The sequence below is a fragment of the Saccostrea echinata genome, unplaced genomic scaffold, assembly GCF_033153115.1.
Source record: "Saccostrea echinata isolate AGI-Se365-2 ecotype Australia unplaced genomic scaffold, CSIRO_AGI_Sech_v1 ptg000030l, whole genome shotgun sequence".
Classification (NCBI taxonomy): Eukaryota; Metazoa; Mollusca; class Bivalvia; order Ostreida; family Ostreidae; genus Saccostrea; species Saccostrea echinata.
The window spans coordinates 25,828,781-25,900,869 of NW_026889779.1; the positions used below are offsets into that span (position 1 = coordinate 25,828,781).

Consider the following 72,089-nt stretch of genomic DNA (forward strand, 5'->3'; position numbering starts at 1 on the left):
GGGGATCAAGGCTTCCAACATTCTGTAGAAATTCCCTGGGTACTTATTGTGTCCCGTTATTAGCAGACCTACTTATTTTTGTATTCATATGAAGCAGGATTTATTGAAAAACTTCTATATGAAAAAAGAGGTCTTTTACTGTTACCTTCAATTCAACATTTACTAGTAATAGATATATCGACGACGTTTTATCAATCAACAATATACGTTGATTCGATATATCCCTTTGAACTCGAAATAAAAAATACGATAGAGTCTGACACATCTGTTTCGTATTTGGATATTTACTGGAAAAAGATGTTAATGGCAACCTAACAAAAATTTATGATAAACGCAATTTTAACTTTTCTATCCTCAACATCCCTCATTTATGTAGCAATGTACCATTATTACCTCCATATAATCATCAACAAATAAGTTGATGATACAAGGATATCAACAGTCTCGTTTAAAGTTAACATTTCGCAAATTCTATTTACGATAAAATGACCTTGTCACCAAATACAATCTACCGTTATGTCGAATATTGACAGTTGTTTTTAATACAAATTGTTAGACCATTATTTTCACACCGAATTGTCTACGGATTTTCCGGTTTATCCGATCTAGAAAGGAGCTCATGGCGGGTATGACCGGTCGACAAGGGATGCTTATTTCTCCATGGTTCCTGATCCCAATTATGATGTTTTAGAGGTCTGTGTTTGCTCTGCTCCCAATTTGTATTGTTTCAATAGGCTTTTGAGCTTGATTTCTGTTCGTTATCTTCATATTTCAAGAAATCTTTTAAAATTCTTGTACCACTTGGAATGTACAGAAAACAGAAGGAAAGATGCTATAAACATTGTCAAATTCGAGATTTTAATGTGAAACTTATATTTTGATGGAGTCTAACAAAGTGTCGAGGTGTTGCCCTTCATATTTAGCCCATCGAATGGCATACTCTTGGACAGGTTTCAAAATTTAAAAAAAAAAAAAAAAGAAATGAATTTCTGTCATCTTTTGAAAGAGTCGGGCTCCCTGAAATTTTAAACATTTAAAATGATTCTTTAAAAAATGTAAAGAAATCATCCTGAACATTTTTTGTATAGGTTTAAATATAATAACGGTTTCAATAAACCTTTGGATGTTTTCTTGGTATTTTTGTTACACTAAAGGAATTTTCTTTACATAAAGGGTTGTAATAAACTCACAAAGTTTATCATTAATATATTTGCATTCAGATAAAGAATCTTCTGTTTTTAATTAATGCAATGAAGGTTAAAAATGCCTCACAATTGTTTGTTTTTAAATGCCCCAAAATTATTTTAGACATTAGTTATTGTGTAATATATATACAAAAGATAAGATGTTACTTATAGGAACTAAGGATATTCTATGCTCCAGAATGAAACTTTATCACATTTTGTGTGTTCAAAATCAAGAGCGATAGAAGCGTACGGCTAGATGTGGATATAAACCAAATAGGTCGATATTTTAATTGTTTTCTAATATGTTGTGTAATCACTAATTCAGCGACCCATCTCTGTCAGCGGAATTGATTTCTCACTGAGATAACACAAACATTGACATGTTGATGGATATCATTTCACGCGGATGTTTTCATCACCATGATTAAATATAGTTCTTTGATATGCAATGTGCCTCCGTGAGTTCACCATTACTTATTGACGATATGAATAGGAAGTGCTTAACTTAAATTCTGTTTATGATGATGTTTTGTTGTAAACTGTCAAAAGTCGTGTTTTCTGATAGTGTCACGTGCCACACCATATCGTGTAATTGTGAGTACAACATCAACAGAAAATCAGACAGAAGGTTCTCCGTGTTTATTTTACTATGAACGTCAGATAAATTGTCGATATGAGTGACACATGTACAACATTAATGATTATTTCTTATCAAACACATTTGCCAATGTAACGTTGATAAAATTAGTCAATGGTACTTGTTACTTGTAAAAAGGATTTGTTGGGGTTTTCACGGATTAAATCTTGCTTCATTCAGTGATGATGTTAACATACTAGTATCCATAATTTTTTTATAAATGAAAAAACTTATATATATTAGCTTCACATTTCTCAGTGTGGAAATGTTAATTTGAAATACTGAAAAGGGGTTTAAATTCGAGCGTGTATAATTTTGCTTATTTTTTCCTTCGGCATCTAATCAAATCACAGAATGTCTTGAACGTGTATTAAATTATTCATATGTCAGTACAACATATTCATATACCCACATACTGGCCATACATCCTACATATTGGTGTATGTCTTATGTAATGTGCTTGTAGGTAAAATTCAACAACGGGTTATAGTGGTCAGGTATTGACGAAGAAGCTAGATAGTAGATGTTATCTTGTCTTATGTGGGGTATGAGAAAAACTGGACAATAGTTCTATTTTTTGCCAATCGGTAAGCGGCACTAGGTAGAAATGAGAAAGGTTCGCTTAGAGCCTTTCGTGGCCCTGTGAATTTCTAGAAAATCAAAATTGCACATTCTTGGTTGACAATGCATCATCACTTGGACCCTTGGTGGCTGTGCATCTATTAAATACGAAGTAATTTTCTGTAGTCGATGCAATAGATGTCATGAAATGTGGTATTTTTTCCATATCCTGAAAATTCCTCCAGAAATGTCATAAAGTTTTAGTATTTTCAATATTTAATATAGAGCTCAACCTCGTATCCAAAATATGCAAATATATAATGAAAGATCTGTTTCTGGAGATTATAGAACATGTTTTATTTTTGGGGTCGATGGGTGTGCTCATATTTTAATTCTTTCTTGAATGTACTCAAATACGCCTGTTTTCTGCAAAATACAAGAACATTGCAATTTTACAAAGCCTGTTTTCAATACCTGGACTCTCAAAGGAAACTTTTTTGTAGGAAATGAAAGCACTAAGTCTCTACTTTATTTTGATGCTAGAAAGGGATAGAGGGTGATTAGTGTCTTTAATATTCACCAAATTTTAAAAGAACTGTAACTTTTCATTCTTCTTTCCTTGTAACATTTATTAGAGAAAGGAACATGAAAATTACATAAAACACTTTTTACCTCTTAATTCTTAAAATGAAAAACTCCATGTCTTTGCTGATAGCAAAACAGAAAAATGGCATAAAGTAATTCGTTCTGAAACATATATTCATAATTGATTAGGACAATAAACAAAGTATATTTTGACTGGAGAACAATTCAGTCGGGCTTGGAATTAAGACTGACACTCACAGACAGATGCCTTCTAAGATTCTATGATGAATATTTATATTGACGTACAGCAATTTCCCTGTCAAGTTATCAAGAAATAGCACGAATTCGTCGTATCTGATAGCTATTTGAGAGTGTAAATTTGAAGATTGTACTTTTTTATCCTTTGTTTACATTGATCTTTGTGCAACATTGTTATCAAAGATCCTTATCGAAACATACCATATACTCTGTATTTACACCTATCAAGTAGAAATAATTACGACTTATGAAGAACTAGTATTTCGATCATTTATAATGATTTTTTTTCTTGAGTGATTTTACCCCGAGGTTTTCTACTTTTATGTCTTTCTTTCTCAGCTTATTTATTACTCAGGAAAATTTATATCACATGATACTTCAAAGATAATTTTTGCCTTTGCATTTTAGTTGAGAGAGAATCCACAAGCTTCAATGAATTTGACTGCAGACTCAGACCCCAATGGAAATGATTTTTCCCTGGCGATCTTTATTACATTCCTGAAATCGGAAACCAAATCAATTTGGTGATGATTGTGAAGATAAAGAGAATCGTAACAGAATTCGTATCACTGCAAACATTTGATTTTTCTCTTTTAATTGTATAATTCAGTTTTCAACATGAAACAGCATGTTTAATTGACAAAGATGGTTATCAGTCAATTCACTTTTTTGTGTACGCAGGAAATTAACTTTAAAATTCAAAATACACATGTTTTATTTACTTAAAAAAGAACCCTGAGCAAACTTTTTTTCTTTCGCTTTCTTAAGGAAAAACCATGGCATTCGAATTTTCAGCTTTCAGCGTAGTTATCCATTTGATAAATCTATTTCATTTAACTGCTCACATGAAATAAATATCGAACACGATCAGACTTTTGTATTAACATAATTTTAATATATATAATATGAAGCAAATTCACGGAATGATATGAAATAATATGTTCTAGTACTCTATGTCCAAGTTCACAGTTAAACGGGTATTCCTTCCATGACCTCATCACGCTTAATCCACCTAAAACTCCATAAGATTGGACAGAAGACGGACAAAGCCACGCCCATTATGGCCAGCATATAGCTCCACCCCATGCTACACTGCCCCGTGTAATAGGGTCCTGCCCCGGATCCACAATAGTACCGGAAGAAATGGCTTCCAAATCCTAGGGGGTAGGTCAGAAGAGCGGACATGACGACAAGCACTGGAAATTGAAAGCAAGAATTGATTATTCTTTAATGTGATATTACTTAACTCCCTCAAACAAGAAATATAGACGTTTACGAAGTTTTTCTCGCTGATATACATCAACAAAGCTCCAACAAAGATAGAAATACTAACTCTTTCTTCTAAATTATCCAGAAAGGAAAACATTACTTGAATGGTTAGCTTTTTTTATATTTTGTATATGTCTTCCATACTGACAAAAACATTAACAAATGTGATATTTTGTCCGGATCACCATCAATCTTTGCTGAAAAAACTAACTTGGTTTTGTACTCTTGAATTCTCCAGTGAATTTGCTATGTAACTACAACAACACTTTAAAAAAAAAAAAACAAGGGTTTTGACAAATAGAGAAAAAATATCTATCGATATTGGTTAACTTTACACTCACGATTTTAAGGATATTTTAAATAATTCGAATATTCAGTACCATGAGAAACGATTTAGTGGTACTTGAAATAAGTTCACATTAAAAGGACTTCATATTACGTCATTCTAACTTGCTTTGAAATAAATCTATGAAATCTACATGTCAAATTTGTAAGTGAATTTATTTTAATGCTTTTTACAACTCAAGAAACATCAGCAAAATATCCCTATCCATTGATCCCGGGACAAGTTAGATGTTCAATAACAATTTTTTTTTTACCCGTAAACCCCACCCCTATCCCCCTATCCGCCTTCCTCTATCTCTTTCTAATTTTTCCGTAATCCAAATAGCAAAAGCAAAATTTGAAAGCGAGTTGTTTTTATTTTTCAAGGAAAGCATGTTCAATAACTCGTGTCCCTTTATTGACCATGAGAAAATTTTTGGCATTATCTATAAGAAAATAATCTTTTCAACCCCCAGATTGCGAGTGTGTGTTTGTGTTTTGTAAGATAATAAGCTTATTAACAAGACATTGATAGTTTTACCACATGTCCCAGCGCAGGATTACAGATAACAGCGCAACCAACGGCAAAGTTTAAGAATATTGCTTAAAAATCAGGTTGATCCAAAGAGAGTTTGGCTCTGAATTTACGATGTAATGCTATATTGTAAAGATTAGATTGAGATGCAGAAGGTGCCACACAAGTGTCGTATTGGCTAAAAAAATGGAGCTTTATTGCCGTTTATTGCCACCACTGGTAATGTACTATTATGTATGAACGCAATTTTGACTTCGATTTATCAGGTCCTATAGACCTGATCATGAAGCGGCATTAGATAGTTTCCTACTGTTTTCTGTAGAAGCGGATGTTTCTGTGGGAAGACTATAATTGATTGCTAAATCATTCATTTTGTAAAAGTACATCCAAATCGGTTTTTTCCCTATCTAACTGTTGAATTTTATATTCCCTAATAAAATTATTTATTTATTTACTGTCTAGAAATGAACTTACTCAGAAACAATATTTAACAAAGTCATGAATGAGTATCACAGAACAGCGAAGGATTTTTTCCCGTTTTCTCTTCAAGTAACACTTTACCAAATATAAATAATTCTCCAAGGTGATTAGACAATGTTTCATTCATATTTTTGTTTTGATTGGTACATCAAAGAGATATTATATTTTCCACTAAATTATAGAATGTATTACGTTTTAAACATATCAACATGTAGAGCTGTATTCAAACTGTCATAACCCTATATCTGTTACCTGCAGTTGATTGGATGTATTTCGTTGTTATGGATACATATTTATCCCATTTTCCTTGGATGAATAGCGACATTAGCCCAGTAAGTACACTAGCAATGAAAAGGAGAATTCCAGAAGAAAAGAGAAGAAATGCCGCCCTCCATGTTCCTGATGGAATGTTTCCAATGTGTAACTCTTTCCCATAGGGTAAGCACTTCCTCTGTAACGCACTGGCATGGAGATCCCCTCTCTCCTGGGTGTCTATAACACAGTATTTCTGTAGTCCAAACGAGTGAACATTGTCTGGGTGAAGAACCCACACCGGCTGTAGCAGGCTCACAGACCAAACTGCTGCAATAGCGGCGGTCAAAAGTATCCACAGACAAAACACAAAAGATACCATTATATATCATTGTTACCATTAAAACGCAGACGACACACAGCGAGGTGAGGTACCTCCATCCCTTTTGAAGTCAGATTAACAGCTGTCCCTCTTTTACTAATTAAAACTGTTAATACTTTTCACATTTTCATCAAATAGTGCTTAGGTATTGATTTTACATCCAATGCTTTTACTCATCAAATGGTCCAAATGTTTACTTTCCTTTTTACTCTTTGAAAAGCCACTTTCGATCTAAAACAATAAATCGATCCCTCATATATAAAACATCACACGAATCAAATATATATGGAAATGCTCTTCATTACCATCGTTAGTGTACAAGAATGAGAAAGCAACTCTGTTTCTGTGAAGTCTTTATAGACATATCGCTGTGAACACCTGTAGACGGGGTTATTTCCCGAGGGACTAATCCTATTAGGTCCATTCACATCTGATACATATATCTATGAAGAGTTGTTAACTCAATCAGTGAATGAAAACCAATACCACGGATACTGGAAACCTGAACCCACTTTACCCCCGGCTCTCCGCGATAAAAAATATCCCCTGTTGATACTTCGTTATCGGAAAATAAACCGCATCATTTCTGTCATGCACTTCCTTTGACTTAAAACTGACCAACCAAGTTCTGCACTCACTCAATAAGCCTCTCCCCTTGTTATTAAGAAACAAAACACATTATATTACGCCAGTCATGAAGCACGTGCGCGCATGCTGCGATAGTACGGAACCTCCTACTTGGTACAAGCAAATTCAATGCAATATTTCTTCCCTTCTCAATTAAAAAGCCTTTGAAAACGTGCATGTTATTAGTTTTTAGGTCTTATTCCGGATAAACTAAACCAACAGGACATCGGGGGTATCAGAATTTATGGTGTCCCCAGCGGTGAATTAACTTTGTTTGGATTAAATCTTATTTTCAAACAAATTTTATGAGAGCATTTTAATATATTGAGGTACACATGGTTACTGACTCAATGATCAAATCCCTAAAATTCAGCAAATTTCTTCATTTTGAGCAATTTTCTTTTTCACGGAATTGAATTCTCCGGAGACACCTGCTTCTAAACCGAAATAGAGCTACTTATGCCCTAATTATTTCTTAAGTGAAACTTGATGTTTGCTCTTCGACTTTTATTTTGCTGGCTCCTATTCAAGTAGCTTAATTTAAGGCTAAGTGTGAAGTTTTGTTTCTGTCATGGTACAGAATTTCCCCATTACAGTTAAATTTCTACTCTATTATAACTAATAATATAATCACAATTTAGTATTTTGTTAGATTTATTTCGTTTACCGATACGCAATCAAACAAAACATTTTTTTGGCTAGAGCGAATGATCTAACAGGCCAAGTTGAAGTGTTCATCAATTCTTTCACGGCTTATATAGATAGTAATCCAATTGTGTTCTAATGAGTGTTTTAAGAGCGAGTGAGAGTATGTTTGCCTTCCTTTGATGACCTGAGTGTTCAGTGCTCAGTGTAGAACTACACAGGATACCCCATCCAAATCAATAGATACACCATCAGCGAATTCTAACACGAAGTCTGTCAGATAAAACACTAAATCCACAATTTAATATCTCAATGATTTTATATAGTTAAAGGGGAAATGCAAATTGTCATGTGATTTTGTTTCACATAACCGATTATTTTTGATGATTGGGACATCATGTTTAAATAACTCTTTTCCAGTGATAAAATCACGCTCCATAGCGATGACTTTAGCAGATAGCCCTGATACACTGAATTTTTATTACTATGTTGCATTAAATTGCCTGTTACCCCTTATTTCTATTTACGGATGGACAATAATCTATTTCATAATTCTATTTTAATCACTTAAATTGAATTTGATTTATTGTAGTATTACAGTTTAAATACAATATTGTTTCTGAGTCATTTAAAGTTGTTGTTTTGTGTCTTAAAAACCATTAAAATTTCTGAGTAAATAACTTTGATGAAGCTTAATTCTACAATATATATACATAGATCTATAATATTCCAGAACTATTCAGAAATATCCAAGAAATTCATTAAGATAATACAACCGACACTATTATCGAAATATCGAATATAATACAATAATTGAAAACACACGAGTCCAAATTGATTGAAACATGCATGCTTGAAAGTTAGAAATAAAACCTATTTTCATGATGTTTGATTTTAATATAGAAAAATTCGGAAGCAATTTTCCAATTTTTTTAATTCCAAATTGTTTGAATGTTAATAATAAAGACCTGTTGAAACGGTGTTCAGTTATAAAATGTATGGGTTCTTAAATTAAAAAAAAAAACTTAATTGATAATTCATCACACGCCAGTAACATTCAGCCCTGCAGCTTCCCTCCTCGTTGCATTCATTAAACCTTACTACGCTTTCCTGGAAATAAATGATTTTTTCTTGAACTTCAATGATCAAAAAGACAAATTCGATCTCGATTTAACCTTCAAGAGTATACGAATACAAACCTTACTATAGACGATACCATATACTCTCTTGATACTCGTCCATGCAGGTATGAATAAGGTTCTATTGTCAATTTAGAAGCATCACCAAAATAATTATAGTATATACTAGTACACAACTCCTTTTACTCGAACACTCCTTCGAGTTGAATAAATGAACAATTTGCACTCAAAGAAACACATTTTCCGGATAATCAGTTTCCTGGTGATTCTGCTGTTTTGAACTGAGTTCGCCTGAAAACTCCGAGGGTGCAGTGTGAAGCAATGAGACAACATAAGCGCTGGAATATAACAGATTTGTAAATATATGACAGTCCACTGATCAATAGTAACTCAATTGTACATAATAGCTTTCCTTTAATCCTTTGTGATTACATACAATTTTCACCATCAAAAATCTCCTGCTCAGTGGTTATGAATAATTTTGCAGGAAGATTTTTTGAGATGGTGTTGTATTGAGGCGGCTATAATATAGAAGTCCTACAGGAGTTGTGTAATGTCTTCGAAATGAGCTTTCCACAATTCTATATGTCTTGCCAAGGCAGTGCTTTGATGAATAAAATATAAAAAAGACATCATGATTAGAGATCTGTAGCGTCATGTACGTCAAAAGTGATAATTTAAAAACTATAAATTATCACACTTCAAATGGATGCAATCAACCTAGCTATTAAAAATGCCATTATTTCAAAATTTTTATTATCTTTTCTGAAAATGTAATAACAATAAAACATACATTGTCTTAAATAATTAAAATTGAATGTATTCTTCAAGGCGACAAATAATTGTATTGGAGAGTATTGTCTCCGATGCTGATCAGAATTCCTATGGTCTCGACCTATTGTGACGTTTTTAATCAATGGCATGCTGTACTCCAGAAACTGTCAAGAACCGGCTTATAACTTATTCGGGTCTGTTTCCCGTCAATCAATCTGGACAACACAAATGCCTTTCTCCATTTCATTCCATTTATCGCTGTCTATTTATACACTCGAGTTTCCGATATGGTCCATTGTATACTCCCCTGGTACCAGCTACAGTACATCTCAGACTTGATTAGCGACCAATTACCCAAGGTCCCCAGCATCCTCTGTGTATTAATGTCATGCCAGTTAGATCTGGTGGGAGAATAATCGTGCCATTACCCACTAAATAGTCTGCTCCTGAAGAAGACTCCCTTTTATTGCAGATTTATTCTTAAGAAATGGCAAATAAGTATAATAGCAATGAATGATTTCCATTCTTCTACTAGGCTTCTAGTTGTATGAAGTGAGTCTAATGTCTACATAAAAGGCTTCCTGCTTTTAGAAGCTGTCTAGGTCTAGTAAAATTCATTTTTTCATGAGCAGAGAGGTTGTTTATGTTTTTTTCTAGTGAAGGTTTTATATGATGCACATAAAGATATGATATCCAGTACGTCTATGAGTATGTTGGTTTGTCATCAAAGGGAATAATTTACTTGAGTGGAAGCTGGTGTCACTTCATTTCTTCTCTTTGAAAACAATAGAAAAAGTAATGAACCCCCTACACAGTTTTACTATGAGGTAACATTCATCAATATTATCAGTTATGGTTTCCCATTCCTTGTGTACATTACCTAAACAGCCACAAAGATGTTTTTAATGAAAATTTTAAAATTCAGGAACAAAATGGAGGTTGAATAATGGTATGATTTATCTGCTTCATGTATTTATGGTTCACTGCTTGTGTGGAATTTTTCAAATATTCCAACTCACAATAAAATAGAAAGATATGAAGTTTTATGACGATGGAAGAAACATTAAATGCTTTAAAAAAGGGGCACTATTTACCAGCCCCCAAAGGTTGGGAAGAATACTGCTTTAAAACACTCCGATATCATATTGAACACGGCTTTGGATGGCATATTACGGCGTCCTTTATCACACAATATCTGGCACTGAAATGACCGGTGTCGCATAATATTTGGTCCGCCTCGTTTAAAGGTCCGAGGGGACCTAATATGATAACATATAAGGTCCGGCCTGCCTCTATAATAAAAGGTCCGCCCTCGGTTTAATATACAGATTTTCTCCTTCATTGATTCGAAATTAATTTGCTTAATTAATCTTTTAATTAAGTTTAAATTATTTAAGGTATAGTTATTATAATTATGTCTCTCCCAACAAAATGGAGTTCCAGGGACGTACATGTAACGTTACATTGTATATATACCAACATGACCAACAGGATCAAGTCTTGCGATATCTCGCTTGTTGCTAATTTCGTTAGTCAATTTTGATTAATTATATTTCTAATGCTATCAAATATTTCAGTACAAAACCTCAAATTATCTATCAAACAATTATTCAAAATTTGATGTTAGCACTGATTAATTGTTAGCTCCTTATCTTAGTACATGTACATACCTCCCAGGTAGTGCACGAAACAAAAAATATAAAAATGCAAAAGATCTGTTGATCGAGTTACCTTATGGGAAAATCATGTACGACTTGTATCTTTTATAGTTTAAGTGATATCAATATTATCATTGCAAAATAAAAAAAATATATATATATATAATTATATAATACGTTTACCTTCACTGGCACACTGTTCAGTATACAGTGTTCGCAAGTCCAACAATGATCATTTCATTACATTCTCTTTCCTAATAACGTTCGACTTCCACTTCCCAAAAAGAATTTTCATATCTTTCGAAAGATATTTCGTTATATTATTAATAATAATTATGCATAATTCTTACGATTCACATTGTAGCTAACTATAAAATAATTGGAGGGTCACTGTGACAGAGATTTAAGTGTTACGGTGTACTAGCCAAAAACCCGTTGTTGTTAAAACAACATGTCTGTGCACTGGGGTTAGGCCTATTGTCTCACTTGACAAAACTTGAAGTCGCATATCCCCTGTGTTTTTATAAACATCGTTTCTTATCCAGTTAAAGACTAACGATTATATCATTCTAATGCTGCCACATTGTTAAGAAAAAATAATATCGATGTATAAGACTATTTTCATCTATGTATTCTTTACGTTCACTCTCTCCGTATGATTTTGTTTTCCTTTTCCACGATTGTATTATTATTCTGATGAGCCAGTTGGCTTAAGGAAATAAAGAAACTTGAAACTTGATATTACTCCGGGGTTAACACTGGTTAAGGAAGACGTGCATTAATTGGCAAAATCAAACCAAAGTCAGTCGAGTTGAACATTTTAAGCAATACCCCCCCCCCCCCAAAAAAAAAAAGATTATAAATGGTCTTGTTGTATTTATGGTGGGTGGGGTATAACAAAATTATGCTGATACATGACAAATAGTTTAAAAAGTACCGATGTTGTAGACTTTCCTCCCGCATGAATATTTTTTTTCTCGGAAAAACGAGCTTGGGTTTAAAGACCCCCCCCTTTTGGAAAATGAGCCTAGCATAGGATTTTATTTCCAGATTTTTTTTAAAAATATTGTTCATTTTATTTCCTACATTTGTAGTTTTCATTTATGACATTTTAAAGTTTTCATCTCTGACATTTATCATAAAGTACTTTTCCGGCGATGAAACTAGAATTGAAATTTCCCTTATAAAAAAAATAAAAAATAAATCAAGAATAATTCATTGATTTCCAAATAATAAGTTCTGCTTATATTTAAAAGAATCTTACGATGATTTTATCCTCGGACACATGTAAGTGTTGTGAATTTTTGTTCATCTTTTCAAATCAAGATAATCATATTGAATTTGAGATCAGAAAGGCTAAGATATAATTTATGACCTACAGAAACTATGTTTGAGGGAATAAAGTAGTCACAGCTGAGGGGATTCTGTTTTTCGGTGCTTTCAAACACATATAATTCAGTGGGCATTAAAATTTGGTGATCAAAAATTGCATGATTTATTATTGAAATTATTTATTGCATTTTTTTTTTTTACTAGACTTTGTATTTTTACTAGACTTAGTGTTGCATGTTTTGTAATGTTTTTAATCGGAAAAATGGGATTTGACATAAATGTTATATTAAATATTTATATTCTGTTAAAATTCTATTTCCGCCTGCTTGGTTAACATTAAATTACCAGAAAGGGGTCTTAAAAAATCCGGAAACGTGAAATAAAATGTCGGAAATGAAAATTAAAGAAATGTGAAAAAAATTAAAACAAAAAATGTCGGAAATGCAATGAAAAATTCCGGAAATGACATGCAGCAAGCTTGGAAGAAACAACCCCGGCTTAATTATCCACTATAGGAAATACGCTTCAGTACAGAATTTTCTCCTTTTCCACCTTCTTACTCGAGAGAATCTTATCCACCCATACTATTTACAGAGGGGTTTTACAGAGCAACTTGACATGGATTTTCCCCTTAAAAGAAAATGTCTGTTGAAATCGTGACTCATATAAAAATTCATAAAGCAGTCGTGTTCTTTTAATATTTTGTTATATTTATTTTGAGTTTGAGTTTGGTTTAAATTAGATTTTCAACGACTTTTAGCGGATATCTGAAATACAGAGGGCGGAACTTTTCTCTGTTATGGAAATAAAATCCTGTTCAAAATATTTGACTTGTACAAGTAACATCTGAAATACGGAGGGCGGACCTTTTATTATACTGCGTTTTAAGGTCCGCCCTGCCTCTTCCTCTAGATTTTATACTACGAAAATAAACCCTTCCCAAAATTTTTGCTTTTGTATATTTATATATATTTGATTAATCTTATTATGATAAATCGTTCATTGGTGATAAGAATTGTTATTATTCTTATTTGTTCACCTTATGCTTCCAGCCTCAAATCACTGTTCCATCTCCTCAACACTTCCTTAGTGAAGTAGAGATGGGCAGGCCTCTGCATGACCGTATAGATATACTTAGTATATCTATTTTTATCTTTTAAAAAATAAATAAATTATAAATAAATAAACACACCACCACGTTACCCAGCCGAGGAGACTGAAGCAATCAATTTTTTGGTGGCCGGTCATACATGTAGTATAATGTCAACTCAATAAACAGGGAAAATAAAGATGAGAGTTGATACAATTTAAATAGTAACGAAAAAAGGGGAAGGGGGGTTCAATAAATATTTAACACAAGTTATAGACAAAACTGAAAATAGGGGGGTGTTAACAAACTTTCTAAATTTTTCAATGTATACTGCGATTCTGGTCACTCAACGTTAAACAATAATGTAGATTTTATAAGTTGTTTTTTAATTAGCAAATAATACTATACATATTTCTAAAAGCATGCTATTATTCTGGTAAGTAGGTAACAAATAATTCTATAAAACCAACATACAGTATTATACATTGTTTGATTATGATAGTTTATAGGAATTTGTATATGTGCGTATTTGTGAACAAAAAAGAAAATTGTAATAATGAAAACGACCAGGAAGGAGTTATGCCAAATAAAATTTAGAAATTTTGAGTTTGTGCTATAGCGTATTTATTATTCTAAAATATGCCAAAAATACCAAAAGATATAGGCTAGTATGCCAGTAATTTTGTGAGGGAACTCTCATCAGGTGCTAGTCCCAAACTCCATGCAGGTTTGTTTCGGTAATGAATTGGCCATTCATTCTAGCACGACAAACCTGTCCTCGCCATTTCCGGTAGATGTGTATTTCTATTTTCTAGTGTATAAACAAAAAAGTGCACGTGTAATATATAATCTGAAATACGGAGGGCGGACCTTTTATTATACTGCGTTTTAAGGTCCGCCCTGCCTCTTCATCTAGATTTTATGCTACGAAAATAAACCCTTCCCAAAATTTTTGCTTTCTAATAGTACTATATCTGAAATATAGAGGGCGGACCTTTTATTATACTGCGTTTTAAGGTCCGCCCTGCCTCTTTCTCTAATTTTTATGCTACGAAAATAAACCCTTCCCAAAATTTTCGACTTGTAAATAGTACGATATCTGAAATGTAGAGGGCGGACCTTTTATTATACTGCGTTTTAAGGTCCGCCCTGCCTCTTTCTCTAATTTTTATGCTACGAAAATAAACCCTTCCCAAAATTTTTGCTTTCTAATAGTACGATATCTGAAATATAGAGGGCGGACCTTTTATTATACTGCGTTTTAAGGTCCGCCCTGCCTCTTTCTCTAGTTTTTATGTTACGGAAATAAACCCGTCCAAAATCTTTTGCTTTCTAATAGTACTATATCTGAAACATAAAGGGCGGACCTTTTCTTATACTGCGTTTTCAGGTCCGCCCTGCCTCTTTCTCTAGTTTTTATGCTACGAAAATAAACCCTGTTCAAAATTTTCGACTTGTAATAGAAAGATATCTGAAAAACGGAGGGCGGACCTTTTATTATACTGCGTTTTAAGGTCCGCCCTGCCTCTTCCTCTAGATTTTATGCTACGAAAATAAACCCTTCCCAAAATTTTTGCTTTCTAATAGTACTATATCTGAAATATAGAGGGCGGACCTTTTATTATACTGCGTTTTAAGGTCCGCCCTGCCTCTTTCTCTAATTTTTATGCTACGAAAATAAACCCTGTTCAAAATTTTCGACTTGTAATAGTAAGATATCTGAAAAACGGAGGGTGGACCTTTTATTATACTGCGTTTTAAGGTCCGCCCTGCCTCTTTCTCTAGATTTTATGCTACGAAAATAAACCCTGTTCAAAATTTTCGACTTGTAATAGAAAGATATCTGAAAAACGGAGGGCGGACCTTTTATTATACTGCGTTTTAAGGTCCGCCCTGCCTCTTCATCTAGATTTTATGCTACGAAAATAAACCCTTCCCAAAATTTTTGCTTTCTAATAGTACTATATCTGAAATATAGAGGGCGGACCTTTTATTATACTGCGTTTTAAGGTCCGCCCTGCCTCTTTCTCTAATTTTTATGCTACGAAAATAAACCCTGTTCAAAATTTTCGACTTGTAATAGTACGATATCTGAAATGTAGAGGGCGGACCTTTTATTATACTGCGTTTTAAGGTCCGCCCTGCCTCTTTCTCTAATTTTTATGCTACGAAAATAAACCCTTCCCAAAATTTTTGCTTTCTAAAAGTACGATATCTGAAATATAGAGGGCGGACCTTTTATTATACTGCGTTTTAAGGTCCGCCCTGCCTCTTCCTCTAGTTTTTATGCTACGAAAATAAACTTTCGCCCTGTAATAGTAAGATATCTGAAATATAGAGGGCGGACCTTTTATTATACTGCGTTTTAAGGTCCGCCCTGCCTCTTTCTCTAGTTTTTATGTTACGGAAATAAACCCGTCCAAAATCTTTTGCTTTCTAATAGTACTATATCTGAAACATAAAGGGCGGACCTTTTATTATACTGCGTTTTCAGGTCCGCCCTGCCTCTTTCTCTAGTTTTTATGCTACGAAAATAAACCCTGTTCAAAATTTTCGACTTGTAATAGAAAGATATCTGAAAAACGGAGGGCGGACCTTTTATTATACTGCGTTTTAAGGTCCGCCCTGCCTCTTCCTCTAGATTTTATGCTACGAAAATAAACCCTTCCCAAAATTTTTGCTTTCTAATAGTACTATATCTGAAATATAGAGGGCGGACCTTTTATTATACTGCGTTTTAAGGTCCGCCCTGCCTCTTTCTCTAATTTTTATGCTACGAAAATAAACCCTTCCCAAAATTTTCGACTTGTAATAGTAAGATATCTGAAATACAGAGGGCGGACCTTTTATTATACTGCGTTTTAAGGTCCGCCCTGCCTCTTTCTCTAATTTTTATGCTACGAAAATAAACCCTTCCCAAAATTTTTGCTTTCTAATAGTACGATATCTGAAATATAGAGGGCGGACCTTTTATTATACTGCGTTTTAAGGTCCGCCCTGCCTCTTCCTCTAGTTTTTATGCTACGAAAATAAACTTTCGCCCTGTAATAGTAAGATATCTGAAATACAGAGGGCGGACCTTTTATTATACTGCGTTTTAAGGTCCGCCCTGCCTCTTTCTCTAGTTTTTATGTTACGGAAATAAACCCGTCCAAAATCTTTTGCTTTCTAATAGTACTATATCTGAAACATAAAGGGCGGACCTTTTATTATACTGCGTTTTAAGGTCCGCCCTGCCTCTTTCTCTAGATTTTATGCTACGAAAATAAACCCTGTTCAAAATTTTCGACTTGTAATAGAAAGATATCTGAAAAACGGAGGGCGGACCTTTTATTATACTGCGTTTTAAGGTCCGCCCTGCCTCTTTCTCTAGATTTTATGCTACGAAAATAAACCCTTCCCAAAATTTTTGCTTTCTAATAGTACGATATCTGAAATATAGAGGGCGGACCTTTTATTATACTGCGTTTTAAGGTCCGCCCTGCCTCTATCTCTAGATTTTATGCTACGAAAATAAACCCTGTTCAAAATTTTCGCCTTGTAATAGTATGATATCTGAAATACAAAGGGCGGACCTTTTATTATACTGCGTTTTAAGGTCCGTCCTGCCATTTTGACTATTTTTATGATACGGAAAAGAATCCTGTCCAAAATGTTTGCTTTCTAACAGTAAAACATCTGAAATAATGAGGGCGGATTTTTTTTATTATTATACTACGTTTTAAGGTCTGCCCTGCCATTTTGACTTGTTTTTATGTTACGGAAATAAACCCTGTCCAAAATTTTTGCTTTCTAACAGTAAGATATCTGAAATATAGAGGGCGGACCTTTTATTATTCTGCGTTTTAAGGTCCACTCTGCCTCTTTCTCTAGTTTTTATGCTACAAAAATAAACCCTGTTCAAAGTTTTCGCCTTGTAATAGTACGATATCTGAAATACAGAGGGTGGACCTTTTTTTATACTGCGTTTAAAGGTCCGTCCTGTCCCTTCCTCTATTTTTTATGCTACAGAAAAGAACTCTGTCTATAATTTTCGCTTTGTAATAGATAGATCAAAACGGGGGATTAAGGTTTTACATAGGAATATTTAGGGAAAAGTCTTCAAAAATCTTCTTCTTAAGAACAACAATGTCATGATTAGTCATATTAATGTGGAAGCATCATCAGGTAGTATAGATGTACGTTTGTTTAAATCATGACCCCCAGGGTAGGGTGGGGTCACAATGGGGGATCAAAGTTTTACATAGGATATATATATCGAAAAATCTTCAAAGATCTTCTTCACAAGAAAAGCAAAGCCATCTTTCGTCAGATTGATATGGAAACATCTTCAGGTATTGTAGATTCAAATTTGTTCAAACCATGATAACCGGTCATATAAAATTAATTTTCCGCCGAAATATTGCCGACTCAGCGTTAAACCCTAATCAATCAATCAATCAATCAATCAATCAATCAATCAAACCATGACCCCCTAGGGGTAGGATAGGCCACAAGAGTTTAGCATGTGAATGTATATAAAGGAAAAAATTCTAAAACCTTTTTTTTCAGGAACAACAAAGCTATGTTTAGTCACATTGATACAGAAGTATCTTGAGGTAGTGTAAATTCAAGTTTGTTTAAATCATGACCACGAGGGGTAGAGTGGGGCTAGCGCTACATCTATAAAAATCATGACACCTGGGGTAGGGTGGGATCACAATAGGGATTAATGTTTTAAATAGGAAGATATGTTAGAATAAATCTGCTGATGAAAAACAGCAGGGCCACATTGACTCAGGTGAGCGTTGTGGCCCATGGGTCTCTTATTTTTATCAAGGTCTTGGAAAATCTTAGGACGATTCTTTTATAAAAGGCAGCAATCTGAATGTATAATGATAGTACGATGTATGTTTATCTAGCAATAAGAATATATTCGCCACATACAATCAAAAGATATGAGGTCAGATTTATTATCCATGTATATCACAAAAATGTTATGTTAGAATGATCATTATCGGCCGCAGCAGCGGCCGATTTACTTGTGATTGTGTTAAAATGTGCGCATGGGGAAATGAGACGTTATTTTTTATTACTTCGTTGGAATAATTCCTTATTGATAACAAACATAAAAATTAAGAATAAAAGCCTTTAAAAATTGCTTAAAACTAAGTCTAAATATTTTGTTATTATGTTTCAATTTATTTTTCATTTCTCGTCAGATATTTATTGCCTGACGCCACGTGCGTCAGGCAGTATAAGGATTAATATTTCAGGGATCCGAAACTAAGCGATCATTCTTAATAAACTAGATTTTCTGCAAGCTGATTTACATCGGAATTTGTTACCTGCATTTAAACAAATACAGTTTGCAGAAGAAAGAATCACATAACTGATGCAAAATAATGATGTGTTTAATTCCTTCAATTTTTTTGCATGCACATATTTATTCTTTGCGATTCTTTGTACGAACATGTCCGTGTAACATTTTTTCTGCGTTTCTAAACTACTGGATCAGTCCATTTGCCTTCTACAAAAGGGGTGACACAATCATTTCGCGCCAAGTGTCACATGTAAATTATCTTCGCGCCTTTTTCTTGGGTTGTTCTATTGAATGGGTGTGATAACTTCTATGGAAATAAAGTTTATTCTTTTAACATGATTCTTAAGCTCCAGATTTTTTTATTAACAGTAAATTTTATCTCATTTTTTAAGAGAACACATTGTATATGGACAAGCAACACTAAAGCAATGAATTTGCTGATTATTCTTACTACATGTATTTATTCCATAAGTGGACTAGTCTAATCATAAACAAACTCCCTCCACCCAGTAAATGGGACATCCCTTCTTGATTCTGTTTTCCACCTAGCCTTTCTTTCAACATTACATTTATTAATAATGTACGTTACAAGGTAAGGGTTTTTTAAAAAAGCTTAGAAAGTCAGCGAGTAGCATATTATTTCATGCTTTGTGAGGAACAAGGGTTTCCTTTTAATACAGTGACAAGAGTGTAGGTCAGTACCCGAAGCGGAATGGGCTTCACTCCCGTAAGGTTCTAAGTAAGGAATCGGCAAAATGAAGAAGACATCAAGATCTGTACTGGTTTTCATTTCATAAAAAAGCACATTATTTTAATTATGAGAAAGGTCCTGAAATCGATTGAAAAGAAAAACTAACAATTTCAAAACTGTATATAAAGATGTTTTTTAAGCTCATTTATAATACATGTATATAGTAAGACAATCATCGCGTGAGTTTTGTCCGGGGGGGGGGGGGGTATTAATATCTTGTTTTGCGCTAGCTATAAACATGATAAAGTGTACAGGTTATTTACTTTGATTTCTAGAGTAGCATTGAAGCATTTTTGTCTCAAACACTAAACACTTCAAGACAACTTTCCCAGTTAAAACTGTTCATAATTTACTTCGTCGTCGAAAACGACGGAAATCAGACCAGTCTATAAATAGAGGCCGTCTCATCAATCTATCACTGACCATGAAGAAGTGCGCCATCTAGTAAGAGAGTACATGTAATATGAATTTCTTTAAAACGAATCATCTAACTATTTTCCCAGAATTATCAGTGATGGATCCAAGAATTTCATAACGGGAGGGCGCAGTAGAAGGCATGGGGTCTCGGGGGGCTGTATTGAAACCCCAGTGGGTCCAGAGCAAAGCTCTGATTCGCCCCAGGAAGCTGGTGAATTCTTACAAATAAGAGGTGTTTTTTCCTTGATTTTAGGATAATGAACATATAAATTCTACATACAAAAAATTCAAAGGGGGGGGGGGGGGGCGCACGCCCGGCGCGCCTGTGCTGGATCCGCCTTTCATTATAATCTACGCTGTAGCGCACTTGCAGTTTCATCCCAACGTAACTAGTCAGCCCGTGGGCTAACTAATAAATGACCAAATAGTGGCATGTCTCATATATTCGTTAATCTGTAGTATTTGGTTATGAAATTTGAGAAAGTCAACTGTACATCTTGTATAATGAAGTATCGCAACTATGTCGCTCCTTGATGACGGAAACGTTTAGCCCCTCTCCTGCATATACGTTCCATAGATATTGATTGATTAGTCAGGCAAGCTTTTTGAAAAGCTATTACTTGTTAATTTAATGATTAATGTTTTACATCAGTGTACAAAAAGTTGCTTCATAAACTGCTCCATAGCATTGGCGTGCGTAAGATATAAAAAGAAAACGTATTGAGTTTCTGGATATGAATTACAGTGCCTAAAATAATTAATGAATTGGAATAAGAACTGAATTTTGTTTTGAATTTACACTGCAGTTGCACTTCACATACATATCTATAACAACACTGATCGGCATAATTATCACGTGACAAAAATCCAGGGTATCAGCACGTGAAGCTCGTGCTTTTTTTGTCAGCATTAGATATTCATAATTTTACATGAAGTATACTTTAATTTTAGATGAAATATCAAAGAAATTTTGGATATAATTGAGATTTTATTTTTCACTTCATGTTTGTCGCACTATAGGCACTTCGCCCGCCTTGTTCACCCATCTTCTTTGTTCATATAGCATAAAAAAGGGGGTATTTGTTTCTGTATTCATACAATGTATTGGGAAAATAATCTTAAAAATAAGAAAGGGGGTCATCAACACTACGTACATAATGTATGTGGTAAATGCCTTGAGTGACAAGTAAAAAGAAATCTGTAATACACCAGATTAGATTAATTGAAGTTGGTGTTTATTTACTATGTACTTGATACGCAAGGAGCAGATGGAAATATAAAGAAGGTGTTATTGCCACCCCTCCCCATCTTCCTCACCTGAGATGCATTGTATTACCGGGAATTTTTCCAGCCAATACCGAAAATATTCATATAACATGCGCGGATCGAAGGGGGGGGGGTCGGGGTCCGGACCCCCCTCCCTGGAATTTCCAGATTTATTAAAAGTATCTACTGAAGTGAATAAAAAATGACTTTAGACCCCCTTAGAAAACGTGGACCCCACCATCACCACCACGAAATAGGTGTTTTTCACGTTTTGGAAATGGATTTTACGTTTGTTTGTTTGTTTGTTTGTTTGTTTGTTTTTTTTTTTTTGCTTGTCAAGAAATTTTTGGGTTAGAAATTTTTTGACTGGGATGGACCCCCCCCCCCCTTGGAAAAAATTTCTGGATCTGCGACTGTATAATCATTATTCAAAATTGTATTAGGTAATATCCGATACAACATATGTGCATTTATGAAAATCGAATTTCAAAATTTCTGTCATGACTACATGAGACAGATTGTATTATTTCCTCCATGGTTACCACGTACGGAGAATGACTGAGGACTTCGAAAAGGATAATTTAAGGACATTGGCAAAGTTCCTGGCTTTCGTATAGAATTTTTCAAGAACTCTTGAGCAGGTGTAGTGGTACTAAACAATACACTTTATTGGTTTTCACCGCGTAGAAAATTCTACACGGGAGATCACTCTCATTCAAGCTCCAGACAGCTCAGTATTACTCCATATCATTATTCGTAGGGAAAGAAGTCCCGGAGAATATGGAATATGACTCTCCGTCATACTCCATACAATGTCGATTCTCCGGGACTACTTGGTATGGAGTTTTAGCGTAACGTAATACTGAGCTGTCAGGAGCTTGGACTCTCATGATCAGTCAGTTTTATAATTGGAAAACCCCATGAATTACCTTTTTTCTCCGGATAACCGTGAGTTGCCACTTTCCATAAAAGAATAAAATAAATAATCAGCGCTTTTTAAAAGAAATGTATTTTTGATTTAAAATTAGACTGAAATGCTTCTAGTCGACAACACGAAAATGTACATATCATGTAGCTTGAAATGGGAAATATGACGCACGCTTGACAATGTCCCCAGAAACATTCAGTCAGTATATTTCTGGGTCCATTTGGGGGTGGGGGGCGTTGCACAAATTAATGTAGAAAATAGAAATTCCTTGATACGCAAAAAAAAAAGGAAGAGGATCAAGTGATGTTCCCTCCCCCTTCCCCCGTTCATACAGACGTGAGATACATTATTAAATGACTTGTATATAGAATTGGACATTCAACTTTGCCCAAAATGCTTCATGTCGGTAATAAAAAAAAAATTTTACAATGATGATTTCAAAATTTAATCGGTCATACAATACAACCTGCTAGGTTATCCCACAGTCTGGCTATAGTCACAGTAAAATGTGTTATTTCCTTTTTTTTTTTTTTTTTTCTTTTGTCAAAAAAAAAAATTACAAACTTTATTTCATATGTAGTTCATTATGACGAGGAAGAGAGATATTTTTATAAGAAAGGATTAAATCCAAACCATGATTATACTTTAAATCTGATGTATATGTTTTCAACATTGAGTTACATGTACCTGTTTTAAGCTTTAACATTACATGTATTTTGTTTCTGCAGTAAATATAGATCGAATACAACTTTAGGCTATATATTTCCCTATCCACAAATAAAGGGACAAAATATGATTATAAACTGAAAACAAGTTAATTGTTAAAACTAAAGGAAGCATATAAATACTTTTATTTTTTTATCTGTCTTAGTATTAACTCGACACTTGGAATAAGAAATTTCTTTAAAATATTGTAATAAGAATAGACTATATATAAATATTTAAATCAAAATTTTGATGTCTACTCATGAATATCATAATAGTATTATAATTTGTTCTTTAGCTTAATTTATTAAAATAGAGAATTCATACATTTTCCACGTGGATTTCAAGACTGAAAAAGTTTGTCCAGGTCAACGGAGACTATTTTGAGGGATTGATATAATTTAATTTATAATAATGACGCTCATTAATTTACCGCACACCAGTTGCCAGAACTTTTGAAATGCCCCTCGTATCTATTGATTTAAAGCAAACATATGACCATTACATTGTCATTGCTATCTGCCGCGGGCTCTACCTGTGGGTACCTGTCAGGTATACGAATACTTCACACCCCCCATAGTTTTATTGCCTATACACACCGACAGATTTCACACCTTTAATCGTCCTAATTTACACAAAGCAAATGCTGCAGAAAAACAAACACAAGCCCAATAAAAGGGACATTTAAAAAAAAAAAAAAAGGCATTGCCCTCAACGGCATTGCTAAAAGCACACTAAACAAGGAGTAGCAATTCCTGCCCTAGAGATATATTGTACAAAAAAAAACAAAAAAAAAAAAAAAAAAAACACACACACAATAGTTAGCGTAAATCCTTCTTTCTTCATATGATGTAAACAAACTCTCTTTAATTTTATGTGTTTAAGTCAAGATTAAAACATTTTGCACCACCCGGACCTTTAAACTAAGGCGGACCTTTTCTTATACGGGCCGGACCTTTTCTTATAAAAGGCGGACCTTATATGTTATCGTATTAGGTCCCCCCGGACCTTTAAACGAGGCGGACCAAATTTTATGCGACACCGGTCATCACCCGGAAAGAAATCCTCAATAACTCATATAAAGCGGTCATACACAGTAATTGCAGGAAAGACGAGAGTTTTACCTATGTGTACGTCATCGTCTTCTTTGCCCATTTTGTATTCATATGAAGCAGAATTATTCAAAATCTTAAACAGGAGAAGCCTTCAACTCGACATATGTCGACTCGATATATCCCAGTGAGCTTGAAATTAAAGATACCACAAAGTCCGACACATCTGTTTCATATTTGGATATTTTACTAAATAATAGACGTTATTGTAACCTAACAACGAAGCTTTATGATAAACGTGATGACCTCAACTTTTCAATCGTCAACTTTCCTTACTTATATGACAATATACCCTTATCACCTGCATATTGGTTTGATTCGATACGCAAGAGTATGCTCTAGGTACGAACAATTTCTAGAACGATGCAAGCTATTAACAAACAAGTTGATGAAACAAGAATATCAACAGTCTCTTTTAAAGTCGTCATTTCGCAAGTTCTAGGGTAATACAATGACCTTGTCATCAAACACAGTCACATATTGACTGATCTTTTTCATACTAATTGTAAGGCTATTATTTACACACTGAATTGTCTACGGATTTTTCCGTTTTCACCGATTATAACAAGGAGCACACGACAGGTGTGGCCTGTCGGCAGGGGAAATGATGGCACCTTATCCCACCTATGATGTTTTAGAGGTCCGTGTTTGCCCTGCTCCTGATTTGTATTGTTTGAATGGACTTTTGATCTTGAATACTGTTCGTAATCTCCATATTCCATTGATGGTTATTGTCTGATTACCGTATTTCCTTTATAGAGTCAGAAGTTTAAATTTTAAAAAAGAATATTTATGAGCATTAAACATTGGTCCTTTTTGGTGCATGTTTATTATCTGTCATTAAATCAAATTGTACGTATTATATTCTGATACATGACTGAATTGATATATGTTTCTTGAACAAATGCTGATGGTATACTCACCGGTGTATAAGGAAATAAATTATTTTGTGTTTCAACTTTTAAATCATCATACTACCTTGAACCTATACTTACATTTAGTATATGACAATTATAACTTAAACACTAGTATTATATGCTTGCAGTACTTTAAATTTAACGTTATAAAATAAAATTCAGTATTTTTAGACCAAAAAAAAAAAAAAGGTTTAATAATAACGATTATTGTGATCGTTGTGTTAATTTCATGCTTCAAGTTAATGGTGCTGAAGTTCAAATGCTGAAAAATAATTTGACAAAGTGCAGGGTTTTTTCCTAAAAAAATATAAATTTTAAATATGCACACATATACACTCTGTACATGTACGTAATACCAGCGGTCTCTTCCATTGTCTCTTCTGGCTTCCACCGCTTTGATCAAATTTCGTTATATATCCTTGAGAAATTTTACAATATATTAATATCTTCTTATTCCTAGTTTTCGAATAAAGGCTACATGCCAGTGTAGATACATGTTCATGTAGACTGAACTAATGACAGTACCGAAGGAAAAAAACGGAAAATTTAAGAAAGAGGTAAAGAAAACGTGAAACCTACCATTCAAGGAAGATGGAACAGATAGACGAGAGCAATAGCTTGATCAGAAAAGCTTATTTGAGTCTTTTGAATACACGGTAGCAGATCTGGGGGCCTATATCTAGTTGATAAGGAGGAATCTAGTTTTAATAGCTGTATGGGAAGGAGGGGCGCAAACTAAGTCATTACTATGCAATTTTAAATAATAAAACTCATGATGAGGTATATATACGGGCTCTCGGATATCTATTTTTATCATATATGATATTATATTCCCCTCCGGATGAATTCGATCTAGATGCATCAAAATAAGTTTGTAGAAACTAAAGAATACCATATGAAAGTTGAATGATAATATTTTCTCTACTTTGACGCTTTCACAATATTGCAAAGCATTTTGCCAGGTTAAAAAAACAACAAGCTTTGACAAATCAATCAATTTGCTAAACTTAGCAAAGGAAGTTGTAATCAACGTCAGTTTTAAGAATATGTCAATTCAGCAACCTTTTATCCATAACTCATGCACGTTCTGCTGACATTCGTTGTGATTAAGACAGTATAAAAATCTTCATTATCTCTCTATCATAAATGTTTGGCTATTAGACCCGTGAATCATAATTCCACCTGCAGCGATAGAGAACAATTAACTTTGATTGATGGCCTCCCCTTGTGCTCTTTGAAATCTTTATTCGTCAAACATGTGAAATATTCATTAAAGAGTGCCTGTTGTAGATTTGTAGGAGGATATCTCAGTATTAATGACGTTGACCAATGGGCGAGGGCGGGTGGCTTCCATGTTCCTGCCAACCCCGATCAAGTCGCACCTCGGAGTCCGGGAGACGTAAGTACTACCAGAATAAAGCTACTCAAGTGACGACGGATCGGAGGCAGAGTGAGCCAAATAAATCAAAGGGGCCAAAATTCAGTTTTGACATTTCTAAATTCTCCAGATGTGCAGTGTTAGGTGCAGAAAATATGCCTCTGTTTTTATTGGCCGCCGGTTAGCGCTTCCTGCTGCTGATGAAGAGCCTCTGTCTAAATGCTGTATAATTATAACGTGTCTAAAAGGTGCTATGTGTAAACAAAAATCAAGTCTCTAGTTACGGAGAACAACTGTGTTCGCTTAATTCAATGTGTCAAAACAAACATCATAAAAAGACTGTTTATTTGGTGTATTTTTTCTCTGAATAAAAAAAAACGAGACGCGAAAATTTTATTTTTTCAAGTGTGCTTCAAATTAAAATCTCACACTGTGACAAAATACTTCTTGCAACTTTTTTGTTGTAAAATTACGCAATCACTCTTTATGGGTTCTAGACGGAATTTGTAATCGCTAGGATTCTGCTTTTGTGAAATTCATTTCGGTATATCAGCAGAGATTTCTCACTTTTTCCTCTGTTATCTGTAAAAAGTTGTTTGTTGTATCACACAAAGCAATAACGAAACAAGCCATCTTGTTATTTAGTGTTTCCTATGAAAGACATGACAAGATATTGTAAGATAGTGAATTCGTTGAATGCCAATTGATACCAGGATTCCTAGACTTTCTCTTGTAGATGTGTAGAGATTGCTCTCGCAAATAGTTACTCATTCCTTCTAGGATATTTTGAATTAAGTAGGGAACTTTATTTTAAACTTTGATGGAAATCATTTAGACACCCTTGGGTCTTTTTATTTAATTTATATTCTTTGTTTTGAATGATGAAGTGACTTTTGCGTGAGCGTGTCGAAAGGCATAAAACGACATTAAATGTATCCTTGACTCTGTTCGACGTGATATACCCTTAAACAATAATGTCTTAATATTAAAATCCTTTTCCTGCTCAGATTAAATACTTAACTGTGGATTGGAAATCAACGATTGCTGTATTCTGTGAATATAATCTTTCAGTAATGGACTTCCTACCTAGAAAAGTAGTTTTTTAGCAAATTCGAAGGTCGATATAAGGACCTTGTTTGTAATTAGGTCGAATGTTGACTGAAGTTTCCAATGCCAATTGTTAGGCCATTATTTACATACTGAACTGACTGCGAATTAATATCAAAAAGACAAAAAGCTCACGGCGAATGTGACCGGTCGACAGGGGATGCTTACTCCTCCATGGCATCTGATCCCACCTCTGATTTTTTTTCAGGGTTCCGTGTTTGCTCTGCTCTCAAATTAAGCTGTTATTTGGGCATTTGATCCTGATTACTGTTCATTGCCTTCATATTACCAAATGATCGCATTAAAGTTGATTTTATTAGTCATACAACCTCTCGTAAGATAGAGTTACGTAAGTGTGATCACTTTGTAGTAGTCACATGGTCAAATTAAGTGGATGGCTACAAATATATCATAAGCTTATTCGCTTATTCAAGCAAGAAATATCCTCTCAAAACAAACGATATATAATAACAGAAAAAAATCGAATCTATTCAAATGTGTGTAAGAGTATCGTCCCCATATATCACCTTTATTTATTTTAGATAGAGTATTGTTGTTTTATAATGTACTATTGTTTATTCCTTGAATACTCCTTTTGAATGTTGCCATGTCTGCACATGATCACTATTTTGATGCTAATCAGTTCATTTAGAGCTACAAAGAGACTTAAAGGAGATATGTATACGAACAGATAGGAAAACAATTTGCATTTAACCTTCGTGTGGTACAAAAAATTCTTATCCTTGCTGTGATGATCTTAATTACAAAACTGCGTCCCTGCATTCCTGATTTTATTGAAACCAAGGTCTTGTGTCTGCATTTTGGGCAGTTCTGCAGTACGTCAATATGCCCTCAACGACCAAAAGAACGTAATGTAGATCAGAAATTGTGCTTTAACCAATTAATATTGTTTTTATGGAATGGTTATGTTTTATCGCCCAAGAATAATATGTAATCCTTTGTTCTCCTTGCTGTTGTTCTTGTCGTTTTGCGTGGTATATAAAATGCCGCAAAACTGTATGAGATTACCCTCAATGTAACTGGTTTTTTTTTTCTTCATTGAAAATCAAACAAGCATGAAAATATTTAAAGAAATTAAAGTATCATGGTTTAGATTTTCATTCATAGCATATTGTCAGGTAGTCTGGTTATATGCCGTCTTACATGATCCAAACGACTTTTTTCCCCCAGATGCATTCATTGGTGTCTGAACCCGAAGATAATTAGAAATCACAAAGACTACACGTGAATGTGTTTGTTTCATAGCGCGGATTTTTTCTAATGACAATAAAATAAGCGATTCCTTTGATTTGTCCTGATGCCGAACCTCTTCCTTTTATTATATTTCAATGAAATTCAGTAGTTTTCTAATTAATCATCTACAACCGAATGTCAGAAAATCTGGAACAGCGCTGGATTACCGGATGTCATTGCCGTGGAGTTGTATAGTTCACCGTTAAACGGAAACTTATAAATAATGAAACTACAATTAATGCCAAAATTCTATAGAAAGACACGATAACAGTCTTCTTTTTTATGACGATCAACATTATTCGTTTAATCGCAACTAGTATACTATTGTTATTTCTTTAAATATTAATTCAAAGACACCACAGGTCCTGTGCTTTTCAGAATTAACTAGTTATTGCCACTGCGGTTATTATGTTGATATTCCATCTATATGTAGGTATGATTACGCGACATTAGCTTGTCTGTGCAGTGAGGTTCTTGTCGTGTTAAAGCCTACCGATGTTCTTTTAAATAGATGATCGACAGCAGAAAATGGCTTTAGAGATGAACAAAACTCTTGCTTATTCGTTAAAAGTTTCTTATAATGTTATCGGATTACATGTATAACTATATGATTTATCTATTAGTGTGCCGTATACTAGAAATAGGGAGCCCAATCTGATTCAAAGCGATTCCTGGAATTTATTTCATTTATCACAATGTGATTTGTACCTAATCATTTTTATATGGAAATTTGACACATTCTTTTCCTTTATCAGCTTTCACTGTTTGGAAGACCAGCTGAAGGATCCTTACAGCTACAACATATACGTATTCGGCTTCAGTAAAAAAAAAAATCTTACGTGGTGACATTGACAATTTTTTTTAAAAAATATTGTTTCCAAATATTTAATGAAATCTAACGAGCACATGTATACACAATGACATATATTATATAAATGCATAATACGAGTTTTATGATGCTTGGCATCAGACAAGGTCTGTGGTTTGCATGTCTGTGTACTGAGAGAGGACTGGACAGAACATGGCCAAGGCTGTCCCCACGATGGCCAGAACGAGGCCCCAGCCTATCTCACATTGGTCACTGTTGTACATGAGGGATTTCTCTCCACAGTGTTTCCGGATAAACTTAGAATCAAACCCCAGAGGATAGATGAACAGGCCAGCAATCATCACCAACACTGAAAAAAAAAGAAATCAAGGGTTTTATAGACTTTGTCATCATGACATGAGAGTATTTACTGGCTGTAAAAAAATATATCAAAACATTTCAAATGAAAATTATCATCAAATATATAATATGTAAACTTCCTTGGTTTTAACTACTCTTTTATATGTTAAGAATTCTTAGTACATATAGTTAAATATGAGAGCGGCACTATATCAAATGCCACATTCTCATTAAATAATTCACTGTGTATATAATATAAAATAGATGTATACGTTAATGCTGCTTCATGTTATGCGTTTTAGGAAACTACAAATCTGGCAAAGTTATCAAGAGTATTTCTACAACTTGTAGGTCCTCACAACGAAATTGAAAAATTCCAGAGCAAGAATATCAAATAACTCCAATAATTCAGAGCTAATTAAACAAAAACCAAAAATCGATGTTTTGTTATTTGGAGGAAAACGATAAAATTACTCGTATGAATTATAGAAGGAGATAATTGACAAAGATTAGCTAAAAGAACACATTAACTGAGTCAGATTCTAGAAACGAAGCCGTTATTTTGTCGTTGTTTTAACTCGTTTGCTCATTTTTCTAATTGAATCATTGAATTTACAATTAAGGTTAAAATGAGCAATTTTTTCTCTTATCCCCTTATAATATCTTCTCGTGACAAAATCGTTCCTCTGGGATTGGATTGGCTGATGTCCACGTTTACAATATCAATCCCCTGACTCAGAGCTTATTATAGCCCGTTCTACTGGACCTCTCTCTCTTGTCCCGCCACCAGATAGTGAGTACGTTTCTCTTACTTCCTTTTAGTTACGTTAGATAACTGAAATGGATTATAAGACAGTTTCGATGTCATCCATTTACGGTGCGACTAATATCGGATGCAGGTGTCAATACATTCAACTAATTATCATCAAATATTTTCACAATTTTTCGCAAGCGTTAAAAGCTCCCAAGGGATTTGCAATGAATTCTCAGTAATGGAGATTTTGATTAAATAAAGCGACAGTTAGCTGAATGAAAGATGATTTTGAGCAACACATTGCTTCTTGGCCCGCATTCCCGTGTCCCCTTGTGATCTGGTGATTCATTTCTTAACAGAAACAGGAGCCAATCATTACACGTTACACTGTGAAACATTGCATGTAATTTGTTTTAATTGGTTGGCTTGCACAAAATAATTATCCTCAAGTTACAAAGGAAGTGAGTGGAGTAGTTCTTTAATTATCTGACAACAGAAAAAATGAGTCAATACAAAGAAAATGAAAGTAAATTAGAAGACAACTGGTGGATATTTGTTCGGGAGGACAATTTTCGACTAAGAAACATTCTTTATTATTATTCAACAGTGAAATACTGTAATTTATTTATTAAATAAAAGCGATATTTTGTCACAGTGTGAAAGAATATCAGGAAACTCTAGATTTTCCTTCCCTTCACAAAGACTACACGTAATCCCTGGCCTGTTATAAAATAGAGTAAATAAACCATCCTGACAGAAACTAAAACTGCCAATGTTTCTCGTAATACGTTTTTGAAATCGATGTTTACAATGTTTTCAATCTCACATTCGCTATGATGTCACAGCCTATGCCACTGTGTTACGAAAAGACAGGCAAAGGAAAAATCAAAAGAAAATGTAATAAACGGAAAATTCAATAATTTGGAGTTGAATATGAAATTTATTTTACAGGATGAGACAGGATTTTTTGATATTCGCACTTGTGAAAATATTTTTAAAAATTCATTCCCATTTGTGAAATAAATATCATATTCAACTACAAAACATTAAATATCCTCTATGTAATATACAATGTACCCATAGAGTATCAACATAAAAAGAGGATGTAATCAACTAAGGATAAGAAAAGGGGTCTATTAATCCATTCTGTATGGTGGCATATATTTCGCATTTTGACATAAATAAGTTGTATATTGACATAAATAAGTCGCATGTGGACATAAATAAGTTGCATGTTGACATAAATATTTTGCATGTTAACAGAATTCTGTTGAATCTTGTTTGTATGATGTCGTATACAGGCGTTAGTTATGGTGGCAAATTTCTGACCCCTACATGCAAGATAAATTATGTTAACATGCAACATAATTATGTAAACTTGCGACTTATTTATGTCAACCTGCCAAATAATTATGTTGACATGCAAGTTACCAATCTCTTTAGAGAATCTAATTTTAATGTTGGTAAAATTACTCACCAACGCCATTATGTGCATGATACAATGCAAGATGCAACAGAATTATGTTGACATGCGACTTTTTTATGTTTATATGCAAGATAATTATGTAGACATGCGATTTATTTATGTCAACATGCAAGATAATTATGGTAGACATGTAACTTTATTTATGTCAACATACAAGATAATTATGTTAACATGCGAGTTAATTATGTCATGTTAAAATATAACTCGCATGTTGACATAAATAAATCGCATGTTGACATAAATAAGTTGCATGTTATCATAATTATCTTGCATGTTGATATAAGTAATCGCATGTCTACATTATTATGTTGCATGTTTACATAAGTAAGTCGCATATTGACATTAATATCTTGCATGTTAACATAATTATCTTGCATGTTAATATAAATAAGTCGCATGTTAACATAATTCTGTTGCATCTTGCTTGTTTGATGCCGTATACCGGCGTTAGTAAGTATGTTTACCAACATTAAAATTAGATTCTCTAAAAAGATTGGTAACTGGCATGTCAACATAAGTATTATGCATGTAGACATAATTATCTAGCATGTTGATATACTTTTCTCGCATGTTAACATAATTTATCTTGCATGTAGGGGGCAGAAATATATGCCACCATAGTTAGTAAGTAAGTTTACCAACATTAAAATTAGATTCTCTAAAAAGATTGATAACTTGCTTATCAACACAATTATTATGCATGTAGACATAATTATCTTGCATGTTGACAAACTTTTCCCGCCTGTTAGCATAATTTATCGTGCAAGTAGGGGGTAGAATAATGCCACTATAATCCTCATTCCAAGAAATCTATAAATCTTATAAAAGAAAAATTCAAGAAAAATTTGAGCACTGCAAGTTAACAAAAGGAACATTCAAATGTATTAATATTAACAGAGTAGAATTTACAGCGCTCAGACACAGAACAAAAATTTATTGTATATTTTGATGCATTATGAAGGTACAACCAGGGATTCAATTACTGAATATGCAAATTATGAAAACCTGCGCTATAAAATAAAGTTCATGCCTTTGTTAAGTTAATCAAAGCTTTTGTCATATTTTATATTTGAGACGCCCATTTTACTGTGTAGTGTGACACAACAGAATTACATAAGGAAAATATTCTTTAAAATGAAAAAATTAAAGGTATAAACTCAAAGAAGATGTACAAATGACTAACGTATATCATCAAGAAGTATGATAGCAGAGAAGAAGATCATTGAGTGTATAACAGGAAAGTATAGTATCAGTGAAGAGTAGGAAAAGAGAAGCAAATCCTACAAAATAAAAACCAAAAGGAGAGAAGGTAGATATTCCTGATGGAAAAGAAGCAAAGAATTAACTTATAGAGTAAAGGAGAGGATATGTAGTGCAGGAATCAATTCAACAAGACCATCTACTTATCTACAGATACATTGTAATTTATATATTTCAAGGTCGTCTCAATAAATTATATAATTTGCTTTATTTGCAGTTAGAAACATTAATGATGTTTATGAAAAGGTCTATATGTAACTATATATATTCACATCTTCAAATCTTTTGTGGAGATGTTTTAATTTATTGTTTTATCTTTAATTGAATGAACCTATCTTTCAATCAATTGTACTTATCTTCATATGATTCAAAGATATATATACTTTCATTTAATTTATTCAACATGCATATAAATAACTTGGAAATGCTCTTTTAAATTCTGAATATGTATCATTTGAAATCTTATCAGTATATATATATTTTTTCACCACTGTTCGAATTTGCAGATGACATGTTTACCCCCCTGAATCAATCAGTGTTAAATCCATTATCAAATTAATTTAGAACATGAAACAGGGAAAATACATATCAATTAATTATTATTGGTTGCAGAGAAGGGTAAAAGAATGTGAAAAAATGGTATATTAATAGTGAACAAAAACTTGAAATCGTTGATCAATTTACCTACGTGGATATTATTTTTAATTATAAAAACAACTTTCTGGTCAAGGTAGGGATGCATTACACATGTATTTGTTTTAAAAAAAAAAGAATATTAGAAATATGTACTTTAACCATGAAACATTGTTGTCCATGTTTGACCGATTTGTAGGCAGTATTGTAAATTATGCTTTTGAAGTTTGGGGTCCACATAAAGCACCTAACATTGAAAAACGTCATATTGATTTTTGTAAACATGTTTTAGGAGTAAAAAGGAAGACATGTATTGTTGTTCTATATTCTGCATAAGGACGATTTCTTCTGCTTTACCAAAAGAATATATAGCATAAATAAGCTTTGGAAAAAATACTTGACCATAAAATTTGTATTTTTCAACATTGTTATAATGTATACGAGTGTGTTGAAAAACTTGAAAAACAAAAAATGAATGGGTAGACTTTCTCATCGTCAAGTAACGATTTTTTCACCAAACAAGACAGAACATTGGGGAAAGGACTACCTAAGTTTTCGGAACTTGTGTCCAATCCTATTGACTTGTGTCAATAAAATATGTTCAGAACAATGTTGTTTCTCAATTACATGGATAGTCCTTGAAAAATGCTCTTTTTTCAGATATTTACATGTAATTGCAGGTCAGAGTTTACAATTTTATTTACAGAAATTCATTCCAAATGTATTACTAGACTGAGACTGTCATCATATAAAATGGCAATAAAACAGGTCAATATAACAATACGGAAAGACAATATAGACATTGTATTTTTCTGTTCAAATCATGTTGAGGATGAGTACCATTTTATTTTTATCTGCCCTGCTTATGAAATCCATTGCAAAAATAAAATAAAATAAAATGAAATGATAATAAAAAGATTTATAAATTCAAGTATTTACTGTATAAACATGTATCATATGTACACTGTTAAGTATTTTATTCTCCTGTAAACCTACTTGTACATGTACATGTATTTGTTTGCATTTTCTTGTACCAATGAGCTGTAAAGCTAAAAGTTAACAATGAAATGAAAGGGGAAAAATGTCAATTCAGTTTAAAACTATCTGCATGTAACTGTATTAAGACTGGTGTAATTCAAATACAGATAAGCCTATATGTTAATCATTTGAACCTAGGATCAATTATTTTAAGATTACTAGGCATAATCATTAATAATATCTTTAATTCTTTGATTCAGTTATATACCTAACATCAATTCATTTAGAGATACGAAGTTCAATTCTTTGAAGATAGGTACAAACATTTGAAGATAGGTTCAAATATTTGAAGAAATGTGTGCAAATATTTAAATGTATAATAATTAGGCGTTCCATATGATACAGATCACCTCGCCTATCGGACCTACATGTATATTGTCACTGTAATGTCTAGAAAATTTTAACTAGATGTTCTGTGAGCACTGATCTTGTAAAATGATACCCCCCTCCCTCAGTCTCCATATGAGTAAAATGGTAAAGTACATTTCTTGTGTAAATAAGATTTTGTTCATGTTCCATTGAATTTCATTCAGGGGTTTAGGAGGAGTTGAAAATAGGTAACCCCCTTATAGTTTATAGGCAGTGTCCATTTTTTTGTTCTAGGAAACGCCAAATATATGTCCGATGAAAACGTAAAATAGGAGGTGCACAATGGCACTATGTAATAAAGATTCTATTAAAGATTCGTTAAATTTTATTTTATTTAAGAGATGGATACTTCCCATGTTAAATAAAGAATGGCAGTGTACATATTTTGCTATGGGAAACCCAAAATAGTACAAATATCATTTCTGCATGAACTTTCAGTAAGGCGTGATATTCTCGGCTATACATAATTAGCGTCTCTCAAATAGTGACCTAGATTCTCATTGGTTACCAGATTAGCTCATCAATACTGAAATTTACGCAGCTTTTCATTCACGGGTGAAATACACACGGAATAAAAATGGTTCAGACGTCAACGAGTGACGCACGGAACCAATTACCTCGTTTCTTACAGTAAAGAGGTGTGGCGTATGTCATCTCATTGTTTGTTAACAACAATCTAAAGTTGCTAATGTTATTAATTTCTTAACCAATGAGAATCTAGGTCACCATTTGGGAGGCGCTAATTATGTATCGCCGAGATTGCCACGCCTTACTGAAAGTTCAAGCAGAAATGATATTTGTACTATTTGTTCGATTGAAACGTAAAATATGAGACGCATAATGGCATTATGTAATAAGGATTTTGTGAAAGTCTCGTTAAAATTTTATTTACTGTATAGGAGGAGTTGCGGATAAGAGATGGGTACCCCCAACATTATAGAAATGTTTTGCTAGGGGAAACCCCAAAATATGTGTCCGATCGAAACGTAGAAAAAGGAGATGCATAATGTCACTATGTTATAAAGATTTTTTTGAAAGTTTCATTAAATTGCATTAGTGCAGTAAGAGGAGTTGCAGGTAAGGGATTGTTACCCTCCAAGTGTAACGGATCGGACATACGGACAGACGCATGGATGGACATCCCCGTCACTAAATACCCATACTTTTCAAGCGGGGGTATAATGTAATAAAAATACGATTACGTATGTTAAAAGTTAAGCGTTTCCTATATAATGAAGATTGTCTTTGAATATAACTATTTATACGCTGAATGTTGGTGTTTTTCAGTTTGCCAAATAAAATTTGAAACAAGTTTTAATACTAGACCTATTTCATCTGACAGGGGTTAAATTAAGTACTTTGTTTTGTTTATTTTTAAGATGTGAGAATAGAGTATAATGTAGCAGAAAGTTACATACACCTTCTTCACTTTCAAAAGAACGTAAAGTACATAATCTTTTAATTCATGCTTTCCCCTGGTTCAATATATTACAGCCGTGTCTTGTTCTAGTTATCTCTCTTCCAACAATGACTCTTGTCACACATGCACACAAAAAATCTTTTTCTGGTACATTTATAATTTTAAAAAAATGGGTGGTATTAGTTGTAAACGATATAATGTACTAAAGATTCTCGTTTAAATAACGATATTTGTCATTTTCTAGTCGATAAATTCAATGGCGATACCATGCATCAAATATTGAATTTTTAAAAAACCCTTTTTGAATTCTTTAATATTATATCTGATATCTCTAATAATTATATATAAGTGAAACTGATTAACATGGTAAACAGATAAATAGTTCAAACTATAAAATGTTCATTTACTATCATGATAATGATACTTCAAATAATTAAACATCAAACAAACAACCATTGCTGTTGGCACCAAAAGATATCGATAACATTCAATTAAAACCGCGATTATGTAAAAGACTCTTAATATAAAAAATGAGCATCTAGATTTCCGCTCGGAAAATGGAATTCAACAGCATCTGATACCAGGCTCATCCAGACTTCCGGATCTTCGACGCCAAAATTTATAATCGGAATAATTCTTCTCTACCATCCTAGTTTTCCCACTTAAATTGTTGGACTTCCTATCAATACACAGGAAGTGCAATGTCTTGGTCTGCACTTTATGTTTCTGTAAAATCCATGTTTGTCATGATCCATGTATTTTTTTTGGAAATCTTGATATTGAAGTTTGACTAATTTTCAATCTAAATCAAATAACAGCACACTAAAGACATACTACATGTACTATCTTTTTGATCACAATTTCTAATCTAATACCATTCTTTACTTCCAACATATTACAGGTTAGACAGAACCACGTATTTTCCAAGGGGGAAGATAACCCGCCATGGATTCTTTCTGATCCGCACCCCTTTCCCACTTTATCGCCGGCATGATTCATCCTTGTTAAGATAAAGCGACCATTGTTTGAGAAGGAAAGCTTCTTTGAAGCCCAAGTTTGTAGGAAACTAGAGATTAACAATATGTAGATGCTTGCTTGTCAAGTTAAAATTACTTTTCGGATGACTTAAGATTTCAGTGCACTCGTCATTTTTGACACAGTACTTCTGGATCGTGTTGATACGAGTCTATAATATAATACAGCAACTCATCGGTACTTTTATTATCAAAGCAAATTAGAAACTACGTTGAAGGACAAAAGAACATGGTAACTGTCCTTTCATCTTCCTGAAAAATAACACTTCCTTCAGGCAAAGAGAGAGTAGAACTGACATTATCTGTTTTGAAAAGGGCAAACGATTCATTTTAAATGATCTGCAGCAGTATTTTACAAAACAACTCTGATGCCAATGCACAACAATTCAACAAGATAAAAATTTCTTGTAAAATATAGTTCTGATTAACCGTAACGACAATCTTCATATTACTTTAAAGTTATAATAACTTCATTTTAATAAAACATTTTTTTCAGTTGAATTTAAAAGTATAAAGGTAAATTTTCAGGCAAATTGTTAACTTCGTCATTGGCAACAAGGATGTTAATGTAGATAAAAAAAATATCGTTTGATTCAGGCAAAGTTTCGTTTATATTTGTTAGCGTAAACAGGATTTCTTCCAACATTTACAACTAATATGATCTTTTGACAGTTTATTGTGGGACTGTAATTGGTTGTCATATGAAAGTATTGAATAAACAAATCTCAAGAAAACCCAATACAATTCTAGATTGTGTAGGAATTGATTCCATGACAAATTTAGAAACAATACTAGAAAAAGAATTAACTAATCACGGGAAATTCATCTCATAAATCAAACTCATTATATTTCAGAGCTACATATCACGCAAGCCAGCTACAGATACAAAACGAGGCGACTGTAATTGAATAGGATTTAATTCACATCAACAACACAAGTATAGTTTGCATTAATTTGACGGACAAATTGGAATTCAATATTTCCATATTTAGTCTTCGACTTTGAAGCAACAATAGAAGAAATACTTAAATGGGGAAGTATTGGAAGGCAATCGAAGATCTTTCAAAACAGGTGCAGCATAGCTGTACATTTATTGCTGATGACTTTATGGTGAGTTTCTGTATTTCGAGGAATTTTAGTCAAGTCCTAGAATTCTCATACATCACATTTATAGTAACATGGGCTAATTTTTGCATTTTATTTTTCACTCACTCATGAATGAAATGTTACATGTAAACGGAATATAGTAATCTTTATCATTCCACTTTCAAACTGTAGAAGATTACTAGAAAAGAAAAAAAAAATCCCCAGCTTCCGTGTTAAACCAGATGTTGTTTGTCATAGAACGCTCCCTGATCAAAGGCTTTAAACGCCTAGCACAGGTCTAAATTTGACAGCCCTTTAGCGGTAAGAGGTGTCGTATGATGGGAATGAAACATTCTCGCAGGGAGAAAAAAACTCATTAAAATCAATCAATTTTGTTTGGGATTTTTTTTTTCAAGTTGTTATTACTTTTAACGCAAGCGCCTAGAAACACAAGAAGTGAGACATTCAAAAAGTTTTATCTTTCCCCGTTTCTCCTTCTTTAACAATGGAATGTAGATCATTTAAAACACACTCTTAACGAATCATTGTATACCTTATTAACCATACACCGTCTTTGCAGAAAAAGAATCGTTCGAGTTTTTGATTTTTGAAGTTTTGAAAGTACGTCATTGTTTTATCATGGGAATAAAAGTAAGTACAAGCAGAAATAAGAAGCTACATAAAAGCCCTGCTAAACCTTAAAAAAGCAGCAAAAGATACATTCAACATAATACACAATATATATGGAGACCGACAACCGTCATACACCACAGTTTCCAGGTGGTTGAAAAAATTACAGATGGAGAGAAAGTGTTAATTAAGATGACGTACGACCCGGGAGACCAAAAAGGTTAGTAATGCAAAAAACTTAATGAAAATCAAAGATTTGTATGAGAGAGAAGGAAGGAGCAATGTTAAGGACTTAGCTCGTATAGTAGGGATATCAATGGGAACAGTTCATGAAATCCTAACAAGAGACCTCGGTTACAGGAAGATCTCTGCAAGATGGATGCCTCATTTACCAAATGAAGAACAATTCAAAAAGAGGATAAACCGACTATTTTCAGACATAGTAACAGGAGATGAAACGTGGTGCATTATTTTCAGCCGCAAAATATGTTATAGCAAGAATTGTCCTCTTCTTATGAAGAATTTTTTTTTAAATAATTTTTTTAATAAATTCTGATTCATAGGAATATAAAAAAAAAAGTCGACTTATAATGAGGTATAATTAGTTCCCATAGGAATTCCAACAGATTGTTGGAAAACCTGGTCTCTAAAGACTACGTAGATATTGTCAATGAGGAACTAGGAAATCTTTTTGATATCAACTTTAGTGTACCTGCTTTTTCTGTTGAAATTTTACTAAGTCAATAGCAGAATTTAAAACTTAATATTAACAATATAATCGTTCATTTTTGTTAAAAGATATTTATATTTCTGTTTATATTAGATACGGCAAGGGTTATTGTTCTTGTGCATTGCATGATGGGACAAAGAACTCCCATCTATTTCGTCTAGACATATAGAAAAGATGACGTTACTTTGATAAACTGCTTAATTAGAAGAGAGAGAGAGAGAGAGTTTTAAAGGAATGTAATTTAATAATTTTAGCACTTCACGTGCTTTTAATCACACAGGTATGAACTCTAAGCATATTTGTGTTATTTACAGACCGCAAAGTGCAGAAAGTAATCATTCCATGGTTAAGTTGGACTTGCTTGTGTCACTTTGTATTTTAAATAGGTCTAGATCTATGAAATATGTGGAGATAACGAACAGTATTCGAGCTCAAAAGTCAATTAAACATTACAAAATAGGAGCAGAGCAAACACGGATCTCTAAGACATCAGAGGTGGAATCAGGTGCCATGGAGGAGTGAGCATCCTCTGCCGACCGGTCACACCCGCCATTACAAAATAGGAGCAGAGCAAATTGTTAAAAGATTCTGATACTCGTAGATTTGAAGCTTTCATAGAATATGACTTTTCTTACCTGCTATAAATTGGACATACCCCGCCATGACAGTAACCGACTTGACCGCTTCGTTTGGAATGCATGATGTGCACACGGCCAGGAATGCCCCACAGCATAAGAGAATACAACCGCCCCCGAACAGTGTACAGGAGGCTTGCCAGGCCCCGGATGGAAGGCTACCCAGATTAAAGTACCCGCCGTAAAATTCACACTTTTGTTTGCCAAAATCCTGATTGGTTAAATCCAAAATTCTGACGCATGTGCTGATGAGTCCAAAGGTTCCCGTTTGTTTTGGAGTGATGATCCAGACGGGTTGGATGAAGGAATAGGTTCCGAGGGCGGAGACCAGAATTGAAAGGAAGGTCCATACCAGTAAAACAGGGGAGTTCATGTCAACAGCTCACTCATCTTGTAGTTTTTCAAACCCTGAAAACGGTACCAATTTTGTAAATGCATGTTTTAAGCAATTAGGCATTATATTACCTGTTCATTACATTATCAAATGTGTAATTCGTTACATCGAATTTTGTTTAATATTCGCCATTGAATTCAATAATTCGTAACTTTAACAGAGATATATTGAAATTCTATGCTGAGCGATAGCTTGCTTCAATAAAGGCAGGAAATGGTCTTTAACCACATTGATTTGAAGCATACTTCTTTCTTGTATTCTGAAGAATTTGTATGACGAGCAAATTTCTACCAACAATACTGTTTTGAAAATCCGCTCAATGTAACATAAATTATTATGTTTGAAGAGATATTCAAAGTTTTGTTGGATATGGAATTTATTTCACGAGTGGGACGGGATTTATTTTTATAATTTTACGATTGCGAAGCACGAGTGAAAATTAAAACAAAAAACACCTGTCCCACGAGTGAAATAAACTCCTTGTGCAACAACAAAACAAAATTTTCTGTTTTTCACATTTTCCTTGCTTTTCCCTTTGCCTCCGTCATAGCTCATTGATCGTGATATTGAAAATTGTACATACAGATTTTAACAACGATTTGGAGAAACTTTGGCAGTTTTAGTCTCTCAGAATGGCATATTTACTCTCGCTTTCTTAAAACAGGCTAGGGAGTGTTTTTTACAATACTTTTTGTGAAGGGAAGGAAAACCTCAAGTTTTATCGAACTTCTGATATTTTTTCACACTGTGTCATTTTGATATTTTTCACACTGTGAAAAAATATCATTTTTTTCAAAAATGATTAACAGTATTTCACTGTTGAATATGTAATAAAGTAAGTTAATCCTGGTTTTTTTTATTTGATTGCACAAGGCTTCATCCTCTTGACAATGAATAATTGTGCAAGAAGTCTTCCGGGTATTATTTATCGCATCTCGTTAACATATAGAGATGCTTCATTCTCTTCTCTGGGAATTTCTCTTTCCTGTCAATCGGCCTGGAAAATTGTGTATAAGGCTACAGGTAACATGCTTCTACTTTTCTATCTGACGAACATGCATATATTTTGTGGATAAACGATGAATCTCACACAGCAAGACACTCCTACGGTTGATTGATTTTACTTTAGACACAGGAGGTTGTATCTAATTTTAATGACTATTGCATCATCGTTATTTTTAAATCTATAATCAAGTTCCTTAGCTCACAAGAGCAAATTTGTCTGTCGTCCGTGTGTCGTCTGTAAATGTTTTCGGCCTCCTCACCTGAGTCAACTAAACTCGCCACAAAGAATCATTAGTTGAAGGAATCAATACTTATTCAAATAAAGAGCCACGTCCTCTTTCAAGGGGCGAAAATTAAGAAATAGCAAAAATACGGTGAAGTCAAAATCTTCCACAGGACCATTGGGTTGGAAACCTCCCGCAATAAAATTGATTTGAATCATTTCAATTATGATTCTCGAAGACAAGATGATAAAGAAGTTTTGCATGGGAATATTTAGAGAAAAACAGTCATAAAAACCATCTCGAGAACAGGCCCCGGGGGTAATATAGGGTCTAAGTTTGTCATGGGATTACTAGTATAAAGATAAAATGTCATTTAAAATCTCTACAAAAGTTTACGAATATGAATATAAATCATCGAATATAAATCACAAGATTTACAATATGAATAACAAATTTTCGAATATGAATAACAAGTTTTCCAATATGAATACCAAATTTTATCAAATATAACACACGATTTGTATAATATTGCGACGTTTATTGCATGCATTACAGTCTTCCTAGGAGAGATTTAATTCTAGGAATTCTCTATGTTCCGTTCGTGTTTGGTTTTGCATGATACTGTGAATTAAAAACAATGAAACTTTTTTTGTTTAACATTTTAATCTACTGAAATGTTTACATGTACATAGGAAATACATTTTTTTGAATTTTGTAGGCTTTCCTATGTTAGAGACAGCTCTGTTCTGAGGAACACGTTTAACATTTAACAACAATAATCAGTTTAGGTTCAGATTTCCCAACATCCTACATATGTATGACGTTTTGATATTTCGCTGAGCATAAAAGTTAGGAATTCATTGGATCAGAGATAATAATTGGTCAAGAAATCAGAAATGGATGCGGACAACTCGTTACAAAAGGGAGCATATGTACAGATCCTTGGTCCAGGAGTTTCTTTTGTGGCCGCTTGTCCGTCTTTCGATGATTAATGTTCCGCGGTCTGATCAATATCTGGATAGATATTATATTCATTCCTTAGGGAAGACAAATATGTTATATGTCAAAAATTGCTCTTTTAATCGATTTAGCCGTGTGGGTTTTTTTTTCCTCTGGACAATCGATATGTCCAAGGTCATTTTCTCAGCAGTGGGGATATCATATCAACTGTTCATCATATGCTGAATAAAGAGGCCTATCGTATATTCCCTCGTAATTCACAAAAGAGGATGTAAAAAAAGCTTTTTTTTTCTTTGTTGTATTTATTTTTGTGTGTGTGTGTGAGGTGGGTGGATTGATGGTTTGATAGCTTTTAAATTATTAATTATAAATGTGTTTCCCAGTAAAACACATTTTTTTGTTTTATATATATATTTTTTTATTTTAATGTTTTAAACTGGATATTTACTCAGTCAGCGTCCTTCATCGGAATGCACAATTAATTTCCAAACAAGTGTTGTTAGGTATTTATTAAAAGCGTACACGCATGTAATTCGGAATCTGCTTGTAAAAATTTTGTTTTGAACATTAAAGTAGTTCGATTGAATACAGTGTAGGATATATATATATATATATATATATATATATATATATATATATATATATATATATATATATATATATATATATATATATATATATAAACAAATAGAAAGGTCCTAGATTTAATTACAGTTAAACAGAACTAGAAACTAAAAAAATACATCTGACCTTTCAAACTCGTGTGTTCCAGCAGTTAACATTTGATAATTCGAAATATTTCAAATTGGATACTAGTTTTTGACTTCACGAAAATGAACAACCACGCTTTTTTCCGTAAAATCTCCTGACATTAGCTGCTAGACATGTGCTGTTTTGCGTGTACTCTTGCTAATTCACTATGTTGTGGCTTTAAACAGAGTTTATTTTCTCTTTCAGCTTGTATAAAAATGTATGATTGTTGAAGTAATAAGGCCCCCATGCTTTTCCATCATAATCACTTGGCCGTTTTGATTTCATGCCCGGTCGGTCCTAAATAAACCGATAATGCACGAATTAAAAAGAAATGTCCCATAGCATGCAATTTCCGGAAAATCCTATAATGTTTTCACCATTTCGTCGATTAGCCTCTCTCTCTCTCTCTCTCTCTCTCTCTCTCTCTCAACGTGCATTGAAACATTTTTCTTACAACTCCTGAATTTTCAATAAAAGGCGAAAATAATCTTGTTAAAACAGACAGGTTGAAACAGATAATATGTTAAAATAGATACAAGAATAAAACTTGGATGTAAGTTATGTAGCAACTTTATTTTCAACTTGTGTTACCGAAATGAAAATCTAAAACAGAAAATAATGTATCTTGAAGTATTCTATATTTGTACCAAATTTCATTTAAATCAGACAAAACTCGGAATTAATAACATTCTGGCATTATTAAATAGATTTTATCATTTAGGTTACCAAAGCAACATCTTCAACCAAAATCGAAAATGGATGGATATAATTACGAATTTTGATGTAGTCTCTATATACTTTATTTTACTCTAAAAATATTAGTTGTTAGTAGTTTTAGTTATTTTGAAATTTTCAATTATTTATGACACTGGGTTACTACAAAACGACGCTTGTTTAAGGAATTTTGGGACAGCCCTCGTAAATCATGTTTTCTTCAAATCGGACAAAAACATCTGAAATAACAAATTACATGTGTGTCATTTTGTTGCATCCATTGCAAAACTATTAAGGATATTCAATCCTCAGCCAAGAAGGATAACTCCTTAATTTATTATTTAATTCAAAAAGTCTCAAAATGAAGCTTAAATATGAAATCTTTTCATGTAACAATTTTCATTTTATGCATCTCAATGTGATTCAACGTTCTTTGAAGTCTTAGAAACAGTGTTTTAAAACGTTGATATTTTTACCCCATTAAGGAGGGATTCTCTCATATTTCTTGTATTTTCATAGATTCAAGATGACAATATCATTAAGTGATGGTATCGATTTGATTAAATTTGACCGTTTTATTTTAGAAGCAAGGTCATTACCCTTTTCCTTGACATTGAGAGTTAAAAAATGCTGTTTCCAATCATGTGATATTGAGCTGATTTTTGGTATACAAGTGTATCTTGATGAGATCAAGTTTGCATTTTGTTCCGCTTCAATGATTTTTGACGGAATTACGACCTTTTCAATTTTTCAGGGTTTTCCGCAATTTTTTTCTAAACGCTTGAAGATATTGAGCTGATTTTTGGCATGTGACTTTACCTTGATGAGTTATAGATCAAGTTCGCATTTCGTTCCGCTTCATTGATTCTTGACGGAATTGTGGCATTTTCAATTTTTAAAGGGAACCAGATTACACTTGCCGGAAGGGGACTAGTATTGCTAATGCAATACTCTCAGAATGCTTGTTTTTACATATGGTAAAGTAGTCATATAAATATACAAAATGATGCAAAAACAAAAAGGTTTGACCGTTTAATAAGAATTATATTTTTTATATTTGATTATTATATTTATTATATTTGAATATTATTTTTTTAATAAAAAACACTTTTAACTGATTTTTTGCTCAAATCCGTTTCTAGGTTGGAAGCTTTCAAAAGCTAAGAAATTGTAGTTTGTATAGAAAATCATTATTATTTACTATATTTTAAAACTTTAGAGCATTCTTATTAATTTAAGTTACATTTCAAAAAATCTTCTAGTCTTTGATTGTTTAAAAAATTTAACTATAAGTATTGTTCTAAAAGTGATTTTGATAGGCAGAAAGAGATATTTTCATACACCGCAGTTGCGCTAAAAATATAGTCCCTGCTGGATTTCAAACTCGGTTAATCATTTCTATTTAAAATTGTACAGTTATGACGAGTAAAGAAAAATATTATCTTTTAAATACATTATAGCTAAGTATATAAGACATACTAGCTAATATACTTGGAATATTTTGTCTAGTCAGAAACCAGACAAGAATCCATCTTTAAGGTATGTTAAAAATACAGATTTAAAGGAATTGACTTTTTCTTTAATTTAGCCTTAGATACCAATGCTAATTAGCATGATAATAAATTGGAAATGATTTATGATGTTTTGCAATGATAGGAAACACTTTATAAACTATGCATTATAAAATAATTGAACTACACAGAAGAAACTTAAGTACTGTATAAGTATAAAAAATCATGCAATTTTCTTCAAATGCCTGGATGCCTTTAGTTTTTTTATCCTAAAATGTTTTTGTTGATCAATTTCTAATTAGAAAATGCATAGTAGGTGTCGTTATTCGCATTTCCTTAAAATTTATTTGAAATTTCCTATTTTTCCTATATAATATGATTAACTTTAATGAAGTTTAAGCAATTAAAATGGGTAAATTCACATTACTTTGAGAATTCAGAGAATTTTTGTGAGCATTTTCAATAATTCAATGCCTGATTTTCAGAACCTGAGGATCAGACAACCTTAATCGAAATTGAAAGCTGAATACAGAATTATATGAAAATGTTTTAAGAGAGTTCAAATTCGGATAAAATCTTAAGGAAGTTTAGCATTTAAGTATAATTTTAAGAATATTTTATGTTAACAACCATATAACAAGTCTGTTCATTACAAAAATCGACACAGAGAATAATAAATTTTGATAAAGTGCAGTTTAGCTCTAGGATTGTGGTGAAAACAGACAAAACGTATGAAAAGAAAATTATTTTGAAATTTGTTAAGAGACTATTCTTTCATTACAATAACCATTACAAACAACGACAAAGGTCTCTAATATGCGTGTATGTCAACTGGTTGATACTTAAACTAGTGGAAGAATAAAAAATCACATTTACAAAATCATGTATCCTGATGTCTTCTCAATAGCATGTTGAAATCAAACCGAAACTGTAGGAACCAAAAAGTAGCATTTTTTAAACTAGCCATGGCAACGTCAATCGAAATTTAGATACTGAGAACTATGAGTCTCGGCATCGTTTACTAGTGTATCAAGTTATACTGAATTGAGATTAAAACTATAAAAGGGATATCATATTTTTCAAACTAAACATACCAATGAATTGAATTGAATTGTGAATATTAGTCAAGATTTACCGAATTCGGAAAATTCGCTGTTTTTAGCAACACTGACAATAATGTTCATCGAAACGAAAAAATGCACAGAATTATGAATCTTGTACTTAACTTATATACGAAGTTCAATAAATACTGGTCCAAAACTGTAGGTAGGTCGAGTTTATATCTTATTGAAAAAAAAATTTACAGAAAGTTCTATTTTAAGCAATTATGACTATGTCGTTCATCAAATTCCAAAAAACCGATAAACAGAATTCTGCATTTTGGTGAATATTACCTGTGTACCTTCTTTTATGAAATTGGTTCAAAACTGCATGCAGAGTAATATTTCGAATATTGCACTTGATAAGTATAGTAACGCACAAGCCGTGTGCAGTATAGGTAAAAACAATACACGGAGGAGGAATGTTGTTGTAGTCAACATTTGTATCAAATTTTACTAAAATTAAAAAGAAACCAGTATGAGGAGGATCAAAAAGAAAAATTGAATACAGACAGACAGAAGGACAGACTGACACTAATAAGACAGACAGCTATAGACTGGCATACATCCTTATTCCATCGTCTTGGACCAAAAGAGCTTAAAACCAAAATTTTGTAGCGAATTAATAATTTGCATGTTTGAAGTTTGCATGCATGTTTGCCTTCGTAAAGGAAAAGTTTTTTCCCTATGAATATGACTAAATCCATAATGCATAATCCTCTATGAATGGTTTTAGTAGCAATTTGTCATATCAAATTGATTTTTCCATGCCACTAATGACTTAATAACTACTCCCTTTGAGGATTTCAGTATGGGTATGTACTCCGTAAATCGACAATATTACATTGTTATCTCATATTTGCACTACGTCGATTTTAGTTGACATTTTGTATGCATTATTATGAAGGCTCTCATAAATTCATTTTCTAAACTATTGTCCAGAATATGAATTGAAACTCCAATACATAACATGGAAGCTGCTGATTCGGGTTCCCTTGGGTGTCGTTATCAGCCATAGACTATTTAGTTATCATTGACCCAAACAGTCAAACATGCAGTATAAACAACGATAAAGGCATAGTATGTCACCAGAATTTAGGACGGCAACAGTCACAATCGAAATTTTGATATGCATTGCACATTTTTTTTTCGTGTCATTTTTTTACTCATTGTGTGTGTTTTTTTTAAATTATTATCTTAACAAGAGGCCCAGGGGCCACATCGCTCACCTGAACACTTTGGCTAGGAAAAAGCAGAAATAAGTTCAGTATTGAAAAGTTTAAATATAAAAGTGGTTCGGGGTGGGGGTTATGATTTGAACACTTGAATCTACACTTCCTGAGGGTGCTTTTGAATTAATATGACACATAATGGCTTTGCTGTTCTTAAGATGAAAATGTTTATTGATATATCCTTTTTATTCCTTTGTATTACTATGATCCCCTCTTATGGCCCCTCTCTTCCCCTGGGGGTCATGATTTGAACAAATTTAAATCTACATTACCTGAGGATGACTTTTATATTATTATGGCCAATCCTGGCTTTGCTGTTCTTGTGAAGAATTTTAAAGGTTTTTCCTATGTATTCGTATGTAAAACTTTGATCACCCATTGTGGCCCCACCCTACCCCAAGGGTCATAATTTGAACCTAGAATCTTGAATTTGGACTACCTAAGGATGCTTCCATATTAATATATCTAACCATGGCTATGCTGCTCTTGAGAAGATGATTTTTAAAGATTTTTCTTATGTATTCTTATGTAAAACTTTGATCCCCATTGTGGCCCCACCCTAACCCCGGGGGTCATGATTTGAACAAATTTGAATCTACACTACCTCACAGTTATTTCACATAAGTTTCATGATTTTAAATTATGCCATTAATTTTTTACGAAATCATAATTATCTCCCCTTGGAAGAAAGCGTGGCGTTTCATTTGAAAAAAACTTGAATTCCCTTTACCCAAGGATACTTTGTGGCAAGTTTGGTTGAAATTGGCCCAGTGTTCCTTGAGAAGAAGACGAAATTGAGAAAAGTTTACGACGACGACAACGACGACAGACAAAGGAAAAATTTCGATCAGAAAAGCTCACTTGAGCCTTCGGCTCAGGTGAGCTAAAACATATGTGAATTATGTGACCTCATTTTGTATTTTTGTTTCGTAATAACTCCGAAAATTACGCCAGAATCCTCTGTGTTAAGAACGTTGACCATTAAAAATGACAGTAACAATTAAGAGACAAAATTTCAGCGAAGAAAAAAATGAATGTGAACATTTGTTCATTCTTGGATGCACGCTTACGGACACAGATACCAATTGGGCTAAAATGTGATTCATATTCGATAAGCTGTTATTCCTATTCGAAAAAATGTGATTCGATAATTTGGCCATTCGATAAATTGCTACTCCTATTGGAAGAAATATGATTTCTATTCCAAAATATCACTTATATTCGAAAACATGTGTTTCATATTCGATAACATGTCATTCATATTCGAAAACATGAGATTCCTATTCAATAAAACATGTGATTCCCATTCAATAAAACATGTGATTCCTATTCAATAAAACATGTGATTCCCATTCAATAAAACATGTGATTCCTATTCAATAAAACATGTGATTCCCATTCAATAAAACATGTGATTCCCATTCAATAAAACATGTGATTCCTATTCGATAATTTTGTCATTCTTATTCGATAATTATCTAATTTATATGCAATAAACTTGTTATTCCTATTCGAAAACATACGATTCCTATTCGATAATCTTGTTATCGAATTGTTATTAGATAATTTTGAATAGGAATTGCATGTTTTCAAATAGGAATGATATGTTTTTCAATGGGAATAACATGTTTATCGAATATAAATCATTTAATTATCGAATAAGAATGACAAAAGTATCGAATAGGAATGACAAAATCAATAAGAATCACATGTTTTCGAATAGGAATAAGGAATCACATGTTTACGAATTGGAATAACAACTTATCGAATAGGAATGATAAATCATCGAATAGAAACAACTTATCGAATTGGAATCACATTTTATCGAATATGAATGATGTTTTAGAATAAGAATATCTAAGTGTTTGAATAGTATTAACAAAAAGTATAATGAGGCAACGTTTTACATACCAATCAAGACCATTAAAAAAATCTTCGTTATCACATGCTCTCAGGATGGTTATATAATAATGGACAAAATATTGACAATTTTGTCTATCATATGCAGATCTTTTAAAGTCAATTTTCAAATTAAATTTAAATGTTGTTTATTATATTCGTATGTTATATCTTAAGGATATTGCGGGGCCATAAAAGAGAATCAAGCTTTTTTTTAGAAAAAATAATAATAAATTGTTCGTTATCTTGTTCATCAATTCCAATCTGAAACAGTTTCGTTTAATCTGTTTGCAGTTTGGAAATAATTTCATAGACTATTATTTCTGTTAAACAACATTATATCCACTCTATTTTTCTGATTTTCGAAATTCCAGACAGCTATAGCTTTTCTTGTTTTACCTTAATGTAGATTTAATTTTTTTTAAAGAATTTTTGCTCAAGGCAAATGCTCTTTTTTTCAAAAAATGTCAACAGACAGACAGGAAATCTGAGTGAGGACCTGAGTTTAAAACAAAATCACTTGACAATAATACAAAACTGTACAAGACGTAGCAAGGTTTTGTGGGATGTGGGTGTATACCTGAGGGTGAGGATGTATACTTGAGAGTGTGAGTGAATACTTGCCAAGAAGGTGAAAAAAGACGTATGCCAATGAATATAGGGAAGGGACACTAAATGTATATGATATCTTTTGCACTTAATGTGAATTAAATATTTAAAATTTGAGTTTGTTTCATATTATCAACACTGATGTACGTGAAATTTTTACCACTGGTTTGTACTCTGGTGTTGTGGACAATGGAGTAGGCCGTCTTTTCTTACCGTCAACGAAATCCATTAAAAATGAATAACTCGGGGAAAATCAACTAACACCGTGTTTAAGAGTAATCATTATAACTAATGAATAAATTCGTAGAGTGCGAAGACTAAGTTTCTACTCATTATAAGCACCTCCTGCTGTGTCGTTTTGATACATTGACAAGTTGTGGAAAGCAAAACATCAGATCCCTTAATTGTACATAAATTTAATAAAACTATGAACCAAGAAGGCGTCTTTATTAGCAATATTGTGATACACTGTAAGAAACGGTATATGTCATTCATATATTCATAAAGAACAATACCCAACTTTGAGATGTAGTGAGATTGACTTCCTTTAATGGAAACCCATCACTTACTTACTCACTAGAATTTTAACTGGGCTTCTTTCTGTTTACAAATCTGCTGCGATATTTACGAATATAAAATAAAAGTTAAGGAAAGACATATGTAATAAACTGCCATTAGGTTTGTTTTACAGACAAAATATCTTTTACTTACAGTGTTATAGCTATCCTAAAATTTATCCTCGATTAACAAATAATTCCAATCAATCGATACTAAAACTGTCATACGTACGTATATAGCTTTCCAAAAAGTTTAGATATCGATTACTTTGTTTCTACATATCACCCCCCACCCTTCCCCCATTAAATTCATGTCGCAGTGAGCGAGCAAACTTACAGCAATCACTTGATGCTCTTAAATATATCCTATATCCTAAATATCAAGCATATTTTTCATAACTAAACATTGATTTAAACCTTTTGAAGGAAAAAATTTTTTTTTACTATTTTGATAAGTTATTATTCGCGTTTTCATTCTTTCAAACTTTCTAAGAGTAACTTATAACTGAATGCTTTAGAATTCATTCAAAATAAATACAATAAAAAATTACATAAACTTTTTATTGGCTGATATATATATATATATTTATATATATATATATATATATATATATATATATATATATATATATATATATATATATATATATATATATATATATATATCCCTACCTCCTTGCTTCATCCACTGACTTCCCCGGGGTTGATGAATAGTGACACACCCCTCAGTCCCTTTAGACACGTGGCTATAAACCCTATGAACAATTTCAGTGATTTTGCTGATATATAACTCGACCAGATCGGGCACTTGTTGCACAAAACTCCTCAACTTTTACTTCTTTTTATCCAGCCTTTTAGTCCAGTTCTAATCAATCAATATTCTCCATTCATAGACAGGCGATAAATAAAAGCATAATTCAGTTCGATTGTGCACAGTGGAAAAGCCAGATTGGATAATATGTAAAAGAAATTGTCAAATACATAGCAATCGCTTCATTCCTCACCTCCCCTATGTAGCATAGTCTTAGACATCTTTGTAATGTCGCTGTACTCTATATACGCCTGAAACAATTATTTCCTTTTTACCGATTTCAACCGCTAGAATAAAGTCCATAGTTGAATAATTAAGCTTCTCTTTCCGTCATTCTGGTTAAACAAAAAGTAACAATTGGCCTGTAATTGGAGAGATATCATAAATTACACCCGATTATACATAATCAATAAGTCCCTGTAACCAAATATTGAATGTAGATGATTTATGGTTACATGTATAATTAAATGGTTTCAATACAGCGAAAAGCAACCGATCCTTTTTCTGGGCCTCATGGAACGAGAATTTCTGTGGACCATTTTTCATGTTTACCTGTTGAGTTGTCAACAGTGCATGTGTATTAAGTCCATAATGTAATTCCTAGTTTATGTAATTACCTAGATACAATCTCAGAACGCCATGCAGCTAATGTTTGTTTTATCTGATGACTGACAACCGCTGTAGGAGATGCTTTATTTCTTGTATCTCGGAGAATAACAAAACTATAGGACGTTTCGTGCTTTGTGTCAAAAAATCAAAAAGTAACCTGCATTTAACATTTCATTGAAATGACTTTTTTTCGAACTAGAGAGGTTGTCGTCGAAGGTTGGCAATGAATTTCCTGTTGTTCAACGTATATTAAAAGACATTGCTCCCACTAAATAAAAGGGACATTTTAAACCATCTATAAATCTTTAAGGTTTTACACCACTTTTACACCAAACTTATTTTAAACAATCGTAAAGCTTATATATTTATTATCACATATGTCATATTCTCTTAGTATTCATAGGTTGGCGGTCGGGTAGGTTAGTTTGCCGGGGGCCAGAGCGCTGTCTAGAGTTCACAGGTGGTCAGACATCAAACCATGCACAGTTTGAAAAATAGCAGAATATTTTAACAATAAAATAATTCTTAATCCCCTAAATTTTCGATTACTCTAAACTGTTTTTAGAGGAGTCGGGTTGTGATGGACATCATTCTCCAGACCCGTAGGAAGCAATTTCAATTTGGGGAGGGGGGCACAGCGCTATACATTTTCAGATGAGGGGGCACTTTTAACTACCAAAAGTTCCTTGATAAGCAAAAATAAATTTAAAAAAAAAAAAAGGTCATCAGACATTTTTATTGAGGGGGCACAAGCATATAATTGCTATGGTTTCTATAGTAATCTATATATCGGCAAAATTATTGGGGGGGAGGGGGACGGCCCCCGTGCCCCCCCCCCGGTTCCTACGGCCATGTTTTTATAATGGGAAAAGATATCCTAATCCACCCATCCTATTGCCAAAATTTGGAAATTTATGACAAATGGACTACTCTTGTTATAAAACATAACCTGCATGGTAAGAAATATAAGACCCGGGGAACTCGTGAACAGTACGCTACGGAGCATGTCATGTGCCCGTCTGGACCCCGTGTTTAGTGCATGGACAGAACGGTGGCATGAGTGCATTAAAACCGGAGGGGACTACTTTGAAAAATAATAAGCACTACTACCTGAAGATACTTCCATATAAATGAATAAGGTGAAGATGTCACTAATTATGATTCTGCTGATCCCGAGAAGATTTAAATGTTTTGCTACATGTGTATATAATCCCATGTAAAATGCTTATCCTCTATCGTAGCCCCATCCTATCCATGGGGACTATTATTTTAAACAAACTTAAATCTACACATTCCTTTTGATGCTTGCATATTAATGTGACTGATAATGACCTTGTTGTTCTTGGGAAAATATTTTTAAAGATTTTTTTCTATGTATTTCAATGTAAAACTTTGATCTTTTATGATAGGCACACTCTGTCCCTGGGGGTCTTAATTTGAACAAAATTGAATCTACACTATGTAAGATTGATTGATTGTATGTTGTTTAACGTCTAATTCGAGATTTTTTTCACTCATATAGAGACGTCACCATATACCGTTGAAGAGCTTCAAATTTTGACCTTTACTTGGCACTCAGGGCCATTGAGCAGTGAGGGATATTTATCGTGCCAACGCCTGCCGTGACACGGGGCCTCGGTTTTTAAGGTCTGATCCGAAGGATCCGCAACTTTCACTTCAAAGTGCCGAGCGCATGGCGAAGGAACAGTTGCTACCAATTTTTTATCGACTTAGGTCAGTCGCGGCCGAGATTCGACCTCACGACCTTCCGATCACGGAGCGAGCGCTCTATCGACTGAGCTACCGTGAACGGTTACTACCGGTATGTTAGAAAACCTTCCTATAAGTTTCATATTTTCTGGTCCAGTGACTCTTGAGAAGATCTATAAATAAACCCACCAATTTTTTCACGAATTGTTTATTATCTCCCCTTGAAAGATGACTTAGACCTTTGTTTGAACAAACTTGAATTCCCTTTACCCAAAGTTGCTTTTTGTCAAGTTTGGTTGAAATTAGCCCAGCGGTTCTGGAAAAGATGTCGAAAATGTGAAAAGTTTACGATAACGACAGACAACGGTCAGTAAAGCTCATCTGAGCCTTTGGCCTTCAGTGTTTTTCTTTTCTTACCAAATTTCTTAATACTTTTACGTCAGTTAAGAAAGTTTCAGATTCCGTTAGAGTCATACACAAGTTATTTATCTTCCATTATACATATTATAGTCATATATTTTATCCATCTCCTATACTAGTTTTTCGGAAAATAAAGGCCCGATTGAGTGGACTCTCATCCGATGTAATGACAAAATATCCCTGGAATTGAGTTCCTCCTTCAGATTAATGTGTTTTGGTGTTGTTTGCACTTAATATGTCTTCTTAGGATGAGGTCGATAGGATGGAATTGATACACGTGGACTTTGATATTGGCCAAACGCTGATATTGCATTACACAGGAGAGCGAAAAACTGTCAGTCCGTCAACTTGACGCAAGTAAGACCAATGTTGAGGAAGAAATCAATTCATTGAAAAAAAGAGGTTTCGCCGAAAAGATTTATTCTCATTTCTTCGAGCTTCCTTTTTCTTCTCATATCTAATGTTTTTGTGATGTGGTAGACCTGGCTTTAATTTGCCTTTTCCATTCAAGACAGATCAGATATCCCAGATTTAGAAGTCAATCAAAGGAATTGGCAAATACTAAACCTAAGGAAATGCAAAATATGTTCTTTATCGGTTATGCAACTTTGAAATATTGACTTCTTTGCATGAGAAGCCTTTTCGTTTCCTCTTATTAGCCTACAACATTCTGCAGCGAGGACAAATGGTTAATTACAGTGATCGGGGGAACCTTAACCAATAGTTCAATATTCATCCCCTTAAATTAACAGGCAATGTACGCTCTTTTCCAAGTTATACGCTTAAAACACAAGACAAGGAAATTTTGCGCTGGTTGGTTCATTAAGACCAAACAGAGGGTTTCAAAGAAACTTGTTTAATTACTGCTTCTGAAATGTATGGTGTTTTGATTTTAATTTATACTTTTAAAATGCTATGAAACCTTTTGTATCCAGGTTTTGAAAATCTTAAATATAGTAATTCTATTGATCTTTTAATGCACTTAATTACATTACAAAATCGTCCAAGGTTTCTGGAAAAGGTCGCAGGGGGAGGTTCTCAGAGGGGTACTCCCTCCTTTAAGCAGAATTTTTGCTATCCTGAGCCGAAGGCTCAAATGAGCTTTTCTGATCGAAAAGTTCCTGCGTCCGTCTGTCTGTCACTCTGTCGTCTGTCATGTGTAGTCAGTAAACTTTTCGACTTCTTCTCAAGAACTACTGGGCCAATTTCAACCTGACTTGCCACAAAGTATCCATGAGTAAAAGGGATTCAAGTATGATCACATGAAGAGGTAAATAAGAATTAGTATAAATTTAATGACATTTTTTTAAAAATCTTCAGAACCGCTGGGCCAAAACTTGTTTAAAAAAAAAAGCTTCATCACTTAGTGTAGTTTTAAGTTTCTTGAAATCATTATCCCCGGAGGTGGGGTGGGCAACAACAGGAGTTCAAAGTTTTACATAGAAATATGTTAGTATAGGAAATATCTTTAAAAATCTTCTTCTCAAGAACAGCAAGTCCATGATTAGTCATGATAATACAGAAGCATCCTCGGGTAGTGTAGATTCCCCGCTGGGGGTAGTAGTGTTGAAACCACTTATATATTTAAACTTTTCTATATCGAATTGATTTCTGCTTTTGAATTTCTCTGGCCAAAGTGCTCAGGTGAGCGATGTGGCCCTTGGGCCTCTTGTTTTAATGGCTACCTTTGTGATTTATTATCGAGCATTTTGGAAGTCTGTTTTTTTTTTTCAAATAGAAGATGGGTGAACAAGGCAAGCAAAATTCCTATTGTGCAACAATTATGAAAGCGAAAAATTAAATCTCAATTATGACAAATTTTTTTTATAAAATATACTTCGTTTAATAATAAAGTATATTGCATAAAAACTCTACTAATGGCAACAACCTCATACCGATTGAAACTTAGCATACACCATAGAGAGCAAAAGTGGTCATTCTTCATACTAAAACACAATTTTCTAATTAGTGAGTTTTTGCTCCATACTCAAAGAATGCATAAAAATGTAGACATTCTTCAGTTTTAAAAAAGCATGGAGCAAAGACCCATTTTACCTTAAAAATATACTTATGTGACATGACATTCGTATTTTACCGAGAAATATTTGAAGTTTATTTAGTCAAGGGTCATATCACTTACGTGATTTAGATGCCGGTATTTTTTATGAGCGGCATAGCGTAGTGGGTACGTAGCTTGTTAGTCCCGAAGAGAAAATTGATATTCAGGGTTTTTATTGCTTTGGTTAGAACCCCCAAGAATAACACACAGACCCATAGCAACGGTTTCAAAAGTGAAGTGTGTGTGGGGGGGGGGGGGAGATTTTCAAAATCTGACAAGCAAAAAAAGAAAAAGAAAGAAACTGTCCAAAAAGGGGGGGGGGGCAACTTGCCAAAATAATCTGACAATTAATCTAAAATGTCCAATAAAATTCTTGTATTTGCCTGTGATGACCTTACAGTAACAAAGAGTGGGGGGGGGGGGGGTCAGCTTTTAAACGGAAATTTACCGTAGCAAATTAAAATACTATACTCAGAAAAAAAGGTTGGGACACTCATCACTGCGTTCTACGGGGCTGCCACATTTTTTTAAATCATAGAATGATTTTTGTCGAAAGAATTTTCCGCAGAAAAGTTTTGTTTGTCATAATTTTGTACCTTTCAATCATAAGAACTATACTCTATATACTAAATTCACAAACTGAATATGACTTTTATGCATTTGAAGCTACAGGCATTTTGCACGCCTTGTTCGCCCATCTTCTTTATAAATAAAATCTAGTACAGCATTACTTCAGACTAGAAGCTAAAATACAAATGAATATTTGAAACACTAATGCTCTTTAGTCTTTAAAAAAAGGGGGAAAAAACAAATGGTTTAAATATTTTCCAAAAGAAAAATGGACAACCGAATTTCCACTCGCTTCAAATTCATTTATACACTTATTCCAAAGCATCTCTGAATGTTTACAAGCCGTTGGCAGCTGTTAAAGACACGACATTCAGCTCTGTTAACGGACAGATGGAAAACATATTTTTAAAAAAGCAATATTCATGATGTATCTATTCTTTTGATGAACAATCGATACTGCAGTGGAGAATGACAGACTCATTAGGCACGTATATTGGGACTTTATCTTGTGTTTTAAAGATAATACGGTTACTGGTGCTCGTAAACTAATTCTTGGCACGTCAATACTCATAACATTCAACACCCCCGTCCTAATTCGGTGGCTGTGTTCTCAAGAAAATACGCTATTTGGAGGAAATTATCTACACTCTGTAGCGGACTCTCTGGGGGCTGCAGGAGAAAGCATTAATTCTTCTGCAATTCTGTAACTGGAAAAACTATGCTGTAAAATACGTAGTAAGATAGAGAGAGAATGTCTCCAGAGAATAGTAAAGAAATAGAAGGGTTAGAAAAAGATAATGCTGTAAGCTTGACAAAATTCCAAAGATTGGAAGCAACGTTCACGATCGAGTTCACAACTTACACGCTTAATTTATTGAACATTATTGCCCTATGTTTCTTAAATATTAACACACAAAGGACATGAGACTGGTCTACATAACAAATTAGAGTCACGGCATTTTCTATACGTATTAGTAGGTAGATAATATCATTATATATCGATATTACATGCGTCATGTGTATACATAGTAAAAGAGCACTTCGTGACTGCTGTATAAAACATCTCACCTCGACAAAGTTCATAAAAATTGGAATGCTAAATACTCCCAGTGTCATTTAGTAGAGCTTCCTCCATAGTAAACTACTCCCCCAGAAGAATTCCTATGATATAGTACTAAACCTTCCTGGAAGGGAAGGTGCAAATTGTTTCGTAAGCTGTCTTTCAAAGAATTTGTCAAAAACCTGAGATAATGAAACTTAGAACCGAATAAGTTTCAAAATAATTTCATTATAATATACACAAAGGAAATTTGTTATTGAATCTCCAATCTCTTTTACAGGATCGCCTTCATTTATTTCCGAAAACTCCGTTTTACTCAAAGTAAGCGTCATTCTGCGGTAAATAGTTCTCTCTAATACCATTAAGAATTAAACAATTTAAGCAATCTGAAATTAATTTTCAAGGAAATTTTCTAAGAAGAATTTCCATTTTGGAAAACCTAAGGTTAGGTTGAGATCCTTCAAACTTAACACAATTAATTCTATTTACTATCATCTCAGTCCAATTTGAAATACCAACGGATTCAAATTCATAGGCAGACAGCTCGACAGCTTACAAACAATATCAGCCCCCGTTCCTTCGATACTTGCAACATGTTTTCTACACACGCTGAATCTATGTCAAAATATCATAATATAATATTTCTCCATTATTTTCTTAGAAAACCTGTTGATTAACTTTAACTAGTTCGAACCAGTTTTTTGATGCCGTCTGTACATGAAAGAATTCGTAAGCAGTGAGCTCTTCTGTCAATGAAACATACCATGACATACAGATGAATACCCGGTAAATAAATACAATATTTTTCGTACCTCAATATTCGTGTACTTAATATGATTATTTATAAAGACATAAATATAACCAATAATGTTATTAATAGTGGGATTAAAGGTTGTCATCATATATACTGCAGAAAAAATTGCAGTGGTTGCAACCTTTAATTCCCGTATTAACATATAAAGAAAGCATTTTACAGTTTAAATAATGTCAAAATAATAACATATCATTGTGAATTGAACACCTCTCGGCACATATCACATGAATTTTATCCATATTAGGCATTTGTTAATACGGAACCGTTTTGGTGATGCAAATAATACGAAGGTTGTCCCAGAGAAACATAAAAATATTTATGTTAAATAATATATATTAAGTTAAGAATGTGCATGCAACATAAAGAAGGAACATGAACTGGGTCACTATGACCTATATCTGTAATTTTTGATTATGAAATATGAAGATAACGAACAGTAATCAAGCTCAAAATTCCAATGAAACAATACAAATCAGGAGCAGAGGAAACGGACCTCTAAAAACATCAGAGGTGGGATCAGGTGCAACAGAGGAGTAAGAATCCCCTGTCGACCTGTCACCCTGCAATGTGCTCCTTGTCATGATCAGGCAAACAGAAAAATTTGTAGACAATTCATTGAAAATAAAGGCCTAACAATTTGTTTATTTTATTTTATAACTTAACTATCATTATTCAGAGTATAATCATCCCATCTTTAAATACATTTATCTCTTGGACATTTATCATTGCATAATGACCCATGTTCTGTGCTGAATTTCGTCCATAACTTCACAAGTTGATCAACCACAGATGATACAATACAGGCACATACCACAATTTATATCTTTAGTGAAATATAATCACCAAGCTTCCTAGCATTTTTGACACAGTTAAATTGGTCTGCTTATTTAGCTGATAACTAAATCAAATATCTATATCACTTCCTTAACAAATCACAACCACCCACGCCTGTTGTAATTAACCTGAGGATATAAAACAGAATGAGTCACTGCATGTGTGGGAGGAATAATGAGACAAACGTGTATTTCATATCTCAGCTTGGAGATCTTCAAGAGGGTCTTAAATCCAACATTCTTTTTTGTAAATGGTAACCAGAAATCTCTGATGAGACTGTAGCTCAACTGGTTTGTACTTACAACAAAGGAAAGATCAAAGAATACTTGGACTTGAAACTTTGCAACAACAATAAATAGAATAATGATCCTTGGCTTAATCTCTTTTTGTGGCAAGTTTTTTTTGTCATCAGACTAAAACTGTAGGAGGAGTAGCCTTTCAAAAGAATTTTACAGAAATTTTGATTTTAGTAACCATGGCAACATCATTCCACAAAATCAAAAAACAATGAGGACAATTATGTATATCAGAGTAGTCTACTTGTGTGCCAAATTATATTGAAATCAGACCAAAACTCTAGGAGGAGTAGCATTTTGAAAGTATTTCAAGAATATTCTATTTTTAGTAACCATGGCAACACCATTCATCAAAATCAAAAACTGATACAGGGAATCATGTATCTAAGGGTAGTCTACTTGTGTTCCAAGTTATAATGAAATCAGACCAAAACTATAGGAGGAGTAGCATTTTGAAAGTATTTCAAGGAAATTTCTATTTTTAGTGACCATGGCAACACCGTTCATCGAAATAAAAAACCCATACATAGAATCATGTATATCTTAGTGTAGTCTACTTGTGTGGCAAGTTAAATTAAAATCAGACAAAAACTGTAGGAGGAGAAGGGTTTTGAAAGTATTTCACAGAAACTTCTATTTTTAGTAACCATGGCAACACCGTTCATTGAAATTAAAAACCCATAAACAGATTTATGTATCCTAGTGTAGTCTACTTGTGTGCCAAGTTATATTGAAATCAGATCAAGACTGTAGGAGGAGTAGCATTTTGAAAGTTTTTCTAAGAAATTTCTATTTTTAGTAACCATGGCCACACCATTCATTGAAATCAGAAACCCATACATATAATCATGTATCTTAGTGTAGACTACCTGTATGCCAAGTTATATTGAAATCAGACCAGAACTGTAGGAGGAGTAGCGTTTTGAAAGTATTTCCCAGAATTTCTATTGTTATAACCATGGGAACACCATTCATCGAAAACCAATAAATAGAATTATGTATCTTAGTGTAGTCTAATTATGTACCAAATTACTACGAAATCAGTCCAAAACTGTTGGAAGAGTAGCATTTAGAAAAATTGTTTACAGACAGATGGACAGGCAGCTAGACGGACGCAGGACCGACACGTTACTATCACATAAGCTATTCTGGTCTCTGACCAGTAGAGCTAAAAATTGGTATTCTTAATATCAGCAAATTCTGATTTTTTAAAAAATTTATTACAGATCAATCTACAGTCATAACAATCATTATAATTTATAATAGCAATTAAAACCCTGGGGTGGTGTGAAGTTTTACCAATAAAAAGTCCAATATTTCATGTGACTGAACTTTTGAATTACATAATAACAATTGCTGAAAGTATCTACTAGGCATTAATAACATTCCATTTTTAACTGCATTTCTTTGTATTGTTTCTTACATTCTTTTTGATTTTTTAAAACAAAGGTGGAGTTCTATCATTATGATTGCACAACTTATTATCAATATTTCATCAAATGAATTCAACACAAATAACAATGTGATTAGAAGCTGCTTATAACAATGAACCAACATGTATGCAATACGTAAAAACACAACATATAACCATTTATATAAAATACCAGATTTGTTGATATTTTTTTCTCCACTAAAGATATATCTATTTTTTTTAGTAGAAATAGAATAAGTTTGAGCTGTAAACAATATCCCTCTCCCAGAAACGTTGTTGATTTTTATAAACTCCTCAACAATTCTAGATAACTATGTAACATATCCATATATTAACTCATTAAATTATGAAGTAAACTACATATCCATACATACTCATAAAAGTTTGTAGTTAACTACATTATCATTACATTTGGGGGGACAAATCAGTGTTTACAATCACATATTGACAAAACAAAGTAAGAAGTGGGTTACTTAACTTTGTGTAATTTGTTTCCACTGGGGTAAAAATGTTGGCAGAACAAGGTTTTACTGCTAAGGCGCAGCCCATTCTCATTAAAATTTTTACCACATTTTTTTTCCTTTTAGTGTTTATTTCTCAGGTAGCACCTAAGGACAATAAGTAACAACAAAATCAAAGTACAATGACCACAACTTCACATCTCTGAACAGTAAAAACTCGCAGTATAATATCTAATCATTTTTGCTGATGTACAATCTGATTTCATATGAAATGACTATGTACCAGTAATAAAAGTATTCCTTACATATATACACATGTACAAGCATTTGTAAAATTTCATTTGATATTAATCTCACATCAGATATTTCACTTTCAAACAAAATTAAAAAATAAACACAACTCATAGAAAACATAGCCTAGAGCAATGCAATTTGATTTTTAAATAAGAAAGTTTTTGCATAAATCATTATAATCATAAAATCATGAAGTAAATAAGCAGAGTATTGTGTAATATATATGTCTATGTTATAGCTTTGGTAAATGATTACATGGGAACTGCTGATTCTTACATTTGTTTTTCTACTGTAGAAGTTCCTATACTTTGGTATGAGTTTACATGGAAACTGCTTACATTTTAAGGATGATATGAATTTAATACAGCGTAATGTCACCAGCTAGCATTGTGACTGTTGGCTACCTCAGCCAGAAATTCTATATGACTTGCATAGAGGTCTAGTTTACCACTTAAGTCCATCCACTGCACATTCATTGCATCATCACCTAAAATAACATGAAAGTGATTTACTTTTTTTATATTCTTATTCAACAACATACAAAATGTTCCTGTACCTTACAAATAACACACACTCACAATAACCTTTCATACTGACCACTTAACTTTGAGTAATTGATAAAAGATTTTTCCTAAATTTTTACCAAAACTTGGATATTATTTCCATGTAATCCTTAGAAGAAAAATACCACAGACACTTACATTTTTATGTAATAAACAGTATTCAAATATAAATACATGTAATATCATCTTCCAACAATATTCAATACCAAAAAACAAGAGGCCCATGGACCACAACACTCACCTAAGTACCATTGGCCCTCCCAGTCTTCATCACAAGATTTTAAGGGGAAAAACATCCATCTTTATTCACATGAAAAATTTCTTACCCCATAGTGTGATCCCACCATAGCTCCAAAGAGTTATGACATAACCTAAAAACATCCATCTTTATTCACATGAAAAATTTCTTACCCCATAGTGTGATCCCACCATAGCTCCAAAGAGTTATGACATAACCTAACTTGAATCAACACATACTGAATGCTTCAATATCATCATGACTAACATGGATGTACTGTTCTGCAGAAGAAGTGAACATGAGGTGAAAACTGCTCCTGATTTTAGTCTTACTCTAGTCTTACCCCAGGGTCTATTATTTGCCTTTTAAAATATTGATCTTGTATTGTGGCCCACCTTACCCTACAAGGACATGATTTCAACAAACCTGGATCAGCACTACATGTGAATACATATTAATATCACTAAGCATGGCCCTTCTGTTTTTGATATAAAGTTTTTAAATAGTTTTTCATACACACATATATTTCCATGTTAACCATTGATCCCTATATGTGGCCCCACCCAACATTTGGGGGGGGGGGGAGGGGGGGTCATGACTGATCAACTTAAGATCTTGCACTACCAAGTGTTGCTTGCAATTTAATATTACTGATCATGGCCCTCCAGTTCTTGAGAGGACAATTTTAAAATATATTTTACTATATAGTCCCATGTAAAACTTTGATCCCTATTGTGACCCAATTCTATCCCCAAGGGCATGACTTGAACAACTTTTATCTGTACTACCTGAGGATGGTTGCCATAATATTATTAATCATGACTCCTGTAAAGAAGATTTTAACACATTTTCTCCAAACATCCCATGTAAAAATTTGATCCCCTTTTGTGAACCAACATTACCCCTGGGCTGGAGGCCATGAGTTGAATAAACTTGAATCTACACTATGTCAGGAAGCTTCAAAATAAGTTTCATCTTTTCTGGTCCAGTGGATTTTTAAATGACCCCACCCAATTTTCATTATTTCTCAATTATGTCCTTTTGAAAAATTGCCTTTCCCTTCATTTGAAAAACTTAAATCCAATTCATCAAGGATGCTTTGTGGCAAGTTTGGCTGAAATTGACCCATAAGAAGAAATATTGCGAAAAGTTTACAGTACCTACTTCTACAATGATGATAATGCCAAAAAACAAGGGACAAATTTTAGACAGAAAAGCTCACTTGAGACTTTGCCTCAGGTGAGCTAATAAGTGACAACAAAATTGAAATATCAAACAAAACTTGTAACAGAAATCCTACATTCACCTTAAATCCTTAGTAATTATCAGACAAGAAATCATTTGTAAGGAAACCCTTCTGCAGGAAAGATAACTCCTATTTCAATCGTACCTTACTATCAATCTTTTGCCAAGTGCCAAGTATTTTGTGACACACAAACATCCACACTCGCCAACACCAAAAAATAGCAAATTCTAGCTCATACTGACCTCTATCCAAAACATTACATCCCCATTTATTAATACATAAGGTACTTCAGAAATTTCAAAACTTTACATATAACAAGAATAGATATGGGTTACCCCATATCCAAGATATTCGACTTTTAATTTATTCGAATTTGCATTGTGCTCAGATGATTTCTAATAAAAAAAAAACAAGTATTTACTGATAAAATGTCAGAGATACTCAAGCTTTAGAAAGTCAACTATAAAAGTGCCATAAAAATCCTAAAATGACATAATATTTAGGCTACTGAGTTTCAACATATTTTGTTGAATAAAATATGCGTGTACTAGGAAACAAACTGCATGTACATATATAACGTTACATGCATCTACAGTGACTTTATCACAAAGTTGCACATAGTTTTAAAATAGTTTTAATTTCACATAGAACATAGACTAAATATAATTAATCGTACAATTTTAAAAATGTATTTAACACCTCACTCATTTTCAGAAATATTTGATCCAAATAGCATGTTGCAATGTACAGGCCTCTAGCAACGTTTTCAAAGTGAAAAGGGGGGGGGGGGGGGACTCTGAAAAAATCCCGCGTTAACTATGGGTCTGTGGTACATGTGTACCATCTAACTTTCCAAGGATAGAATCTTAGAACTGTGAAAAAAAAAAAATCAAAACAAGTCCAAGCCGCTATGGATTATCAAAGCCCATGCAGTTTTTTTGTTTTTTTTTTAATAGCAAAACTATATAGATCTATCAAGGATAGATTTTAATTTATTTTTTAATTTTGTGCTATTAAAGTACTATTACTCAACGTATATAGGCAGATGTTAAAGATGGGTCAACCTGTCACCTTTTAGAGTAATCAATGAACTCGTCCAGAGATGCATTGACGGTCGTTGTTAAACGCAAAGGAAAGCGCGAGATCAGTTGTGGAGCATCACTGAATATTCCTTATAGTCATAGAATAGAATCCGACATTTAACACTTAACATAGATTTTGAATATACAGACGTTTTGAAGATAAACTTCATTTTTGTTTCTAGAAATGTTTTTAATTACAGAAATTGTATATTTTCGTGATTTTAAACTGAGTAGATTGATGACCTAGCATCATTTTAGATAACTCAGCCCCTCTAGCCCAGTCTATCGCTTGAGTAAAAAACTTGCACTCTTCTTCATCAGTTCATGTCCATATCAAATACTGATACCCAATCTACATGATCTAAGCGTCACTAACGAACGGTGCATACACCTGTGCTTGCAAGACCAAATAGCCTAGGTCTACACAAGTGCGAAGATCCTTTCCAACGAGTTGCTTTGCCAAGAAGTTACCATTGCAGACCTGTGTCTAACCATAATAACCATTCCATTATTTAAAAAAAAGAAAAATAAAACACACAAAATTAATGATTAACATTCTCACTCAAAAGAAAATATACGACAATTAACAAACAATAATCATGAAAGTAATATAATTGGTGAAAAGATTTATCATTATCAATCAAAGTATGACCTATATATTTTCGTGAAAAAGACTGAGGAGGCAGCGAGCGTAGGAATATGAAAACATTTTATTTGCTTTTCTGGGGAAAAAGTGATTTTCTTAAAATCTTTTTACGTTAATTTTGCTTTCTTTAACATACTAAATGTATATCATTATTCTTAACATTTGTTGTAATGTTGTATCTACTGATCATGAATGGAACTCTTTTCTTCGGAGCAATTGTGTGAAGAGTACCTGACTTTAGTAATATATCTTGAATAGATAATATGCACTGATCGAATATATTAAAAATTACTTAATACTTTTCTCAGACAGAAAGTTAGACATGTGGGTAAAAAAAAATGCCCTAAGATAAGAAACCTGTGATGGAACAGAAGTCATTTATACTAGGACAAGTAATCAGGAAGGTTACTTGATGTCTACATCAGTATTTACTATGTACCGGTACTTAAGTCAGTAATCAGGGGCAGGACAGACTAGTCACTTACTACATGTCTACATCAGTATTTATAAAGTACTTACGTCAGTAATCAGGGGCAGGACAGACTAGTCACTTACTACATGTCTACATCAGTATTTATAAAGTACTTAACTCAGTAATCAGGGGCAGGACAGACTAGTTATTTATTACATGACTACATCAGTGTTTACTAAGTACTTTGAGTCAGTAATCAGGGGCAGGACAGACTGCTTATCTATTACCATGATTACATGTCTATGTCTAAATAGTTTCTGTCCATAATTTGAGCTTTTTGTCAGTTATCTCAAGTTGGAAATAATCTGGGTTCTTTTTTCTATTTAAATTTCATAACTTTTAGACATATAATTTTTTATATTTACTTTAACTTCTGTTTTGTCAATATGTTTCATACATGAACTTATATGTTCATCAGTATTTTTTAGGCCTTTGGGGTTTAGGTAAATCCTGATCATTGCTAATGCATGTATACAACATAGAAAAATAATTCGGAGCATAACACGGAAGCATAATTTCTGGGGAGAATTGGTAATCCATATTTTGAAACAAAAATCTAAGACAACTATGAAATAGCAACTCTTTATATAAAGTCATAAAACCATATCCTTTTTCCCATTCATCCACACTTTTAATTATATAGGTTTGTAATATCACCTTACCTGCACACAATTGAATTTTTCCTAAACATGAGCTATCTTCATCATGGAAATTCATTGCTACTGTCTCCATCCAGGCATTATCTGTGTTTCTGGGGTCATCCACATAACCTCGGTAAACCTGTACAATCATAACAACACTGTAACCTCATTCAAGAAGAAAGTCATTCATCAATACACCAGTGTAGAATCAAAGATCCAGTTAAACTTTGTAAATAAACATTTTTTATTACATTTTCAACAGTGAAATACCATAACTTATTTATTGAATAAAGGTGATATTCTGTCAGAGTGTGAAAGATATCAAAGTGATATTCTGTGACAGTGTAACAGAATATTAGAAGTGTGGCAAAACTCGAGATTTTCCTTCCCTTCAAGAAGAATATTGTAAAAAATTCTCCCTGGCCTGTTATACGATAAAGAGCGTAAATAAACCATCCTAACAGAGACTAAAACTGCCAAAGTTTTTTTCCAAATATGTTTTTAAAATACGTTTACAATATGTTCAAAATCACGATCACTTATAAGCTACATGTATGACTTCTAAAACTGCTCAACTATGATGTCACAGCCTATGACACTCTGTTACAAAAAGACATATAGGCATAGGGACAATCAAAGAAAATGTAATAAACAGAAAATTCAATATTTTGTAGAGGAATATGGAATTTTTTTCACTCATGAGACAGGATTTTTTATGCTTTCACTCGCTTTGCAGTAATGAAAATATCAAAATGTCTGTCCCACTCATGAAATAAATTCCATATTCAACTACTAAAACATTGAATATCCACTATTTAAAATGCAGTAAACATTATACAATTACATTTCCTTATAACAAAAAATATAGTCCCCCTACTCAATAAATCATATTTTATTAGGTTATATTTTTTGTGATAAGAAACATATATAATGTTTGGTGCCCGTTTTACAATGTCAGCCGATTTTAAAGAATTTGTATCAGAACCCAGGACCCAAAGAATGTCTCTCCTCTAAACTATACTAAATCCATTGTTTTAATCATATAATAACACATTGTGCAGAAAGATAATGTTCACTCATTACCTCTCGCCCTGTGGAAAAAAGTTCATCTAATTCTTTCTCTACCCTCTGTTTTTCTGCTGGAGACATTTCCATTGAATTGAGGGCTTCCTCTCCAAATTCTCGTCTCACTGTTGCTGTGACAACTTCACCAGCATCCACCATTCCCTTAATAAAATTATAAAACACTCTAATAAAACAAAACTATCAGTCAAAAGGGAATCATTATTATATATTATATGTGGTCTTTGTTATGAAAACAAGGGCAGTGTAAGTAATCTTGACATATCCATTAAAAAGAATACAGATACACTGTAATTTTATTTTGGTAATAATGCCTTCTATAACTATGTTGCAATAAAACTTTCACTGTCATGAAATTCTTGGCCAGAAACTATTGCAGGGTTATTCCTAAGAATTTAAATAGCAGGGGACATTTAAAAAGTAGAAGGGGGATCCCTCCATAAACAGGGTGATGAGGGAAAATACCAGAGTTACTGGGGGATTCTGTCATTATAGGTGGGGAAATTCCCTGGCCCTCAGGTCTTAGGTACAACCCTGCTATTGGGAAGATAATTTAGTTGAAGGAAAATAAAACAGAAAAATTTATATCAAAAGGATTGTTTCATTAAAATGTACATTTGTGTACCTCACATTGGCATTACTCTGTGCCTAAAGATAAAGATACACCATAACAACACTTCACAAGTGAACTGCTGATCAAGAGTCTTTAAATGTATTTGGGTAATATAAGAATAATAGCGAGTAATTTTACATTGTATATCACAAGTGGTGCTTGCAAAATTATGCAATAATAAATTCCTTGTACAGTGTATATATTTAGGAATCTACTATAACGATAAAATAATTCTTATTTAAAGTTAGGTTGGTCTCTGAAGAGCTATTTTCCAACTACAGTGAGAAATTACAATGTAAAACATCCCCCCCCCCCCACCACCATCTATAAGACAAATTAATAATATCCACCCCTGGAAAAAAATTACATGTGCAGGTAACTAGTTTTCAATTTCCTTCTTATATATTTTTCTCAGCAAAACTCCTTAGGCAAAAGATACAGAGTTTAACTGAAGAAACATTGATTGGGCACTTCTCACACTGGTTTATGCTGTGTTTTGCCTAACTTTTCACACTGATTAATGCTGTGTTTTGTCTAACTTTTCACACTATTAGTGCTGTGTTTTGCCTAACTTGTCACAAGTGTTAATTGGGTGTTTTGCTTATCTAACTGGACACACTAGTTATTGCAGAGATTTGTTTCACACTGACCCCTGGAATGGCCCATTGGTGGTTGTCCCTCCGCTGAACAGACACAAACTGAAGGACAGGTTTTGAATCAGGTCCCTGTATAGCCTTCCCTGAATCATCTCTCTTCCATCTGCACAAAGTACAACTCTATATAATACTGCTTATTGTTACTTTTACATCTTTTATTTCCTTTTAATAAAATATGTAACACTTGTTAAACTTGGGTGAATCAACTGTTAGATTATGTTGTTATTTCAAACAAAGGTCAAAGTAAAACTTCTAGAAGAATGAGAGACTGGAAGATAAAAAAACCATAGAATTTTGGCCTTACATTCTGGGTGTCCATTTTTTGGACATTATTTTACCTTGTGACAATGGGGTCAGCTGCATGATTGGGTCCCCATCTCCCCAGCTGTCCCCTTCCTATGACTCCAGTTCTACCCCGGGGATTCCTGAAAATCAATCATAGATACTATATTAATCAGGATACTATATGACTTCCTGAACATCTCTTAAGAAGGAGAACAACAAAGACATCTGTCAGGTACAATAAATGTCAGAAATAATAGGTAGTAAGCTAAAGCAGCCAAAAACAAAAAATCATCAGTGACTAAGACTGACCAAAAATCATCAGTGACTAAGACTGACCAAAAATCATCAGTGACTAAGACTGACCAAAAATTTATCACTTGATAATTTATCTAATTTTGTTCTCACTTCTACTGGCAAAATGGGTGTTCTAATATCACTTTACTTACAGGTCCTGTGTACATGACTGCATGATTTATTTTGAATCTAATTCCTATCTAATCTAGTATCTAATTGAAATCTCTCCCACTATTTCAAAAGGCAGTCTTATTTATGGAATATTTAATTTTGCATTTTGAAGAAATGCAATACTGTAGTAAATGGTGACACCACAATACATACCTTGGCACACCATTTATGACTTCATATTTTCCCATATGACTGACTCTGTTAATTTTACCATCACAGCCATTGAAATTCAGTGGAGGATCTACTTTCTCATTTCTAAATTAAAAAGAAACACATTTTAACAGACAATCAAATTGTAATTATATACAATATTAGCATGAGTCAATGACTTTGAGGGGAAAACTTCTTTTTTCCTATTCTGCTCATTTTGTTGTTACATGTATGACTTCATTCCGTGAACTAAATAATAAAGAATACAATAGAAATGAAAAATAAAACAGAATGTAAGGTTTAAGTAGTGCAATTGACTTAAATACTGCTGCATCAGTAGAGAAATTTATATTTAAAATACATGTACATGTATATGTATTACATGTACAACTTTAGCATTAGGTCTTATGATAAGAAAGTTTCTCATTCTCAGATGCAATGATGCAAAGTCATGTATGTACATAATGTTACAAACGAAATTTTCTTATAAATTTCTATAAAACATA

At 33.3% G+C, this 72,089-nt stretch overlaps 3 protein-coding genes across 3 annotated transcripts in view; all 3 read right to left on the reverse strand.

Moving 5' to 3' along the window:
* Positions 1-4,106: 4,106 nt before the first annotated feature.
* Positions 4,107-9,291, reverse strand: LOC133196622 (LHFPL tetraspan subfamily member 7 protein-like). The gene is made up of 3 exons (XM_061332486.1): positions 8,942-9,291; positions 6,089-6,701; positions 4,107-4,424 (listed from the first exon to the last, which is right to left on the reverse strand). The coding sequence occupies exons 2-3, from the start codon at positions 6,468-6,470 to the stop codon at positions 4,198-4,200; spliced, it is 609 nt and encodes a 202-aa protein (XP_061188470.1). The 5' UTR covers positions 6,471-6,701; positions 8,942-9,291; the 3' UTR covers positions 4,107-4,197.
* A 20,450-nt stretch (positions 9,292-29,741) lies between these two features.
* Positions 29,742-53,372, reverse strand: LOC133196623 (LHFPL tetraspan subfamily member 2a protein-like). Its single transcript, XM_061332487.1, has 3 exons — positions 52,746-53,372; positions 41,116-41,523; positions 29,742-30,050 (listed from the first exon to the last, which is right to left on the reverse strand). The coding sequence occupies exons 2-3, from the start codon at positions 41,486-41,488 to the stop codon at positions 29,839-29,841; spliced, it is 585 nt and encodes a 194-aa protein (XP_061188471.1). The 5' UTR covers positions 41,489-41,523; positions 52,746-53,372; the 3' UTR covers positions 29,742-29,838.
* A 9,082-nt stretch (positions 53,373-62,454) lies between these two features.
* The window catches only part of LOC133197606 (ADP-ribose pyrophosphatase, mitochondrial-like), a 10,962-nt gene continuing 1,327 nt past the window's right edge, over positions 62,455-72,089 (reverse strand). Inside the window, exons 3-8 of the mRNA XM_061333713.1 lie at positions 71,587-71,688; positions 71,022-71,108; positions 70,678-70,786; positions 69,415-69,558; positions 68,353-68,470; positions 62,455-63,930 (exon numbers count right to left, since the gene is read on the reverse strand). Of these exons, the coding sequence (XP_061189697.1) occupies positions 63,818-63,930; positions 68,353-68,470; positions 69,415-69,558; positions 70,678-70,786; positions 71,022-71,108; positions 71,587-71,688 (673 nt within the window). The 3' untranslated portion in view covers positions 62,455-63,817. The remainder of the gene's footprint in view (positions 63,931-68,352; positions 68,471-69,414; positions 69,559-70,677; positions 70,787-71,021; positions 71,109-71,586; positions 71,689-72,089) is intronic.

Bases quoted from the DNA above. Each gene is read 5' to 3' on its own strand.
- LOC133196622 (XM_061332486.1), bottom strand. From the start codon at position 6,470: ATGGTATCTTTTGTGTTTTGTCTGTGGATACTTTTGACCGCCGCTATT. The intron at 4,425-6,088 runs GTAACAGATATA...TTCAATTTCCAG, and splicing joins ATACATCCAATCAACTGCAG to TGCTTGTCGTCATGTCCGCT.
- LOC133196623 (XM_061332487.1), bottom strand. From the start codon at position 41,488: ATGAACTCCCCTGTTTTACTGGTATGGACCTTCCTTTCAATTCTGGTC. The intron at 30,051-41,115 runs GTAAGAAAAGTC...TTTTTTTTTCAG, and splicing joins GTATGTCCAATTTATAGCAG to TGTTGGTGATGATTGCTGGC.